The sequence below is a fragment of the Papaver somniferum genome, chromosome 9 (genome assembly GCF_003573695.1).
Source record: "Papaver somniferum cultivar HN1 chromosome 9, ASM357369v1, whole genome shotgun sequence".
Classification (NCBI taxonomy): domain Eukaryota; kingdom Viridiplantae; phylum Streptophyta; class Magnoliopsida; order Ranunculales; family Papaveraceae; genus Papaver; species Papaver somniferum.
The window spans coordinates 51054122-51126210 of record NC_039366.1 but is presented as its reverse complement, the minus strand read 5'-3'; the positions used below and the strand labels follow the sequence as shown (position 1 = coordinate 51126210).

At 37.6% G+C, this 72089-nt stretch overlaps 3 protein-coding genes, 1 long non-coding RNA gene and 1 other non-coding gene across 17 annotated transcripts; 4 read left to right on the top strand and 1 right to left on the bottom strand.

Annotated features, from left to right (window-relative positions):
• Nucleotides 1-19516: 19516 nt before the first annotated feature.
• LOC113307805 lies at nucleotides 19517-26602 on the top strand. Of its 9 annotated transcripts, none has more exons than XR_003339339.1 (9): nucleotides 19517-20036; nucleotides 20131-20171; nucleotides 20278-20351; nucleotides 20849-21031; nucleotides 22401-22448; nucleotides 22532-22592; nucleotides 22726-23055; nucleotides 23565-23780; nucleotides 26422-26602. It is a non-coding gene; the product is annotated as an uncharacterized LOC113307805 (long non-coding RNA). The 9 variants fall into 9 exon arrangements; XR_003339338.1 differs by lacking the exon at nucleotides 26422-26602 and adding an exon at nucleotides 24478-25219; XR_003339333.1 differs by lacking the exon at nucleotides 26422-26602 and having other exon boundaries at nucleotides 22726-22814; nucleotides 22958-23055; nucleotides 23565-24081.
• Nucleotides 26603-33106: 6504 nt separating this feature from the next.
• Nucleotides 33107-51088, top strand: LOC113309507. 4 transcript variants are annotated; one of them, XR_003340633.1, is made up of 5 exons: nucleotides 33107-33470; nucleotides 33712-33811; nucleotides 33930-34011; nucleotides 48881-50580; nucleotides 50823-51088. XR_003340633.1 is itself a non-coding variant. In XM_026557933.1 (4 exons), exon 4 carries the CDS (start codon nucleotides 48925-48927, stop codon nucleotides 50368-50370), a length of 1446 nt encoding a protein of 481 aa, XP_026413718.1. In that variant the 5' UTR covers nucleotides 33107-33470; nucleotides 33712-33811; nucleotides 33930-34011; nucleotides 48881-48924; the 3' UTR covers nucleotides 50371-50686. The 4 variants fall into 4 exon arrangements, 1 of the variants encoding a protein (XP_026413718.1); XR_003340635.1 differs by having other exon boundaries at nucleotides 33930-34016; XR_003340636.1 differs by lacking the exons at nucleotides 48881-50580; nucleotides 50823-51088 and adding an exon at nucleotides 48570-48702.
• Nucleotides 51089-54966: 3878 nt separating this feature from the next.
• On the top strand, nucleotides 54967-55048 carry LOC113314658. Its single transcript, XR_003342539.1, has one exon. It is a non-coding gene; the product is annotated as a small nucleolar RNA snoR14 (small nucleolar RNA).
• A 4322-nt stretch (nucleotides 55049-59370) lies between these two features.
• Nucleotides 59371-60641, top strand: LOC113310727 (ethylene-responsive transcription factor 1A-like). Its single transcript, XM_026559492.1, has one exon. It carries the CDS (start codon nucleotides 59412-59414, stop codon nucleotides 60378-60380), a length of 969 nt encoding a protein of 322 aa, XP_026415277.1. The 5' UTR covers nucleotides 59371-59411; the 3' UTR covers nucleotides 60381-60641.
• LOC113310726 (BTB/POZ domain-containing protein At5g03250-like) lies at nucleotides 60599-66370 on the bottom strand. 2 transcript variants are annotated; one of them, XM_026559490.1, is made up of 6 exons: nucleotides 66240-66370; nucleotides 66038-66147; nucleotides 63943-64012; nucleotides 62546-63799; nucleotides 61386-61820; nucleotides 60599-61015 (listed from the first exon to the last, which is right to left on the bottom strand). In XM_026559490.1, the coding sequence occupies exons 2-6, from the start codon at nucleotides 66094-66096 to the stop codon at nucleotides 60935-60937; spliced, it is 1899 nt and encodes a 632-aa protein (XP_026415275.1). In that variant the 5' UTR covers nucleotides 66097-66147; nucleotides 66240-66370; the 3' UTR covers nucleotides 60599-60934. The 2 variants fall into 2 exon arrangements, with proteins under 2 accessions (XP_026415275.1, XP_026415276.1); XM_026559491.1 differs by having other exon boundaries at nucleotides 61692-61820.
• Nucleotides 66371-72089: the final 5719 nt, after the last annotated feature.

Below are 72089 nucleotides of genomic sequence, written 5' to 3'. Positions count from 1 at the left end.
GAACTTGGGTTTCACTCCATCTTAATTTTTGATGATAATTATTCCATGATCGTTCCTTGCCTGCAATTCTGGTTTTTGTGATGTATGATATTCATTTTTTGTCCTATGGTGTGTTCAAACCGTTCCTTTGGTTGGTTTAGTGAAACCCATGCCCAAAGTATGTCGGTTTTTGCCCCTTTCTGCTTTTGGAATGAACTGTGATTTTCCTCCGCCATTGTTGATGGAGATGTTCTTCCTGATGGTGTTAGGTATCATGAGGCTTCCAAAGAAAACTACGCGTAAGGGTCCGAAGATATCTTCGTCGACTGATCCCCTCCGAGAATGGATCATCATGATGCTACGCCATCTCCTCCTCCTGAGGACTCTGAGGTGCCTGCTGGTACTGAGGTGGCTACGGTTCCTGAGGGGGTTACGGACCCTGATGTTGAATAAGTTGTTGTTGAAGACCTTCTGCCTCCTCCTCCTTCTCACTATGAGCTTCAGAGGCTCAAACTGCGTGACAAGGACAGCTTTGCTCATCTGTCTATTGTTGAGATTACTAAGTCTTTTCGCCTCCATAAATTCGAGATTTCCTTCGTCAATGGCCCTGATGTTCTCACTGAGTCTCTCATCCTGGATTTTCCTTATGATGAGAATAACCTCCTCATTAGCGTTGGACAATTGGCCGCAAGTATGCTCCTCCCTTTGTTTAGTAGAAAGGATCCCTTCTACTATGATGTTTTGTCTTCGAGGGATGACCCAGCAAACAAGACTCAGGTTAGAGGAGTTATGCAGTATACTCGTAATTACTGGCGTGCCCTTCGCGAAAGCTGGTACCTGTAGCAAGGGAAAAACAACCCTGGAGTCTTATGACCCCTTTTCTGAGGGGAGATCTAAGCGGGAGGATTATACCCCCGCCAACTTAAATGCTACGTATGCTGATGCTATTCAGAAGAGTAATCTTCTTCCTTGGATTGTTGGTCCTCGTCGTATCCATGTTACTGCTAGGCAGATTAGGGAAGGTAATAGCCTTCGCTTGCTGGAGGAGATTGATAAGACTGGTTTGACTACCATCCCCTATTTTGCTAAGCTGCCTTTGCCAAAGTCTGATCGCATTCGTCTTGATCACGATGATCGTTGGGCTCGTACTCCTCTTCGTGTAGTTGGTCCTTGGGCTTATGGTTTTACCACCGCGGATCCCTCAGTTCCTCGTTCAGTTCGTTCTTTGCCCGAGAAGTATGATGGGTATCAGCCTTGGATTTTTAATCCTGCCCCTTCCCATGAGGTACCTTCGTTTTTGATATCTTTTGTTCGCTTTGATATCTTTGTCTGCTTTGATACCTTTGTTTTGACGGTTTTCTTTTGCAGTCTGCCCCTGCTTCTTCTGCTGGGACTGCTCCAGGTTCTGCTGGTAATTTTGCGGCCACAAGGACTAGGAAGAGAAAGGCTTTGGTTGAAACGCCTGCGGAGGTAAGGATCATTATCATACCTTTGTGCTTGTAAGTTCCTTAGTACCTTGTCCCTAATTCTTAGTTGACGCATGTGTTTTTTATAGTCTTCCCATAGGAAGGATAAGTTGAAGACCGTCATTGATCTTGATGCTTTGGATGATGATCCTAAGGCTATCGGTGAGGTACCAGGTGACGGAGACATGGAGGATATCGAGGATACTCGCCTCAGCCCTCATTTGGATGATATCGAGGAGGATTTTTCCAAATATAACCCTAGTCCCGTCCGAGCTGCCTCAGATGGGGGTTAGAACCTTCTTTTTGGAGCTGGTGCTCAGTTTGTAGAGCCTGTTAGTGTTCAATCCCCTGCACCTATGATGTCCTTGAAGATGCCTTCGTTTTTTGCTCCTAGCAAGGCTTTGCCCGTTACTTCCGTCGCTGCTTGAGCTGCTGTTGTGGCTTCTAAAAGTCTGTCTTCGTCTCCTACTACCTCCCTTCAATCAAGTGGTTCGTTTGCTAAAGTTGTCACCCCATGGTGAGGGTTGGTAGCTCAGATTCGCTGCAGAAGAAAAAGGTTGTGATTTCACTAGCCAGCTTCTCCTTCAATGTTGCTCCTACTTCACTAGGGAGTGCTCAGTCTGTCTCTACTGCCCCGTTAGCAAAGATGTTGGACCCCCACCTTCATCACCAGATTGGACCGTACTGGGTAATCTTCCTTCTGCCGGTGTAATGGATTTGGGCGGCTCTCAAGCTCCTCTTTCTGTTCCTAGCTCATCCACCATGCCATCTCTTCGTCGTGGTGAGGGTTCAGCAATCGTGTCGCTTGCTCGTGTTCAAACAAACGAGGGTGCTGCCGCTGAATCTAGCCAAGGTAGGTTGCCAGAGAGCTTGAGCTTAGGTAGTTCTGATGACGCTATTCTTGAGGCCATCCTGCGGGATTCCAAGGGTCCCTTTTCTGTTGGAGTTGATCATCATCATCTTGGTAGTTCTTTCGAGATAGCTTCGCAGCTGGACGTGTTATCTGCCCAGTATCGTGCTGCCAAAGACTTGTTCTTTGACCCTGATTGTCTCCGCTCCAGTCAGAGCTTTGGTGAGATCCATAGGGGTAGCATCCAAGAGATGGAGGCTTTCATGGATACCTAAGCCAACTTTCTCCTTCGTCTTTCAGCGTTCTCAGTAAGTGATTCTTACCTTATCGTTTTTCTTCTTAATTTGATCCTTCGTCCGTCCTTATACTCCTTTGTTTGCAGCTTTGCAAGCAGATCGATGTTGGTTATACCTTATTCCAGGTTTATAGGGCTAAGTGCACTCATTTGAGTGTCATGTTGGAACGTGCTCGTCAAGAGTATGCTCTTGTTGTTGCTCAGCAGCCTTCGTCGGGTGATGCTACTTCTGCTGCTAAGATATCTTCGTTGGAGGATGATCTGAGGAAAACTCAGAGGTCTCTGGAAGCTTGTTTATTGGCTCTTGAGAGAGCTAATAATGCTGCTAAGTTTGCCGAGGATGGTCGCAAAGATGCTGATACTGCCTTAGCTGCTGAGTCCTCTAAAGCCATAGGTTCGTTTCTTCTTCTCATTAGCTTTTTTCTTTACTTTCTGGTTGCTAGTCATAAGACAACCCTCGTCTGCCAGCCGGCATCTCTAGTGACCTTAGATGTCTCCAAGATCAAGTGTCCAAGTTAACCTCCGACGTTTGGTATTGTCAAAAGAAGTCTGATAGGCTGATGAAAGTAACTGTTCATAATGAGGCCCAACTTTCCCTTGAGTCCGCCCATAATGCAGACTTAGTGAAGCAGATGGATTCACTTCGTAAGGAGTGTGACGAAGCTCTTAGCTGGAAGGAGAGTCTTATTTTAAAGCAAAAGGAAGATATTACCTTAGTCGAGAAACGTCTCGCAGCCCAAGAAATTATTCGTAAGAAATATCACGCCGATTTTTAAGATGCTTGTGCTTCCTTAGCTAAGGTTATTGCGGAGCGCAATGTATTAACTTCTGAGGTCTGTTATCTTAAGAACAAACTTGTTGATGCCAGCTTCGTGCCTTCTTCCATGTCTCATGCATCCTTAGTAAAAAGGTTTGAAGAGTTAGAGAATGTGTACCAAGCTTTATCCTCTGAGAATGCTTCGCTCCGGATAGATGTTGATGATCTTCGGACGGAAAGGGATACCCTCGTGGAAGACCTTGATGCGGCTGAGGTGGATCTTGCTGAGGTTCAATATAGTTTAGAAGAGTCCATTAGCCATGCCGGAGGTAACTTAGGATAATTATTTTTTCGTAGCACTCTTTGCATCTTTATCTGCTTTTTCTCGTTGTTGATACCCTTCGTATCCGCAGTTCTCCAAGAGCAGTTGGTGGGTGCAAACACCAAGATTATCCGCCTTGAGGGTCAGATATATCAGTTGGAAATATCTCTCCAGTTTGATGCTGCTGCAAAGTTTAAAGCTGAGGCACTTCTGCAAGCTAATGATCAGCTTAGCGCTCAGATCAGGGAGCTCCATCAGAAATCGGCTTCGGACCTAGAGGCGCAAGCTTCTCAAATGAAGGTGCAGCTCGAGCGTTCTTCCATTAATTATATTAATGATGTTTTTGCGGAGGCTGAGCTCCAAGCTGAGGGTGTTGTCTTCCCTCGTCTTACTTACCCATGATTATTTTATGCTGACTTTGTTTTCAATTGAACTCCTTTGTTGTATTATGCCCCCAGCCGAGGGGCCTTTGTTGTCTCCTTTCCTTGAAACAATGCTTCGTTACTTTCTGAACCTTTGTCATCTGCAACTTTTGAGACTTGTTAGTTTTATTTTGGTAGTGCTATTATGGTACCTTTGTTATTATATATAGACGTATTGTGTCTAATTATTTTCACATTTGAGTCATCACAAGGTGCTAAGGTGTTTTTAACCTTTGGTGGAACATTCATCATCCTACCCAAGTATCCTTTAGCCAGAAGGTATCGTGGTGGCGAGGGTTCCTACGTGGGTAATAATTTTCCTGTAACCCTACGCGTTCAGCGCGATGGATGCTTTACTTCGACAAGGTATCTCTCTTTCTAGGATATATTGCTTATTATTTTCCTTTTAGTGGGATTCATTTTCCCTTAGGATTCGAGATTCAAATATGCGCAGTTATGCCGTGCCTTGCCTTGCCTCATCGTCAATTCTGACAGAGGGTGTCTATTCTAACCCAATTTGTATTTAATCAACATGCACTTTTTCTTAGCAAAAAGTTTCTTTCATTGATTAGTTAGGTTTATAATACCTTTGATCAGGGATAGAACATGGTGGGCCATTGCCCCTTCCCTTCTTCTCCTGAGTAATAATCATTCTCTTACGGGTAATACTTTTTTAGGTACATTGCATTCCAAGGGTGTTGCAATACTTCTCCTTTGAGATTCCTTAGGTAGTATAAACCCTTTCCGGCAATATCGTGTATAATGTAGGGTCCGTCTCATGTCGGAGCTAGCTTTCCCCACTCTTTCTTCCTTTGATATGGTGGTATTTGAAGTAGTGCGTATTCTTCAACCACAAAGTTTCTAGGAATTACCCGTTTGTTGTATTCACGAGCCATCCTTCGTTGGTAGTTCACCATTCTTTGTGAAGCTACTTCCCGCCTTTCTTCAAGGTCATCATGCTTTTCCATCATAAGATCTGTTTTCAGATTCTTTTCCCATGCCCCTGTCTTTGTCGTTGGCAGTATTATCTCCGTTGGGATGACTGCTTCGGCTCTGTAGGTTAGCAAGAACAGAGTTTCTCCCGTGGCTGCCCTTCTTGTAGTGCGGTAGGCCCATAGGACATTGTGCAACTGCTCGCACCATCTTTTCTTGTATGCCCCCAACTTCTTTTTTAAGTTCATTTCTATCGTCTTATTAGTGGCCTCCGCTTGTCCATTGCTCTTAGGATATATTGGAGTAAACTTGTTTTTCTGAATGTTGAAGGCGTTAAAGAGCATGTCTATGTTCTTTCCTTCAAACTGTTTGCCATTGTCAGAGACTATGGCGGCTGGTATCCTGAACCTGCAGATGATTTGCTCGAACAAAAATTTAAAGACATATGTGTCCCTAATTCTTTCCAAAGCCCTTGCTTCCACCCATTTGGTGAAATAATCCGTCGCTACGATAAGGTATCTTATTTTTGATGTCCCCTCTATCTAGGGTCCAACAATGTCAACTCCCCATTTGGCGAATGGCCATGGGATGATGACCGATTTAAGCTCCGTGGCTGGTGCTTTAATCTTCCTGGCATAGCGTTGGCATCTTTCGCAACGGCTTGCTACGTTCTTTGCATCTTCGTCCATGCTTAGCCAATAATATCCTTACATTTTGGCTTTGATTGCCAAATACCTTCTTCCGCTATGATTGCCAGCTTCTCCGCTGTGTATATCATGCAGTATTCTTATACCTTCGGTTTGTGAGAGGCACCGCATCAAAGGTCCAAGAAATGACCTTCTATACAGTATTCCGTCTCGTAGGCTGTACATTGCTGCCTTTGACTCGAGTTTTCGAGCTTCTTTGACATCTGCGGGTAAGGTACCTTTGTCAAGGTACTGGTGAATTGGAATTCTCCAATCGTCCTCAGATTCGTCCTCGTTGCTTCCGTCTGACATGGGTTGATCTTTGTCAGACTCGTCGGCTTTGTTATCTGGTTCTTCCGTTCCTTCATCTTCTTTTTCTGCTTTCCTCATGGCCCTGGTATGGACGGCTAAGGTTTCCTCGGTGGCGTAGGTTAGTCCTTCTATCGAAGGTTCATAAATTCTCCCAATTTGGACCGAGGTAGTGTTTCTGTCCCTCAACATTGATGATATAAATGCTAAGGCATCTGCGTGTTTGTTGTCTTTTCGGCAAACATGTCTGAATGTGACCTTGTTGATCTTTGACGCATGCTCCTGTGCTAGCTTTAGGTACGAGGGTAGTATTGGATCCAGAGTTTGGTATTTAAGCTCTATTTTTCTAATGACCAATTGCGAGTCACTAGTCAAACGAACATCTGATAAGCCCAGCTCCTGTGCTAGGCGTAGTCCGTGTATGACTGCCTCATATTTCGTGATGTTGTTAGTGTATTGTTAGAATTCTAACCTGAATGCATAGATGAGTCGGTCTCCGGTAGGGGTTGTTATTACGATCCCTATACCTGCACCTTCTCCGTTGGAGGATCCATCTACGAATATCTCCCACCTTTTTGAGTTTTGTGGTTCCAAGAGGTCTTCTGGTTCCGGCTTTTCTTCCTCCATTCCTGGGATGTCGTCTATCTCTGCTTCGTCATTCAGAGGTAGGTCCGCCAAGAAGTCTGCTAAGATTTTTGATTTCTCCGCTTTCATGGTTTCGATGATTATGTGAAACTGTTTGATCATGGCATTCCATTTTTCCACTCTTCCAATCTTCTCAGTGTTGTCGAGGATTTGACTTATTTGAGCCTTTGTGAAAACTCGGATGGTGTGTGCATCGAAATATATCCTTAGCTTTTGTGTTTCTACTAATAAGGCATATATGAGTTTTCCACCTTGGTGTAGTTACGCTCCGCTGAACTGAGTTTCTTGATGATGTAGTATACGGGATTTTCTCCTTGCCCTTGGTCTCGTACCAATACCGCGCTAACAACGTAGCTTGTTTCTGCTAGGTATAGGGTGAGTATCTCGCCTGGCTCCGCTTTCTGCAGGATGGGTACTGATACTAAATACTCTTTGATCTTGTGAAAAGCTTGTTCGCATTCTTCGGTCCATGTAACATGCTTCCTTTCCTTGGTGTGTCAAAAAATTCTTTGCATTTATCTGACGACCTTGATATGAATCTTCTCATGGAAGCTAAAATTCCATTTAGCTTTTGTACTCCTTTTAGAGTTTGTGGAGATGGCATCTTCATTATTGCTCTGACCCTTTCAGGGTCTACTTCGATTCCTCGTTTGGTGACCAAGTAACCCAAGAATTTTCCTGAGGTAACTCCGAACGTGCATTTGTCCGGGTTCACCTTCATGTGGAAGTTCCTCATGGCTTCAAATATCTCCCTTAGGTCTGAGAGATGGTTTTTTTCTTCTTTGCTCTTGACGAGCATGTCGTCCACGTAGACCTCCAGTATTTTGCCTATCCATGGATTGAAGATTTTGTCTACTAATCGTTGGTATGTTTCCCCCGCTTTCTTTATTCCAAAACGCATCCTTGTATAGCAATACAGGCCTCGTGGGGTAAAGAACGCAGTATGCTCCTGATCTTCTTCCGCAAGGGCTATTTGGTTATAGCCTGAGTATCCATCCATGAAAGATAGCCTTTGTTGGCCTTCAGTTGCATTGACCAGCTGGTCAATATTTGGCAGTGGGTAGCTATTCTTGGGGCACGCTTTGTTGAGATTTCTAAAGTCGATGCAAATGCGCACGCATCAATTCTTCTTAGGAACAATGACCATGTTGGATATCCACGTGGGATATTTGACTTCTCGTATGAATCCTTTGCAACTCTTTTTCTACCCCTTCGTGGTAGATATCCGCCACCTTACGTATGCGTTGCTTAAATGGTGGTATTTCCTGTCTGAGCCGAAGGTGGTGTGAGACCAAATTCAGATCAATTCCTGACATGTCTTCCATTGACCATGCAAAGACGTCTACGTACTCTTTTAGTAACCTTTGTAGTTGCACCTCCTCTTCCTCTTCAAGTAGAGTTCCGATATTGAGCATCTTTGGTTCTGCCTCCGTCCCGATGTTGATTTTCTTTGTTGGTTCCACTGGTGAGAAGATTTGTTGCTGAGGTCGTTGAGGAGTGCTTTTTTGTAATTGTCATTTGGCGGAGACATCTGCGCCTGAAGTGGCGGAGGTGCTTATCTCTGGGGCTGAGACGGCTTTGGGTATTAAGGAGGCTGTGTCCTGCACTTCCTTGAAATTTGCCTTGCGTCTATTTCTTTCATGCTGTTGAGCAGCAGTTCTTTCTGCGTTGAGTCTGATTTCCGCTAGATTGCATAGCCTTGCGTCTTGCTGGTCGCCTTTGATTTCCATTTCACCCATAGGTGTAGGAAAGCGTAGGTATTGGTGATACGTCGAAGCTGTTCCTCGCAATCTATGGACCCTAGACTGCCCATGATTACATTGTAGGGCGAAGGTGCCTCTACCACACAGAAGCATGTATTGGTTACTAAGGGTCTTGCATGTACTTGCAAGACGATTTCTCCCTTTGGTCTAGAGACTCCTCCGTTAAAACCATATATTGTGCAAGTGGAAGAATCCATTTGCTCTGCTGTCAAACCCATGCGTAGGTAGGGTTCGTAAAATAGCACATTTAACGAAATGCCCCCATCCACAAGGACCTTCGTAACATTCCATCAGTGTATTGGAAGAGTGATCACTAGTGGATCGTTGTGCATTTCAACCTCATGGTTGACGTCCTTTGTTGAAAAGGTTAATGGCGTGGCCATCCATTACTCCCAAGTCCTAGTGGGTGGTCCACTTAGCTTGAACACTTCATGGAATTCAATCTTCTTTCTGTTTCGAGCTAACTCGAGTATGTCTTCGAGCATTTCTTCTTGGCTTCCACTGGAGAAGGTGATCATGTTGATGTATTTTCCATCTTGAGGTAGTTCTACCCTTTTCTTTGGGATCTCCTCAGTCTCCGCTGGCTGTAGCTGTACGTACTCCATGAATTTGCCTTCGTCGATGAATCTTTAGATCACGTTGCGCATGTGGTAGCATGCATCAGTAGTATGTCCGTAGTATTGGTGGTACGCATAGTACTCCTTAGCTTCCTTCGTCTTTTTTGGCTGCTTTCCCCTAGTATTAGGGTAAGGAAAGCCTGGCTTTGCTCTCTCCTTACTTAGGATGTGAGAGAAAGTTGTATTCAACTTCGTGTAGATTTTATCCATAAATTCTTCTCTTCCTTTGCCTTTTTTTCCATCTCCGTGTTTGGATCGCTTGTATCGAGAGCTGGTCCTGCCCTCGGCTTCGTTTTGTCGCTTAGGTACCTCCGGAATTGGTTCCAGAGAGTTAGTTAGTTCGTTGTGGAGATGTTATTGTCTTTGCTTGTGCCCTGGGGTTGTCCTTCTGGATTTCTTCGAGTCTGATGTAACGATCTTGGACAACCCTGAGCTCGCCTTCAGAATCGAGGGCTCTGTTGTGAAGCTCCACGAAGATGGCTGAGGTTCTATCAAGTCCGTACTTATAGCAGTTTATGCTAATTTCTGGATTGACTTTCCCAATTGCTTGGCATGTCTTTTGCCACATATTTGTGTACTGCATCAGTGTTTCCCGGGGTTCGATAGCTAAAGCAAATAGCCTATCTAACCCTGCCTTTGTTGATTTGTTGTACATGTATGTCTCCAAAAACACCGTAGATAATTGCTCGAAGGAGTCAATTGAGTTCGCTGGTAAGTTGTCATACCAGGCTAGTGTTGATCCCATTAAGCTTGCTGGGAAGTACCTACAAAGTATCACCTCGTTTCTTTCCCAATGGGAAAGGACACGGGTGTAATACCGTAGGTGGGCTGCGGGATCTGAGGTACCGTTGTATGCTTGGAACGTAGGTACCGGGTATTTCAGAGGGATGGATTCCCTCAAAATGTGAAAAGATAGTGGGGACGTGGTTGCCTCTTGTAGCACTTCTTCTAGTCTTGCGCCTGCGTGGCCAGTTTTTAGGCCTTGGATTTCCTTCCGCATTTTCTCCATTTGCTCCATGACCATGTTCACATTGTGAGTATCTTTAGAAAATGCTTCGTCGTAGTAGGTATGAGAGGGTTTGTGTGTTGAATCAGTTTCGTCTGGATCATGGTGCGCTCTCCTTGATCCCTTAGGCTGATTTGTCTTTGGTGGGTTGAGATCCACCCTTCGTCTTCCTGAGATAGCTCCGTTTTCACGCCTCTGTTGCGGAGGGTGAGTTTGGGAACCTTCGATTTGTATGTCTAGCATGCCTTTGAGGTTCTGGTTCTCCTGGGCCATCTCGTGCATTGCATCTTCGTTTTCCTTGTTACGGAGTAACAAAGCTGCTATTTCTGCCGCCATTTGGTCTTGTTGTGGGCTCCACCTCCCTGAGGAGTGATGTCGGCTGGATCTTCAGATTTTTCCACTCCTTAGTCTACAATTGGCGCGTATGGATCTATCTGAATTGAGGTTAGGTTTCCCAACCCTCGTCCCGTAGGAGCTAAGGTTCTGGGTAACCCTGCGTTGGCCGCAGGTGGCTTTGTAGTTGTAGCGTGCTCCGGTAATGGCATGTTGTAGATTGGTTGGGCTCCCGATGTCTGCCCCATCCCTTCAGCAGGAATAGGTGATTTGTTAGCAATTGTTCTTCTTGCTATTTCGTTTTGTCCGTCCTCCGCTTCATTCCTTTGGTTTGCTTGAGACGGCTTTTGGGATCTCCCTCTTGTGATAGTTGGTCGTGAGCTTGTTGGGACATCAGTTGGTTTCGGCATGCCTTCAGATATTTTTATTCTGCGGTCACAGAAAAGGCGAAAAAGTCTGCTACTTGGGTATCTTCGTTAAAAGTAGCAATTAATGCTCTGACACGGAAGACGGCTAAGCATCTTTTTCAGAAAAAGGACTGAGATAACGTTTTTGACAGACGGGTATTAAATGCTTATGACACTCTTGGAAAAAACAACCTTAAAACATTGAAAACCAATGAAAAAGGGTGTCAGATCTTGCGAAAAACAAAGCTATTAAATGCGTTAGAAGATATTTTTTCTTTGAAATTCGACTGAGATTCCTCTGTCAGTCAAAGGTTCTCAGATCTAAAATATGCTCTGTTTAAGAAGCCTGGCATTTTTAGGGGCGACCCAAAAGGAATTAGGGGCGACTTTTTTATTCCCAAACTATACACTACGTTAAGGGATGTCCAAAAACGCGGAGAATACGTTAATGCCCTTACATAATCGGAAGTTATACTGTACCCGATTGTAAATACCTAATCGGAAGGTTATTAACTAGATTACACTACCGATTAAGTTTGTTTATGTGCCAAACTCGTATCTGGCTTCTATAACAATCGGGAGTAACAATATCCTCAAGAGACTACCGATTGTTAAAGTATAGAAATTAGAAATCTTTAGATTTTTGCAATGGTGAAATTTGGGGCTCTTATATAATCGGAAGAATTAAAACCTATCTAAGCTAACGATTTGGGGATTCCCATAATCGGAAAGCTACGAGTAACCATACCTCCCGATTATGGTAGATTTCAAATTCATTAAATGAAGGATTTTAGAAGAAAACTTATTTTGGGGAAACCTATAATTGGAAGTTTATGTAATCCATACACCTTCCGATTATGACTACATCCAAAACACGAACCAAATGGTTATGGTCGGCTCTGTACCCTCGAAACCTATGGAATTTGGCAGTGGTACGATTTGGGGCTTCCTATAATCGGTAGGTATATAAGTAACAAACCCTAACGATTTTGGTTTACTCAACAATCGGTAGCTTATGATGTGGTAATGCCTACCGATTATTAACCGTTTGACAGATAAAACCAAAGTCAACCTGAATTCATTTCATTTCTTTTCAACTTAAACTCCTCTTCTCCTCTTTCCTTCCAATTGCAGAGAGGAAAACTCTCCCCCTCTCCTCGCTATACATCGTTAATCGTCGAATCGAATCATCGTCGATTATTCTCTATAAAGATGAAAAAAAAGGAACCCCAGAAAGCTAAAACCAAAAACGTTTGTCGCGGTAAGGATCCAAACATTGGATTGCATGCCCGTAATAAAGAGGTTTTAACTCACGAACCCAAAGAACGCGAAGATCGCGAAGAAGATGCGTCCCCTGATGTAGGCGATACTCAAAGCCAAACTCTCCAGCAACTTGAAATGGCGCCTATTAGGTAAGATTCTACCATTAATTTGCTTTATATTGCTTCAATTCGTCGAATCCATGATTTTTTTTAGGGTTTTCGGTTATTACCCATATTCGGTAGGTTAGTAATTGTTTTAAACTCCCGATTGTTGTCGATTTCTTCATTTCACAAGAACATTCTTATATTCGGGTGCTAAATATTTAGGTTTCCTACCGATTATTGGACATTTTTCATTACTGAGGCCTAAATCGATCATAATCGGAATGTAATTGTGTTTTTGACTTCTGAAATATACTAGGGAAGAACAAGTATTAGAGACGTATTAAGCGGTTGATATGTTATGTAATTTGCTTCCGATTGCTTAGACGTTAGTTTTGTGAGACTTCCGATTGAGATTTATTCGGAAGGTTATACTTTTTATTACTTTCGATTATTCTTATTCGGAAGGTTGTGTTGAAATTTAGTTTTCGATTATTTGGTGTAGATAAACATATTCGAACACCAAAAATTTCTTTTGTTTCCGATTATTTGTATTCGGTAGGGTTTAGTGAACTGGGGATTCCGATTGTTCGTAATCAGAAGCTAGTGGTTTACTCAACCAATCGAATATGGATATTCGGGAACGGTGTATTTAGATTAACTTCCGATTATATAGTTTACTAACCTGTTGTACTTTCTTCGCGTTGTTTAGGGATAGGCGAGGTAGAAAAGTCGAAGATGCAATTGTCTCAGATAGTGCAAGGAAGCAAAGGCGTCAGAACTTGACAGATAGTGCAAGGAGAGCTAGGACTGCTAAAGCCGCTTCAAGTGCTCAAGATGGAACTCAACAAGCAAGTCAAGAAGGTGTTCAACCAAGTGCCCCTCAATCAGAACCAGTTCAAGAAGGTGTTCAACCATGTGCCTCTCAATCACAACCAGTTCAAAAAGGTGTTCAACCAAGTGCTCCACAATCACAAGCAGAAATTCAACTAGAAGCACCTGAAGATAGAGTACCAGAAGTAGGACAACCTAGTGGTGCGCAAGAAGAAGGAGAAGCCGAAAAGAAAAATCCTCCTCGAAAGAAAGCGCAACACCTTGTCCTAAAATTAACTAAAGGTGAAGGATATTCCATAAGGTGTAATCCTTGGGTTGCCGGAGGATGGAGGACAATTGTTATTTGGATACAAAGACTCCTGGGCCAAAGAAATATATAAAACCGAGGTAATAATCGTATCCATTTTATTTACCTATTATGTTTTTATTCGTAATACTTTAGGTTATTCTTTTTTTTTGTGACTTGTCATGTGTTTAATAGTATCATTCCGATGCGGTTCGGTTGCTCAAACCGACCGCCGCACCAACTAAAATGCTGGATTGGCCTTTGAAGGATGAATGTAAAAGGTTCAAGACCATTATTGCAAATTCAGGGTTGGCTGATGCTGCGGAGAACTCAATGTTGGAACATGACCGGGTGGCTATATCGGCGTTTGTGGAGAGACTTTATCCTGAGACCGACACCTTCCATTTGTCGTTTGGGGAGATGACGATTACCCCAGATGATGTTGTGCAGATTGTTAGACTCCATGTCCATGGCAAAGGTGTTAGGGTTGAGTTCACAAAGCAGTTGGAATGGACCAAACTTTATGATCTAACTAAAAAATGTTTGGGTTGGGATGAAGAAACATCTACAACTGAGTTCAAGAGATGCATGAAGCATAGAACTAGACAGTTCAACACTAGTACTCTGATGGATATGTTCAAGGGAACCAAGGAAAAAGAAGAGAAAAGAACTTTAACCGATGAGCAAGTCAACCACGCGACCACCGCATATCTCCTATGTGTATTGGGATGTGTCATTTTCCCTAATACCAGTGGCAATCGGGTAGACGCCAACCTTTTACAACTTCTGGATCCTCTCGAGAAAGTGCATGAGTACTCTTGGGGCACGGCATGCCATGCGTGGTTGATGGAAGAGTTGAGAAAGGTGTCGAGGGTTGGAATTAGACAAGTGGCCGGGAACGTGAGTCTACTACAGGTATTGTTTATTAACTCTACATAGTTTTTTTTTTTTTTTTGGTTTTCTACCATTGAAGATTCAATTGCCTAATACTTGTAAAAATGACAATATAGGCATGAATCTACGACCATTTCCCTATCTTGAAATTGGCCATTGAAAACCCAGCGTGGAAGAAAGTCGATCCTAGAGGAACAAAGTACGTCTTCGATGACAACCATTCTAGGACGAAGGAGCAACAGCTGATTCGTTTGAGGGAGGTTTTGGACTCACTGACAACCCAAGACGTATGCTTTGATCCGTACAAGGAAGACTGAGCTGGTGGACATATCACGGGTCGATCCGATTTGGCCCTTTATTTTGTGATGTACAATGCCTCAAGGGTGATGCGACAACACGGTTTAGTACAAGGTATACCAAAAGAGGAAATCCATGGAAATTTCTCTTTGGTTCTGGAGGAGTGCACGTCTGATAAGGATTCTATCATTTCGTGCACAAGAATAAAACATCCTGTAAATTGCATTGGGATAGAAGAGCGCATTACTTGATCAACCTAGGAAGGCCAGCCAACAAAGGTTTTGAAAATGCTCCCAACTATATGGAATGGTACCTGAGTGTTTCTCACATTCGTGTAATCCGTGATCTTAAACCAAAGCCAGCTTCGTACAAGAGTATCCTCAAAGACAAACCTGTGGGTTATGAAAGATTGGTACGTATTTTTTTCTTAGTTTAGTTTAATATTATGGGTCAAAATAGAGTAATAACCGTTTGATGGTATGCTATGTTTTAAAATAGAAGGACAGGTTCAAGAGTTTTCCAAATGGTGCACTAATTGCATAAAAGCCGGAGAGCCTGTGCCACTTGATAAGATAAGAAAGCACCAAGAGTTGATTGATAACATTGACAATGAAGATTATGCATCTCAGTTTGGGGAAAAGCCAAGCAACCTAAAAAGATTGTGAAAAAAGAACTCGGGCGTCATCGAGCACTCAAGTTGATGAAACCAATGATAATGTTGGTCCAACTCGTCGCAAAGTCAAAGGAAAGAAATAGTAAACTCTCGATGTTGTAAACTCTCGATGTTTTTCGTTCACTTTATGTATAACTTTGTTTATGTCGGATTGTGTCGTTTTCAAACAATGTGTCGGATTATGTCGTTTTCAAACAATGTGTCGGATTTTTAGTTGTTACGTTATGTTTATGGATTGTGAATGGTTCCTTGTATGGATTATGAATGATTATGTTGCCATGTTTATGCATTTAACGATGACTCGCAAGCGAATCACATGAAGAGACATGAAACTGTTGAATTTTGGAACACAATCGGAAGCTAAGTTTATATATTAACCTACCGATTATGGGGATTTTGCATTTTTTGGTCAGAATCGGAAGCTTTATATATTATTAACCTACCGATTCTGGGGATTTTTCAAAATATTTTGTCAGAATCGGAGTTTTTTAATATATTTTGCCTTCCGATTTTTCAGTGTAAAAAACTTTGTTTCCTGGAACCAAACAACACCATAATCGGGAGGTATATGTGCACCTTGACTTCCGAATAGTAATAATCGGTAGGTTTAGTTTTTATTACCCTATAGATTATTATATGTAAAAAAACTTTGTTTCATGGAACCAAACAACACCACAATCGGAATGTAAATGTGCACCTTGACTTCCGAATAATAATAATCGGTAGGTTTAATTTTTATTACCCTCTCGATTATTCTATGTAAAAAAATTGTATCCTGGAACCAAACAACACCATAATCGGAAAGAAAGTTGACTCATAACATAACCGAATATTACAATCGGTAGGTTGTTTAACAAAATAATCTACCGTTTCGTATAATCGGATAGTTTTTATATTAATAATACTCCGATTACATCCATTATATAAAGTTCAAACGACCTTAACCTTACAATTTCGTCAAAAGCACCTAAATCCATACTCCTAATTGACCGTAAAAGTATTATAACAGATCATAACTTCCAGTGACCATAGAAATTGTCCCTCTTGATTTTGTAGCATCCTTCATGTTCAAATCGTTTCCCGTAGAGGTCCACATACCGGCGATCCGCAATATTTTTCTGAAATTACGAATGAGTAACAAGTTAGTACTAACTTTTGTTAATGTGAGTTGGAGTTACAGAGATACTTACTCATTTTTCATACGTCCACCAAGGAAAAGCGTTCCTAACAAACCGTTCCTCATCTTCAAGTTTGTCAATCTCCTTATCGAGCGCATTCTTTCTCATCTTAATGTCATTAGATGATCTTCGAATTCGATTACCATCTAAGGCCTCAAATACCATTAAGATACGGTTTCATATCTGCTCTTCGAATTCCGATTGGTGGAGCTTGTGAACACGATCATGAGCAGTTACCACAACCCACGCTCTATAAATAGCACAATCTTCTTCTTCGGCAAAAGCAATATCCATGTTTTTTGTTATGAAAATTAAAAATGGAGAGAGTAAAGAGTTTGGGGCAATTGGGGTGATAGATATGAGTTTCTTTATATAGGTTTAGGGTCCAACGACTCTTTTTATTTTTCCCAAAAACTCCAACGGCTAATTTGACGAAAGTTGAATGTGGAGAAACCAATAATCGGTAGGTATTGTATTTAGCATATCTACTGATTATGGTAGCTTTCAAAATTTGAATTTGGGGCAACTTATAATCGGTAGGTTTTGTAATATATTTAACTCCCGATTAACGCGCATCCAAAACACGAACCAAGTGGTTATGGTTGGATGTGTACGCTCAAAACCTATGGAATATGGCAAGGGTTCGATCTGTGGCTCCTTATAATCGGTAGGTTATTAAGTTGTATTCCCTTCCGATTATAGCAGGTTTCAAAATTCAATACATGAAGGATTTTAGAAAAAACTCATTTTGGGACAACTTATAATCGGTAGGTTTTGTAATATATTTAACTCCCGATTAACGCTGCATCCAAAACACGAACCAAGTGGTTATGGCTGGCTGTGTACACTCAAAACCTATGGAATATGGCAAGGGTTCGATTTGTGGCTCCTTATAATCGGTAGGTTGTTAAGTTGTATTCCCTTCCGATTATAGCAGGTTTCAAAATTCAATACATGAAGGATTTTAGAAAAAACTCATTTTGGGGCAACTTATAATCGGTAGGTTTTGTAATATATTTAACTCCCGATTGACGCTGCATCCAAAACACGAACCAAGTGGTTATGGCTGGCTGTGTACACTCAAAACCTATGGAATATGGCAAGGGTTCGTTCTGTGTCTCCTTATAATCGGTAGGTTGTTAAGTTGTATTCCCTTCCGATTATAGCAGGTTTCAAAATTCAATACATGAAGGATTTTAGAAAAAACTCATTTTGGGGCAACTTATAATCGGTAGGTTTTGTAATATATTTAACTCCCGATTAACGCTGCATCCAAAACACGAACCAAGTGGTTATGGCTGGCTGTGTACACTCAAAACCTATGGAATATGGCAAGGGTTCGATCCGTGGCTCCTTATAATCGGTAGGTTGTTAAGTTGTATTCCCTTCCGATTATAGCAGGTTTCAAAATTCAATACATGAAGGATTTTAGAAAAAAAACTCATTTTGGGGCAACTTATAATCGACAGGTTTTGTAATATATTTAACTCCTGATTAACGCTGCATCCAAAACACGAACCAAGTGGTTATGGCTGGTTGTGTACACTCAAAACCTATGGAATATGACAAGGGTTCAATTTGGGACTCCTTATAATCGGTAGGTTGTTAAGTTGTATTCCCTTCCGATTATAGCAGGTTTCAAAATTCAATACAAGAAGGATTTTAGAAAAAAAACTCATTTTGGGGCAACTTATAATCGGTAGTCATATATGTTGGATAACCTACCGATTATAAAAGGGATTATTAGCCGAAGTATCTACACTATAATCGGTAGGTACAGTTTCAATTTAACCTACCGATTCACCTCTAACCTACCGATTATGGTGTAGGCTCCCGATTATATAAGGGCATATTGGCCATTTCGAAAAATCAGAGATAAGGGGTAGCTTAGAATTACGTTTGGGTGACCTTTTTGTCTTTTAGTGTCGCCGCTAATTCCTTTTGGGTCGCCCCTAAAAATGCCAGGTTAAGAAGGGTTGTTTTAGTATAAAACAAACATTTTGGCGTTTTGTGAGTATGTTTTTTCAAAAAAAAATTGTGGATCTATAACGAGGCACGTTTTTAGAGGCTATGAACTCAAAAAACATACACAAATAATGGATGAACGAATCACTAGAGAGTGAGATTCATCGTTGGAACACAGATCCCTTCGTTTCAGAAGATGTATATGTAAAATGTAAAATTGTGTCTAAACTCAGGTTCGTGAGCAAAACACGGTGCGCACCAAACTTTGACTACTCGTTTTCCCGTAGTCTACGTAATGTATACAACTCTGAGGATCTATAACTAAGCAGTATTGATACCTCTGTTGAACTGATAATGCTAAGTAATAAATGATATCTAAGATCGCAATGATAACGAAAAACACAAATATAATGTAAAAGCTTCTAAGTTATCATGAGACACAAGAGATTACGTGGTTCGACATTTGTCTACGTCCACGGGGTAATGAGTGATTGTTTTGTATTAAGTTTGAGGTGGTTACAAAGATCTTAGATGCTTCCCAAAGTAATAGAGATAACTCAAGTGGAAGTAAATACTTAAGTTCTAAATATTAAAGAGGTATAAGCTTAAGACTAGATCTTCTCTCCTAGATATTGAATGCCCTTAGTTTGTTGGTGAGGCTTGGTATTTATAGCCCCTCTTGCTCCAGGTATATCTTTGTTGTCTCTGGGTCCATCGTCTGCTGATATACCTTTCGTACCAATGGTACCTTCGTCCACCGCGTACCTTCTCCAGTGGTATTTCGCCACCTCATCTGGCCCACGTTCCTTCGGGAACTACCCAACCTTAGTACAGGTTGTACCTTCGTTTACCGCCAGCTTCCGCCAATCGTGTTCTGCCACGCCTTCTCTCTCCACGTGCCTTGATTCATGCGTGTAGATAAGAGATTTGAGCATTTAATGTTGATTAGATGCGTCATCTACCTCTGTCCCCTCGCCAGCTGCCTCTTTGTAGACTAGGCTTTTACCATTCTTATCTTGACTGTTTAGGCCTTCTTTCTTGGGATGAGATAAAGTAGATCTGCGGAGGTATCCTTTGCTATTTAGGCTTCTCAGTTCAGCGAAGGCTGCACAGTTGAATATATGTGCGGCCACTAAGATCGTGACACGTGCTCCACAGAATGTTGGTATTCACAGTGGGTGAGCAGAATAGGGGTGGGTGCCGCTTTAGGCTGTATGAGTTCTTTCACGATTCAACAAAATTCAAAGAGTAGAAAGGCAATACGTGTTTCTAAGAACTCTCTCTCACCCCTATTTCTCCTCGCTGAAAACACTTCAACCAGATTTCTCTAATTTCTGTTTGACTCCTCGATCTCATTAGTTTCATGGGGCTCGGTTGTTATTATTTTCACATACAATCCTTCTCGGAAGATAATCTAGATAAACATTGTTCGTTTCGAATCTTAGTTTTTCAATTTCTTATATGACATCTACGGTTTTTGATTAGTTGTTATTTTGAATTATCGAGTTCCTCTTGGGTAATATTTTTGATTTCTAGGGCATTGGATTTAGCCGTTTAGGAAAAATTAGTGTTTTCTTCAAATGTGGGGTTTTCTGGGTTTAGCAAATTCTAGGGTTTTTTACTCTTCCGTATCGGTCAACAACTGTTACTGGAGGTGATGTCACCCCTCCACCATCTGCAACTGTAACTGCAACATCAACCCCACTTCCGTTTAATTCCCGCCGAAGTAACTCAGTTCATATTTTTTTAATACAGGTTAGAAATTTATGCTTTTCAGAAATTTTGGTTTGTTTTTTCAATTTTTAGTTGAATCTGAAAGTTTATAAGAGCTATTCATTGTTTGTAATAGAAGGAAATGGCAATTCAATGATGCAAGGAGTTTCAATCGAGGTATTCAGCGCTTTTGTATAGATATACGAATAGAAGTTGTCATCTGCAATTCTTATATGTTGGCGTTCCTAAGCTTATAATTTAAGCTTCTTTATCTATTTGACAGGTATCAGAAGCCTTTATCAGAAGAAACAGAAGTTCCAGGACAATTTTTATATGGTCGACAAATGCATGAATAAGGTGGATTACACTGCTTCCAAGTATTGAATGCTTAAAACAAATTTTATAGACATGAAATTAAAATAGAGTGGATCTGATTTCTAATGTTTATCTTTGGGATTTGGTTTTAAATCATTCTTTTGATAGTACTGGTGGTGAACGTCGAGGTTATATAATACTTAATAGTGCCATGGAGGTGGTGTTGTGGTTGTGTATATAACTTATTAGGTAGAAGTGATGGGAGCTGCTGCAATGGTGGGTGGATAGAGGCGGTTGAGATGACAGTGGTGGTAGTGGCCGGTGTACATGTCACATGTGAAACTGTTAGTAAAAATATTTTATGAATTTCTATAACAAGTACATAAATTATAAGCTTAAGTGGAACTTCAGAGTCTTAAGCGGGAACCTGAGTTGGAATGTTTATTTTAAAGGTTAATTGATGTTCTATTACTTGCGATTGAAGATATATTCTGTTTATGTGGTTGGTCGTGTTGTTAATTTTATTTCTGTTGTTGCAGTTGCCGGTCCCTTTCAAGCATTTAACAACCAATGTTTAGTTCTCAATGGATAACTTCTCGAGCACGGGGAGTGTTTTGGATTCAGAGAGTAGCAAAAATAGCGGCCATTCTCTGTACGACACACTAAGTTGAATGAGCATTCAATCAAATGGCTGGGGTTTTGAATACGCTCTTAGTCGCGAGGTAGGGGATGTTGAAAAATTTCCATTAATGGTTACTTTTGTCTTTATTCTAGGCTCACCACCTTAGTTGTCAAAATAGTCATGTTGGTGGTCCCATTATTAGACTGAGCTAATCGGTGTTTACTAATGCAATTTCCACCTAGATAATTTAGCAAAGTGGATGGCACCACATCCATATCAATGAACTGCCTGCAGGTTTTAGACTTTGACTAGCCTTATTAGGTAGTCCTAATAAATCATAGTATCTATGCCTATTGCCAGTAATTGACGAGGCTTAACTGAATGGACTTGGACGTGTAATTAGGAGCTAAATAGTTCACATTGGTCGGTCAATCAGTGCTGATCTCAGATATTAATCCTGCCCTCCTTTTAATAGTTTTAAATTCGGTGGCTATTTTTATATCTAATGGTTCAAACCACATCATGCATGTTAGTCGGCAGAGAAAAGAACTTCGCTTAGTATGATGTTGTTTTATCCTGTATTTTTCCTTTTTTTGATTGATTATAATGTTTGATTTGATTCACCGGAGGCCTCTCTCTGTTGCATATTCAGGTGACACTACTGATTGTATTTCACTGTAATTAGGATATTTAGTTTCAATGTCACTTTTTTTACAATTTAGGTCCATTGGGTGCAATATGATAAATGATTAGGAATTTGTTGTCCATGTGTGTTCTGGAACCTTTCATGTGCAACGTATAATGATGGAATGAGAAACCATTTGGGGTTCAATGTACACAAAGGTGGGCATCAGTTTGAAGGTTAAAAAGTTAATGTGCTTCCGCATAAATTGCAATTAATCATTCAAAATAAGTAAACAAATGACAATTCTGTTTTTGTTGTTTAATTCGTTGAGTATCTTTTTGCAAGTACCAATTGGGTCATTATTGATATACCAATTTGTTTCGTCTAACTTTATATACGCGGTCTCTGAAACCATGGGATCTGAGACCACTGATAGATGAAAAGAGTCACATTGAGCTTTAGATTTGTTTATCTAATAGCCATAATATTATTGATGTGCTTTCTACGGTTCAACCTCTGGCATATTCTTTAAAGTTGCTCAATACTCGGTGTATTTAGTCATTCTGAGTTTGTGCGTCTTTTTTTCTGTCCTGATAGTCACGTGAGTCATTCCTTACGTTCCTTTTAGATAGCAGCTCCTTGATTACCTCATGACGCATCAGATTTTCCATATTCTTGGCTTGGTTATAATGTTGTCTCTAGGTATCCCCACCACTAACATAATTGACCGCCGGACATTCAGAATTCTTTGGTAGATTTGTGTTGTAATTTCAGAGTAACATATTTAGAAAGCAATATGTAACACCTAGCTAGCTTCAGTTGGTTTCTCCATATTATTTTGCAGTGAATTGACTGAGCTTGGCACACTTGCAGAGATCGGCTGTGTACGCTGGTACACTCTCTCTCTCTGCTACCATTAGTTTCACAGACTCATTGCAATTAAAAATGTAGTTCTGATCACTTTTTTTGTTCCAGATAAAGCGTCTTGAACACCTTTAAATGGACAAGAATCTGCAGTTGGTGTGCTATCATTGAGGTGATATTTGTGTTACTGTTTGGACAAAACTAACTTGAGTCATATTTCTGTCGTCACAATTTGTACTTAATTAGTTAGTCAATATTTTTTACCTGCTAATTCTTTGTTGTTCGTCTTTTATGATATCTATTAGGGTAACATGGGAAGTGAGTATCAGGGAAAAGAAAAGTTTCTCAAAGTTGTTGATGCTTCATCTCCTGATACGTGGGGTCAGATGTAATTGTAAGTACCCATATCTTCTCACTATGTTATTGATTGATTTCTGTTCCAGAAGTTACATCACTATGCTCCAAAGTGCTCATCAATGGAGCACTTTGGCTTTAACTTTCTCTTTGTACTCCCGTTTGCTTCATATTTGGACCTAGCTATACGTTGGGGTGGAGGGATCGGGTCTATTGGGAAGTGCAGGTTGGTCTCTGCTTAATCTTCATAATTGTTGCAGTTGCGGAGGGGTTCCTTGAGGGTAGGTTTGTTTGGGGACTTTTCCTCTATGTGTCCTGAGTTCATGCAAGTACTGTTTTAATTTTTATCTGTCAACACTTGATGGTACTCTCATATTTGCTGTTTTTTTATTCATTTAAAGAAATGCACTCTTTTTTTTTGGTTGGGGTAGTTGGCTACATCTGGCATTTCGTATGTCAGATCTATCATGCTCATCGTTCTATAGTTGGCGAACCAATTAGTTTAGTAAAGTGAGCAAAACTATGACATTATGAGGAAAAATAAACCACCAATTTGTGCACCAACTTAGTTGAGTGAAATGAGCAAAACTACTTTGGTTTTGGAGAAGTAATTTGGCAGGGTCTCATAGATAAATGGTTCTTTCTGAAAGAATGTCAAGTTACAACTTTACTTAATCGGTATTGCTCCTGTTTTTATGTTTCAAACATCTATGTTATCCCTTGCCTTCTTTCTATCCTACATTATTACCATTCTGACATATCTCGCACTTCTTTCTCTACTTTTGTGAAGGTGATCATGAATATACTGATGTGGTCATTCACTGCAAATTCTGCAATACTGGAGTATCTGAACGCTCCATCATTGATATTGACTTCCGCAACCACTTCGAAATAGCTCCAGCAGTTAAGTTTTATGACAGATGCATTAGGGAAGTTTTTCTGGGGGTATTTTTTACATTGCACAGGACTGTTGGCTACCTTTCTTAGATTTGACCACCGCAGTCAGGTAAGTTATTGAATGCTTTTTTTTGTTTGTTGTTTGAAATTCAGATATAAAAACTGTGTTTGGCTTTTTCTTCTTACAGTTCATGTTTATGGTTGTAGAGCTGCTGAATTAGGTGATAACCTAAAATTAAGTACCGACAGGGTTTCGATTTTTGGTGGTTTATTTAGAAGAAAGTTTGTGATTGCATTCAAAACTGTGTGTTTGATTTTGCTGGATTGGAAACTGCTGTAATTCATTTTAGAGATGTTGATGATATGGAATATACATCTTACTTGGGGCGATTTTAAAACCAGGTTTTATCCACGGGCTTTACCTAAGCAATCAAATAAAGTGTCCAATAACAGGACAAAAAAGAGAATGATAGAGAAAAGTGTTAGTTAAGTATAACTCACAGTTTATCAATAAGAACACCCATGACTAGCATAATAGAGAAACATAACTCCTTATCTAGCATTGAAAAACTTAAAATAAGTAATTTAAGCTTTATCGTTGGTTTTGGGCATATTATTAGGATATGGACTGGTGTACGTAGCAAAGACTTCAGTATGGCCTTTAATTGTTTAGAATTGTGCCTTTATATGAGCATCAAGTACCATTACTTATATTAGAGGCTAAAATATACTTACTTTGTAGAGCCCAACGTAGATGAAACTTCTTAGCCTTTTCTTGCTGCTTAAGCTTTTACATTTGGGTGCAGAACTTCAGGTGAATTTGTTTTTCTTTTTACTGGGAGGGGTACATTGTGCATTAAGGTGTGCGTTCAATGGTCGAATATGTGTAGCATAATGTGTGGGGGCATATGCCTATGAACATAGGTTTAGCATGTATTAGTGTTTCTGTTCCTAATGTGACCATCTTCACAAGACTGCACATATTTTTTGATTCTGTATCGCAGCTTCTTCCCTGCTCATTTGCAGTACTTCCATGTAAACTATTGAGCCTACCTGACAACAAAAGTGATTAAAGACAAGTCTCACTTTGTTGAAGCCTAAGTTTTTTTATCTGTAAGCTTAGCTCAGTAAACTCTGGAAGTCTTAACACATATTGTGCAATTGTTGAGCTCCCATTTTGTTTCCCACTTAATTGGTGATGCTCAAAAGTAAGTTTGAGCCCACAACAGAGAAATATTATTAGTACACCTTAAGGGATTTTTTGGGTGCTCAAAAATATACATGGTTTAGGTAGTTCATTGATAAGGATGTCTATTGTGAATGGTGATCATGCTACAATTATTTTCAAAAAAGTAAATGGAACTATTAACAACACATCTATGTGTATTTGCAACTCCTCTATTTGCTGTCTTAGCTCAAATGGCAGAGCTCATGGTTTTCACCGATGTGGTTGTGGGTTCGACTCCGGCAGATGGCATAGTTATCCAGTAAGCCAAAACCTTTTATGCTTTAGATCCCAACACATAATGCGAAATTCAGTAAGCCAATACTTTTTATGCTTAAGATCCCGATACATAGTGCGAACATAGGTGTAAATGTAGAAAACCTTTGTATCAAAATCAAACAAATACCAATGAAGTGATTAAGTTTTTTTTCTTTTTTTTTTGATAATTATTGAACATAAGTCACAACTATAATGGGCTAATGTCATTTCAAAGTACCAACCCCTAAGCTGGACAAAAATTGACCAAGCACAAAACTTGGACAAAAGGTACCAAAATCAATTAACCCAAATATTTTTCACTAAAACTTTATAAAGGAAATAGGTTCATTCGGATATATTTTTCTTAAAAAAGAGTTTCACCCAAATTTCTAAGTTCCATCTTGCGTACTTTCCAATATATGATGTTTTGTTATCCCCTAACGATGCGTTAGGTTGGCAACCATCTCATATGCAAGAAACAAACCAACTTATTCTTACACGCAGGGGCGGAACCAAAATTTTTGTTATGGGGTATGGGGTGCAAAAAAAGTTTTAATGGGATGCAAAAATGCAAAAGAAGGCTTAGATATAGAATTTTTGTTCCTATTCAGCCTAAATTAGGCTTTGGAGCCAGCTAGGCAGGGGGTGCAAGTGCACACTCTTGCAATGGGCTGGTTCTGACCCTGCTTACACGGAGTCTCAAGATCAAGACTACATCAATATTTTTCACTGCAACTTAATGAAGGACATAGGTTCGCTCATATGTACCTGAGTGTCATTTTGCACACTTGTCGTTATACAGTGTTTTGTAGTTTCATAATGATGGGTTAGGTTGGGGAACCGGAGATGAATCAATAAGATGTAAAAAAATTTACCATATCACGATTACGGAACATGAATTATGTTATAGTCTTTCGGTTTTTTCAATGCCTAAGTGAGTATTCTACTGAACAAAACCAAAAATTGTATTTTAATCTATGGTTTTCGGGATTGATTTTTTTCAAAGATTCTGGTATACGTTGGAGTTATTAAAATATACCACCCATATAATATCTCATGCATAACCAAGAAATATTACAAACGGATAATTCCATACATTGTTATAACATATAAACGATGAACCTAAGTTGGAATTTTTATTTGAAAGGTTAATTGATTGATAACATATGATTTTTATTACTTGCAATTGAAGATTTATTATGTAGTTCGTTGTGTTGCTCATTTTATTTATATTGTTGTTGTTGTTGTCATTACCTTTCAAATATAGGTTCGGGCTATGGAAGACGAGGTCAATGCTTTGTTTCAAATCATGATCCATTGATGTCCCTAGGTATAGTTTGAGACATATAAAGTTTCGATGGCAGTTACATGTTTTAGTTATCACATAGGTATCATTTTGATGACTACTGAGAATCCCACCCAGTTGGTCAAAAATTCGAGAGAAACTTTTACGTTATATATATTGTTTTGAGGGTTTTGATTTAATATATGTGCTCTCGGTTTAATCATTCGATGAAATAAATCTAGGAATGAAATGTATTTGGTATGAAACTCTCATTTTTTTTTCTTTATCATGTTTATCCAATCGAGTCAAACTAACTTGGTTAAACATCAGTAAAGGCATGTTAAATGATTCTCAAATCGACAACCAAAAACATATTGCACATTGATTGTTGTTGAGCATCTTGATTGTCAGTTTACTTGACCGTAGTCAAGTTTTTTACTTAGCCCTATGTACCGAGTATTTACCTAGGAGCGAAGAAACTAGACTTTAAAATCAAGTAAACATCTGAAGTATGTTAAATTAAGAACCCTTATATTGGATAACCATAAACATATAACCAAATACCAAAACCAATGGTTGAGAATGTAACAAGTAATAACATGTTGAATCTTCTCTTCCAAATTAAATAGGCTTATTGCGGACTAAACTATTGTTGAAAAGGTAAATGTGAACTTAGCATTATTCATAATTTAATTAATAAAACTTATATTAAATAACCATGGATAAAATAAAATATATAATGATGAAAGATTGAGCCAAGGACATAGACAGGGTGATGCCTAGAGACATAAGTAAAGGCAATCATTGCTTGAAAACATGGTAATTAAACTTTGTAAATGATCAAGAGCTCTGACAGTGATGCTTGAAAAGTACAAGAACACATTAGACAACAAATGAAAGAATAATCAATTCTTGAGGGATTCTTATGGGTCCTTAATCAATAGCCAAAATATTCTGATAGCGAAGACAAACTGGAGAACTTCTTGGAGTATCAACATCAACAAAACGATATCAATTTAAACCGGTCATTAGAATCTAAAAAACAAATGTTCAAACATGAGTTTGACACGAAAAAGTGAATGAAAGATTATGAAAAATAAATAAAACAAGAGTATAATTAAACAATATAAAAATGAATGTTTAAACAAGAGTATAATTAAACAATATAAAAAATGAAATTATATTTTTTTAAAATATTTTTGATGTTGCATGATTTTGATTAGGTTAAGAGCAATGAAAAGTATCATCACAACATTTGAAGAATGAAGATCACTTGAAAACAAAATACTCGAGGCTTATTTGAAGAATGAAGACATTGAATATGGGGACGATAATCCAAATTTGACAAGAACATGATTACATTTTCAGGAGGCCAGGTCATAAAAATGGTGTTTAATCAACGAGCATGCATCGGTTTTTTTCTACAATGTGGGTTTGAACAAAAAGTTTACAAATACATGATCCATGAAAAATTAAAATCAAAACAGAAACACAAGCTACAACGATTCAAAACTATGTCTAGAAAGGATATGCAGTTCTCGGTGTGGAAAAATTTGGACTCGAAAAAGATTACAACTATACAAGAATAATGAAATGCCGAAAGAGAGAAGCTTGGAGTTCATGGACGGGTCAAAAACATTTTCATTCACTTTTTGGAGTACTTTATAACGGATCTAAATTATTTTAATATTTTAGCCAATTTACATTCTTGACTAGGTGTGTTATAGCTCCAGTTTCTATTCTTAATTGTATCATATTCATGGGCACCAGGTTTTTGGCCGTGTGAAAGACATTAACAACTACTTGAACAACTTCAATAGCTTTTGCATTATCCACCTAATTATTTACCTTACTATTGTTGTGATAATTTTAAATTTTTATATATATCATATTATTTTTCTCTTCGAAATAGATCTTCTTGAATGCTTTATTAAAATTTATAAATTTTTCTTTAAAATTTGTAAAAATAAAAAATTTCTTTTGAATAATTTATTAAAGCAAATACTGGAATTGTTCATTTGTTTATTTCAAGAAAATAATTCAAATTTTATTCAAACCACGGTTCAACTTAATTTTGTTACATAAAAACGTTCAACAACATCCACTTCAAGTCACCTGATACTTTGACTTCCATCTTTGACATGTGATGTTCACGTTTAATCAATTACATGAACCGGACAATATCAATGAAAACACCTGGATATTCGTCATATTATTTATATTGAAATATTTTTACGAGACTTATCAAGCTAAAAATCATGAGACCTATCCTGAAAACTACGTTACGCTTGACACTAATTAGAGGTTAATCTTATTACCAAGATATACTTTCGATTCGGTTAATCTGTGGAGAGGCATTGATATTCTCAAAATGCAAAATTAAGCTATACCAAGATATACTTTCCGAGTAAGAATCAATTTCATCATAAACATTTTCTTAAGAAAGTTTCAAACATTAATTTTGGTCATCTCTCTGGTAGGAATCACGAATGTGCTAAGCAACTAAGCTTGATTATAGCCTTTGATATTTAGTTAATCACTACAATTAACATTAATCAAATCAACAGTAAATCGGCCATTATTAAAAACAGTAGGATTGGGGGCCATGCTATTTACTATTTCACGACCCGGTTCTGGACTTTAGTGATCCCCAAAACCAAGCCGATCTCGGCCCCACTGTTATAAACATAAGCCGAGAGCCATGAATATCTTCATTGAGGAACTATATACATACCCATTTTTATTTTTTGTGTTTTGCTGCTTCACACTTCTGAGAGCAGTGAGCTTTGCTTGTTGTTGGGCTTTTTTTGAAGATTTCGGGGCTTTTCTTCTGGTGGCTATTAGCAATTTTGCTTTATGGCATGTTTTGAAGATTGACAATGCAAATTTGAGTTCTGGGATTTCGAACTCAATAGAAGTTTACAAGATGTATGCAGACAGTGAGCTTTGCTTAATGTTTTGCAACCTTGAAGTTTACAATCTTTCGATTCAGATGGAAGTGGAAGTATTTTGCTACAATTTGAAGTTTATTATGACGTCAGAGTTCTTTGAAGCTCAACTGAAGGTTGCAGGCGCGATAATCAACTAGCTGGCCTTGTTTTCAGGTCTTTTTTACGCTTATTTGTGCAGCTTTTGAAACATTGAAGTTAATTGAAGTTTGGGAGCATCGATACTGAATTCTAGAGCAGATGGGTGTTTGGCAGCCTTCTTGTTGCAGTCGGAGGGAACCTTGAAGCTCATGTTAAAACCTTTTTTGTTTTGTTTTTTTGTTTTCTAGCTCTCTGGGTTTGTTGCCCATAAACTGAAGTTTTTCCTTTTCTTGCACCCCTTTGGTTTATGGGGTTCCGGGGCATTCAGGCTCCTTTTGTAATCTTGTTGGTTACATTTTTTGCTCATAATAGACCGTTTATTGACCGAGTAAAAAAAAAGTATTGTTGTTTGAATGACTGATGAGGAATGCATTTATAATGGTCTTTTGGTAATCAAAATCTAACTCGGGTCCATGCGGGACATTTTTTTTTGACTCAAAAAACGCTAAATAGATTAAAAGATCAATTCTATACCAAGAAGTAGAGAAATGATGGAATGAGTACAGAAGCAGCTCAATCATAGTAGAGCTTACGAAACCAAAAAAAGAAGAAAACAAAACCAAAACAGAACAGAACAGGTTACAGATTACGACATTATTTCTTTCCAATTGTACAAAACATCTTTCAAGTGTATACCTTGGAAGATTTGGGTGCCAATACACCAGTTGTAGATAAACATTTTGACCCCCTGAATGATTTCATCCAAAGTTTTATACTTCCCATTGAAATGCCTTTCATTCCTCTCGATCCATACAGCCCACCAAATTGCAAAAGGAATGACATCCCATACGTTTCTTCTGGTACTAGAGTTTGAATTTTTTCTCCTCTTCTATTCCCAAATCCTATCACGAACAGATTTTTGGAAAACCCATTGTAAATTATAACTATGCAGAAAGAAAAGTCATATGGCTCTGGTGGTTTCACAATTTAAGAACAAATGGTGATTCGACTCTGGATATTTCTTACAAAGTAAACAACCATTAACCAGAATCGAATTCCTGTAAGTATCCAACGTAGGGGCAGCATTATAACATAAATTCCAAACAAAAAAGATTACCTTTTGTGGAATTTTTGGGATCCATAAGCATTTGTATGGAAATAGCACCAAACCATCAGTTTCCAACGCCCCATAACATTCAGCAACCGAAAAAAACATGTGCACCTTGCTGCCAAATACGCTGATCTCCACTAACATTACCAAAGTTAAAAGAAGAAATCAGATTGAGTAGATGTGCCACCTCTGCAATTTCATCTTCTTTCAGATTTCTGCAAAACGCCATATTCCAATTTCTATCCCCGTTGTTGATAACCGTCATATCATCAATTGTAGCATCTTGCATCCTACTAATTCTGTACAAATTTGGAAATAACGACTGCAATGTTTGTCCATTCAACCAATTATCTTTCCAAAAAAGAACTCCATCTCCCGAATTAACCTTCAAAGTTGTATTTTGTCTCACCTCTTCACAACTCTTAAGTATGCCAGCCCATAAACTCTTACCTACCGGTTTCTTTGTTGAGTTAGGAAAGAAAGCTCTAACATTACCGCAAAATTTGTGATTTACCACTTTCTTCCACAAAGCATGTTCTTCATTTCCGTATCTCCAGATCCACTTGGCATGCAAGGCCTTGTTCATGAGTCGCAATTTCTTTATTCCCACTCCCCCTCATTCTTTCGGCAATTTTAATTTTTTCCAGCCTACCCATCCTTTTTTAGGTTTCTGATGCAAAGTACCCCATAGGAACTGACGCATAATTCTTTCCATCTGCTTTTCTACCGCGTCCGGAATCTGAAATAATGATAGATAGTAGATGGGCAAATTACAAAGTACACTCTGAATTAGCATTAGTCTGCCCCCTTTCGAAAGATATTTCCTTTGCCATACACACAAATTCTTTTGAAATTTCTGTAATATCACATCCCATACTCCAACGGACTTAGACTTACTTCCCAAAGGAATCCCAAGATACTTCATTGGAAACGAAGCAATGGGACAACCAAAAGAGTCTGCACTTTCAACCACATTTTCTGCATCACCCACTGCTACCAATGCACTGTTACTGTAATTAACTTTGAGGCCAGAAATCAACTCAAAAGCTAACAGAACATGCTTTAAATTTTTGACCTGCTCAACATCATCATCAAGAAATACTATAAGATCATCCACAAATTGCAGATGAGTCACATCTGTGGCATTAACTTATTCTCAAGATTTCAGAGTAAATTGATTGGCTATAATAAATAAGTCTGTCCATTTAGATTTTGGGATTGGTATCAATTTACAAGGGCTTGCACCTTGGCATAAGCCTAATTCATATTTGTTGTGATTTCACCATTTTCTGACTGAAAGCTTTATTTTCAAGATTGAAATTTAAATTTTGGTTTGTGGGTAGAATATGATTTAATGACCCAGTGATATGATTCAGTACTGACTCAGTCCATTTCACTCTAACTTTTAGGGGGGAAAATCATTTATGTTGAAAATGATACTCCCTATGTTCATTTTTAATAGGCTGGTTTCCTAAAATAAATGTTTCAAAAAAATAGGCTGGTTTCCTAATTGGGAAAGTCAAATGTTATTTTAGTTTTTTGGGACCACTTTTTCTCTTAACTTCTTTTGATGACAAGTGTCATGTGGACCATTTCACTATACTTCTTTTGCTGACAAGTGTTATGGGAACCATTTTACTTCACTTCTTTTATTGACAAGTGTCATGAGGACCACTTTCAATGATTAGTTCTTTTAATTTCCTTAATTTTCTCTAAAAACAAAACCAGCCTATTAAAAAAAACAGAGGGAGTATAAAATTCATCAAAATATGATCCACATAGAGAATAAACCAGTTCAATCATTATTCATTCATCAAAGTAAGTTTTATTTCTTTTTCAACTCCAAATACTTATTTGCAAAGTATGAAGTCATCGAATTAAACCTTCATGACTAATTTTCTAGACACAACAACATAAATTAAACACCGCCCTGCCTGGGTTGTAACCCAATGATGTGCAGCAACTATCACAATCCTTCGCACTTGGGCATCTATCTGGTTGGAGAAAACAGGAACCCTTGATCTTGTCTGTTTGTATTGCTGTTGTTGCTGCACCATCTGCATAACGACACAAATAATTGTCATTAATCACGTTTTACATATCTTTCCCAACATTTCAAGAACAAAAAAGAAAAAAAGAAATCGCCCCAATGGATATCACACTTGTTTACTATTTAGAGAAAAAAAAGGTATTGATTTGGGAGAAACTAAAATATGAAATTCTTAATACAAATATATATACTAACCATTAATCCTTCCTGCTGCTTCAGCTGAGAAACCACCAACAAGCAAAAAGCATAAAAGCCATGATTATTTTCATTAAGGAACTACGCATTTTCATCTTCTGTATTGTTGTTTGATGGACTGATGAGGAATCTAATTTCTTTAAAATCCTAAATTCCTTATGTTCCACGTTGAACGGTGATCGTCACCTTCTCACAGAATTGCTCCGTTTCACTCTTACTCACTTTTGTTAACAAAACAAAGAAATTTTTCGGCCAAAAAAATTAAAAAATCTCCGAAGACTTCTCCATCTTTTTTCATTCCAAACAATTTTCCCATTATCGCGGAAAAATCCTAAAAAGCAAAATCTTTTCTGTGTCTCCATGATCCTTCTATTTCTTTTCTCTTCTCACAACCATATTTTGATCTTAAGACCCTATTCGTTCATCTTAAACCTAAACGCTATTTTAGAGGAAGAGTACATTGTTGGTGTCACTGATTTGTGTGGATTTCATGGAGTCAGAGATGGGTTTGTGCGATTTGGAATCTTCCAAGGGTTTGAGGAGCGAACGTAGATGCAGAACGAGTTTCTCATGGATTTGAGTTAGACCCGAAATTAACAAAGTTTTCTCTGATTGTATTCTCTTTTCAACTAAGGATTTAAGACGGGTATGATTTAGGTGATGCTGTGGATTAGGGTTTTTGTATGAACAAATAAGGAACAAGAAGACTACCAACAGAGTCTTCCCAATCAACAACTCCCAATGCATATGAACTGTTTGTTTATATGCCTGAATGACCAGAATACATGCAGCTTTTGTTTTTCAATTTACCAACAGAGTTTTCCCATTAAAACTTTGAGGTCTTAATCTGTCTGATGTGTGAAGTGTATAGTGTGCTTATCTTGCAGGTACTGGGTTGTTCATGAGTTTTTCAGCTAATTCTCAAAGGCGGGAAGGTCCTTGGAATCAATATCAATAAAAAGTAACAGTTTAGTACCAAAACCTAAGGTAAGCCTCATTGCATAATCTGTTTTTATTTTATGTTAACGTAGTTTGTTGTGTATTTTGATTAATTCATATGCAACAAATTTTGATTATGAATGGATGTCAAATTTATTGATTGCAGGAATGTGAGAGCTTCTTCACTGACATCATTTGGTCCTCTTTCTGATTTCTTTGCAATCAGTTCTGGCCATGGTGGGAGCAAGGTAAGGTAAGTAACGGATGTGGCTTTTATCTGTCTGTGCATATAAGCCACATCATAACCTATAATATGCATTCATCTTATTGTGTACTACAGTCGGTACTTAGTATTAGCATGCATTTTCGTCCCTTCTGAGTATCTTGCTCCTGGCCATTACAAGCTTACATAGAAATACCTATAAATTGACGTGAACAAATTCCAAAGGTTCAATTCAATTACTATTTGAGATAAAAAAAAAGTTGAAGAAAAATCCACTATAAAGCGAAAACAAAAACTGAACCTCAAAATCATATCTGAGTTTCACTAATTTTATGTCTCATTCTTTCCCTTAAGGGACCTTGGTAATCATCCCTAGGAAGGTAGGAGATGTATTATTAGATCCTGCTCCATGAACTATTCCTGTCTAAAACTCCAATTTCATTTACAGTGGCAACTAGGGTAGGGTAACATTTGTTGGTTTAGGATTTCACAATAATTGTTCACCAAAACTATCACCCTTAAGGACAGTAAAAGTACAAGTTTTAGTTTACAGTTTTGATGTTGATGCTGGATGATGGTTTATCAAAATTGATTCTAGTTGTAGAGATAGTGGTAAACAGGGTCTTTTCAGACTTGTGAAGAAAACAATTTTTTAGATTTAAATTTAAACAGCCAAATAAATTTGTTTGAAAACTTTAGGGAAAAACACCAAGACTTGGATTCCACCATTGACCCATTATTTGATAAATTCTAATAATTAATATTCATGCAATTTTTCTTTTAGAGTGATTCTAATATTATGCCTTTTTGTATATTTTTGAAGTAATAATTGTAATCACAAAGTATAAAACATCAAAAGTTTTTAAACCCCAGCATGCTTCATCAAAATAATTCACAACTATTCAATAAAAACTAATATTTCAAATTCAATTCCATGCAAATAATCAAATAATAATATTGCAAATAAATAATAAAGTTAGAATTATACCATAAATAAGGACCAATGGCTTCCTCCGTCGCCTTGGCTAAGGGGTTTAGCTCCTCATATCAAAAACTTGCTCAAAATTGCTTAATAGGTGTTTTTATTGATGAATATGGTGATAAAGAGAAGTTTGCAACGCTGTATAAACGTTACAGCGTCACTGTTACAAAGATGAGTAATGCCGTTTATAAACAATACATATCTAGCGTAGTTGAACTACGACACTCGTTTCTGGTTTTAAGACTATTGAGGAACGACTGCCTTAGCAGGTCTGTTCTTCCTCTTCTTCTTCCTCCTCGAACAACAACAGCAGCAGCACTGTAACTCTCTGTAATCGCTTCTCCTCGGCTCTCCTCTACACCCAATTCTCTCCTAAGGGTTTTCTAACCCTTCTATGACAAAAACCCAACTATATATAGCCTTCAGATTCCCTAGAAACTCGATCAAATTCGAGAATAAATCTCTTATTCTTCACGTGCAGTTTGAACAATAATTCCATCTGTCGATCTTTGTATGCGTCTGTTGTCTATTCTATTGCTCCCAAAATCTTCTCTGACTTGAACTCGACTAAATACATGGTTGTACAGCGTAGAAAATCCCCCAAAAATCTCTCACCAATCTTTGAAACTCAAAACAGAACACCGTGTCCTGTTAGGACTTTGATTACTTCTCCCGGCCATTCCAGCCCAATTGGTTGGGTCCAATTGATTGTACTAGGCCTGTTTAGTCATGTAGATTCCATACATACCAAATACAACAATTGAATCTCCTAAAATCACGTCCGAAATTCGATCTCCAAATCTGTCAGACGCTGCATAGTCCTTTCCCGCGAAAACTTGTATTTGAATTATGAAGATGACCTCCCCTTATCCAGTTCCGGTTTCCCTTTAGCAGATGCCTGGAAATGGGTCACCCCTTAGTAATTAGGTTACCCCTTATCCAAAGTGAGAGTCCGTATAGTAATTTTCTCCCACGGGCGCAAAAACCATTTTTTTAGCCAATTTCGCCGCAAAAGCCTTATTTTTTCAAAAACACCTACAAATAAATAAAATAACCAATTAAGTACAAAATCGAGCACTAACACTATATACAATTGAGATATATTAGACACATAAATGCGTCTATCAAATACACCAAACTTATTATTTGCTAGTCCTCGAGCAAATCTAATCTAAAATAAAATGACTACACTTAGCACGTGCAATAAGCCGTTAAACCACTAGGTGGCCCTAGTGGCGGAGTGTTGTCTCCGGAGGGTTTACCAGAGGTGTACCCACAAAACCTTTACTCCTAATTGGTCACAAGTATCCAAAGAGCTATGAGGACATACATATTCTCAACCTATCTCCAAGTAACTAGAATGCCAGAGAAATTAAAGGTGTCAGCTCTAAAGCTAACTGAAGAGAAGGGGAGACACATCCACACGACTGCTAGATAAAGAGATATCCGCTATACAGCTAGATAAACATTGTAAGATGCGTCCGCTGCTTTACAGCTGGATAAGATTAGGAGAGAGATAAAAATGAGAGGGACATCTGCTACACAGCTGGACTAATTACGTGTGATGAGTTAAACCAGTGCTAGAAAGATCTTGTGTCAGATTGAAAGCAGACTAACAAAGCAACCAAAATGCATCTTTCTTCGACTCTCTCACAGTGCCCAGTAGAAACAACGCCTTCTTCGGTCTTCAACTGTTGATGATAAACTGTCGAACCTCATAGAACCTTGACAATTAACTCTTCTCTTCGATTTCTTGCTTGACTTATAAATTTCTTCTTCCCTATGGCCTTATTGAACAAAAAGAACGTAATGATGTTTCATTTTTTTTTTTCATCTTTTTTTTGATATAATGTTACAAGACAAAAATTTACATGGCTATGAGAGAAGGACTTTCAAAACTTGGATCTTCGCAACTTGTGATGTCTTGGTATCATGGATTCTAACAACTTATATTATTTGCTCTTATAACTTCAACTTTGATTTTTGAATTATTCTCTTCTATTGTTGTTTCTAAACCTAAAACGTTTTCACTTTCCTCATAGATTTTGATGTCGCTCCGCTTGTTGATGATGATAAGTTTCTACTGAGAGAGAGTCGCAATCCAGTAACTAAGACTACATTGTGAGGTTTCTTTGTCTTTCTGGCATTTCCTGACCTACTTGCCTTTCCATCATGTATGGTTAGGTCCATCACGGTTACCCTCTAAAAAGAACAAGTTCTCTCCTGAATTTCAAGGATCTCAATGTTTTTTTCTCTAATGTCTCAATAAGTTGTTATCTCTAGCATTCCAATTTCTATCTTTTCGGTGAGAAACAGTATGTAAACTTAGCTAACCGGATACCATGTGACGCTAGAAGTTTCAAAAGTGCAACTAAAAAGTTTCTCCCATACCCCCAAACTTAAATCTAACATTGTCCTCAATGTTTCGCATGAAAGAACAATACCAAAAATATAAGTAACATGAGGAAATAGTAAAGAGAGAGTTCGGAAAGATAGTACCTGAGTGAAGTGAAACCAAAAACTGAATACAAAAATTATACAACATACAAATCGCCTCGATGGTCAATCAAGGGTAAACAGGGTCCTCCAGAGGGACCTCCTCAACATCATCTGTAGGAAAAGGCTCTAAAAAGGGCTTCAATCTCTGACCGTTAACCTTTGAAGAACTAGTACCATCTAATGTCTCAATCTCAATAGTGCCATGAGGAAAAACAGTACGGACCACAAAAGGACCTGTCCACCGAGAGCGCAGTTTCCCGGGGAATAGATGCAAACAAGTGTCATACAGAAGAACTTTTTGACCTGGAGAAAATGACTTCCGTAATATGTTCCTATCATGCACAAGTTTCATTTTGTTCTTATACTCCTTCGCACTATCGTAAGCATCTATACGAATCTCGTCCAACTCATTGAGCTGGAGTTTCCTATGGGCTCCTGCCTTGTCAAGTGAAAAATTTAGTTGCTTAACAGCCCAATAAGCTCCGTGTTCTAACTCAACAGGTAAGTGACATGCCTTGCCATAAACAAGCCGATAAAGCGACATTCCAATGGGGGTCTTAAACGCAGTACGGTAAGCTCATAAGGCATCAGTAAGCCTAGACGACCAGTCTTTCCGATTAGGATTAACTGTTTTCTCTAATATACGTTTTATCTCCCTATTGGAAACCTCTACCTGACCACTAGTCTGTGGATGATACGGGGTAGCTACCTTATGTGTAATACCATATTTCTTCATCAGAAGCCTAAAAATCCCATTACAAAAGTGCGACCCTCCATCACTAATTATAGCTCGCGGTGTACCAAAACGTGTAAGTATATTATTTTTCAAGAACTCAATCACAACCCTATGGTCATTGGTTTTACACGCAACCGCCTCAATCCACTTAGAGACATAGTCTACGGCGACAAGGATGTATAGGTTACCAAAAGAATTAGGAAACGGACCCATAAAGTCAATACCCCACACATCAAAGACCTCAACAATTAAAATAAGGTTCAAGGGCATCATGTTCCTACGGGAAATGGTTCCTAATTTCTGGCATCGTTCACAAGTAACGCAGTGACTGTGGGAGTCTTTAAACAACGAAGGCTAATAGAATCCACACTGCAATATTTTAGCAACAGTTTTCTTAGCACTAAAGTGACCCCCACAAGCATGATCATGACAAAAGGAAATAATACTGGACTGGTCACTCTCAGGTATACATCTCCTAATAATCTGGTCTGGGCAATACTTAAACAAATAAGGATCATCCCAAAAGAAGTGCTTAACCTCAGCTAAAAATCTAGAACGATCTTGTTTACCCCAATGTTGGGGCATTCGACCAGTAACAAGATAGTTCACTATATTTGCATACCAAGGTAATTGGGTAACAAAGAACAATTGTTCATCAGGAAAGCTATCCCTTATAGGAAGGGAATCATCTGGGGAACTAACAACTAGCCTAGACAAGTGATCTGCTACAACATTTTCGGCACCCTTTTTGTCTCTAATGTCTAGAGAAAACTCTTGCAACAACAGAATCCACCTAATCAATCTAGATTTAGTATCCTTCTTAGACAAAAGATATTTTAAAGCAGCATGATCAGTATATATGATGATCTTAGAACCTAAGAGATATGGTCTAAACTTGTCTAAGGCAAACACAATGGCTAATAGTTCCTTCTCGGTAGTGGTATAGTTCAACTGGGCATCATTCAAAGTTTTGCTAGCATAGTAAATCACATGAAGTAACTTATTTTCTCGCTGACCTAGCACAACACCAATAGCATAATCTGAAGCATCACACATGATCTCAAAGGGTAGGTTCCAGTTGGGTGCCTGGACTATGGGGGCGGTAGTGAGTAATGACTTAAGCTTCTCAAAAGCCTCTAAACAAGCATCATCAAAGACAAACTTAACATCTTTTGCAAGCAAATTGCAAAGAGGTCTAGACATCAAGCTAAAATCCTTAATGAAACGACGATAAAAACCAGCATGCCCTAAGAATGACCTAATATCTCTTACGGTTTTTGGGACCGGTAAAGTTTTAATAAGGTCAACTTTGGCTCTATCCACCTCTATACCCTTTGAAGATACGATATGCCCTAGAACAATTCCTGAACGAACCATAAAGTGACATTTCTCCCAATTAAGCACTAAATTCTTTTCCTTACGCCTAGTCAAAACTAATGACAAATGATGCAAGCACTCATCGAAAGACGAACCAAACACTGAAAAATCATCCATAAAGACCTCCAAAAACCGTTCTACCATGTCAGAAAATATGCTCATCATGCAACGCTGAAAAGTCGCAGGGGCATTACATAGCCCGAAAGGCATGCGTCTATACGCAAAGGTACCAAAGGGACAGGTAAAAGTGGTTTTCTCCTGGTCCTCTGGGGCAATAACGATCTGATTATATCCAGAGTAGCCATTTAAAAAGCAGTAGTGACTATGTCCAGCTAATCTCTCTAGCATCTGGTCGATGAAGGGAAGGGGAAAGTGGTCCTTCCTAGTGACCTTGTTCAATTTCCTATAGTCAATACAAACACGCCAACCCGTGGTCACTCGGGTCGGGATTAACTCATTGTTATCATTCTGGACTACAGTAATACCAGATTTCTTGGGAACAACCTGAACGGGGCTGACCCACTTACTGTCTGAAATAGGGTAGATAATGCCTGCATCTAATAACTTAAGAACCTCAGTTCGAACTACTTCTTTCATATTGGGGTTTAGTCGACGTTGCATCTCCCTAGAAGGTTTGGTGTCTTCCTCTAAATAGATCTGATGCATACAAACAGTAGGGCTTATACCCTTAATGTCTGTTATGGTCCACCCTAAAGCTTCCTTGTTGTTTTTAAGGACGGTTACTAGCCTACTTTCCTGATCTCTATCCAAGTCGGAAGAAACAATCACAGGTAAAGTCTCAGACGGGCCTAAAAACACATACTTCAGGGTATCTGGCAATGGTTTTAGGTCCAACGTAGGAGGCTCTTCTAAAGAAGGAACTAGGGTAGACTTAGAAACTGGTAGTGGTTCGAACTTAGGTTTCCATCCATTACTAGTATCTAACAAAAGGGTTGAATCTAACAAAGCATTCACCTCATTAATTACATTATTATCATCAAAATCAATCCCAAAGTGAGCCAGGCATTTCTCTAATGGATCTTCTAACAAAGTGTTTGGTAATGACTCCTCGACTAATGTTCCTATCATGTTCACCTCTTCTATATTCGAGTCATCTAGTTCAGAGGGTAGCTTACTAATATTAAAAATGTTCAGCTCAATAGTCATATTACCAAAAGACAAATTCATAATACCATTTCGACAGTTAATGATCGTATTGGATGTAGCTAAAAACGGGCGACCTAAAATCACTGGTATTTGGTTCTCTGGGTCAGGGACAGGTTGGGTATCTAGGATAAAAAAATCCACTGGATAAATAAACTTGTCAACCTCTACGAGAACATCTTCGATCACACCACGAGGAATTTTAACGGACCTATCAGCTAACTGAAGTGTCATCTTGGTAGGTTTCATCTCACCAAGTCCTAGCTTAAGGTACACATGATATGGAAGTAAATTCACACTGGCTCCTAAGTCAAGCAAAGCTTTCTCAACACGATACTTACCTATTGTACAAGCAATGGTAGGGGACCCTGGGTCTTTATACTTAGGAGTAGTGGTATTCTGAATAATAGAACTCACATGACTAGCTATGAAGGCTTTCTTCTGGACACTGAGCTTACGCTTTCGCGTACACAAGTCCTTAAGGAACTTGGCATAAGAGGGAATCTGCCTAATTGCATCTAATAATGGAAGGTTGATATTAACCTGCTTAAAAACCTCCAATATATCATTAAAGTTGGAGTCCCTCTTAGTCGGAACTAGCAGCTGGGGAAACGGGGCTCTGGGAACAAAGCCGGGCTTAACATGACCCTCATTGGTCTCTTTAGAGACTCTATCAGTCTCCTCATTTTCTGGCTCATAAGGGTGAACTACAACATGTTCACTTTCAGGTATGTCGACCTTATTATCAACTTTCTTTCCACTCCTAAGGGTTGTACGATTTCTCTCCTCTAGGGTTAGGATCAGTATGACTAGGGAACCTTCCTTCTTCTCTCTCATTGATAAACTTAGCTATTTGGCCGACTTGAAGCTCTAATTTAGCAAAAGACTGGGCGCTATTCTTAAAATTCTGTTTGGTTTCCTCTTGAAAATTACCCTGGCTTTTTACTAACATTTCCTGGCTTTGTGATAGCATCTCCCGGCTCTTCCTTAATATACTAAGGGTTTCCTCTAAGCTAGCTATTCTATTCTCAGATGGGTTCTGGGTCTGACCTGAAGAGTTCTTAGTATAACCAAAACCTGGGGGAGGCTGAGAATTACTAGACTGGCCTTGATTCTGGCCCTTAGACCAAGAGAAATTAGGATGGTTTCTCCAACCAGGGTTGTAGGTCTCTGAGTAGGGGTCAAACTTCTGGCGGTTTTCAAACCTAGCATTGTTATAGACATCATGGGCTTGTTCTTCACTAACCTGACCTTCCCAAAATGAGTTATCGGGCTCTATTCCACAACTAGAGACTTGAGAGGCTCTATTAGGTTCAACAAGGGACCTATTTTTAGATTGACCCATTTCCAAAGCTTCTAACCTTCTGGACAAAGCAGCAAACTTAGCATCTGACGCAAAACTCGTATCTACCATATTGGTGCTACTTCTATTGACCAAGAGTCTTTTAGGGGGTTCAACACAAGATTCTCACTGTTGGGATTTTTCAGCGATAACTCCTAAGAAGGTAAAAGCATCATCAGCATTTTTACTAGTGAACTCACCAGCGCACATAGACTCAACCATGGCTTTGGTCGAATAGTCTAAACCATCATAAATAATCTGTACGAGTTTCATATTAACAAATCCATGGTGAGGACACTGAGATAGGAGATCATTGAATCGCTCCAAAAACCTATAAAGAGACTCTCCCTCTTGTTGCACACTAGCACTAATTTTCTGTCTAACAGCTGCAGTTTTATGCTTAGGGTAGAATTTCATATAGAAAACAGCAATAAGTTCCTGCCATGTTTCAATGGATTCAGATGGTAGGTTGTTCAGCCAGGTCTTGGCTTTATCTCTCAAGGAAAAGGGAAACATCTTAAGTTTCAAGACTTCATCAGTAAGGTCTTTTATTCTAATTGTCCCACAGATTTCCTCAAAGTCCCTAATATGGAAATAAGGGTTCTCATCATCTTTTCCTAAGAATATAGGGATCATCTGAAGAATACTAGGTTTTATATCAAAATTAGCCGTAGTGGCTGGCAATTTAATGCCTAATATGGAAATAAGGGTTCTCATCATCTTTTCCTAACGGGGTGAGGAGAATCCGAGCCAAGCAGGCATTGGGACCGGGCAAGGCGAAACCGAGCCACACTAAATTAAAAATCCTAAGCATGCATTGGGACGGAGCGAGGCGAAGCCGAGCCACACCAAATCAAAACTCCTAAACCACGGGGCGTGGCGAAGCCCCTCCACACCAAATAAAAAGGCACGACAGGGCGACGCGAACTCACATCACACCACACCAAAAATATGGTTGAAAGTAAAAAAATTATAGTAGATGGTTTTCGGATCCGCCCGGACGTAGCACGGGCACACAATCTACTACATTTATAATGTTTATTGGATAATGAAAATTAATTAGGGTCCACGCGTGATATTCTGGCATTAACTTTTAGGATTCTCTAGATTTGAAATAAATAAGGCTCTCTTGTTATTTAGATTTTGGGATTTGTATCAATACTAGATTTGTACCCGTGCTACGTAATGAGAATTTTTTTTCTTTTAACTTGGTGGCTGGACTTCCCCCGTCTTGTAGGCCATGTACTTTTTATTTGGTGTGCGCGAGATTTAGGCCCCCTTACCCCATGACGATGATTTGGTATAACGGGGCGACTACATTAAATAGGCGAAGAAAAGATATGAAATATGCGTGTATTTTATTTATTTATTCCTTTTATTCCTTTTATTTTCGAAAAAAAAATAATGTGTTTTTTTTCTTCTTTTCCCTTTATGTGTTAATTTGGAAAAAAAAGAGTTCTAACATGATAGGAACTCGACTTTCAAATTGAATTTAGACTTCCATAAAATTCCAAACACGCTAAGTTAAATTTTCATTTTAGGTTTATAATTTTTAAACTAATCATATATTGCCAAATGTCTTCACCAAAATTCTTGTTTCACAAAATTTAAAAAGGTCTTCTTTCGAATGTTTCCTTAACGTTAAACGTGGAAGCGTTTTTTGTCTAGGCCTTTAAATCATCTGGCGTCAGACATTTTTTTCTTTTAACCAATCTTTTGATTTGTTGTGGCAGGGCTTCGCAATGCCTTTTTGATTTAGCGTGGCGGAGCGAAGTCGAAAATGCATTTTTAATTTGATATGGCGTGGCTTCACCCATCCCATCGCGATGCATTCTTTATTTGGTATGCATTATTAATTTTATGTTGTGTGGCTTCGCTCCGCCACATCACGATGCATACTTATTTGGTGTGGCAGGCGACGCCAAGCAATTTCTATTTGGTGCGGGCGCGGCGCCAGTGTGGTACTTACTGCTTCAAGCCTTTAACCATGTTGGAGCTTGGACCACATTGTTTCCAAATAATTTTCGTCTTCTAGTTTTTGTGATAGGAGAACACATAGGTCAGTTATTACAACAGGATGAAACGAAATCCGATCCTACGAGACAAACTGAACAGTGATATACTCAGCTTTATTTTTACTAAACACCAACAATTATCGGAATCTATAATTCCAATAACTCGTAGTGATCAAGAGATAGGGACTTCATCGGTAGTAGGACCAGTGGTGCCCGTAGGGCCGGTTGTATCGGTAGCCGGAGTTGTAGCGGTAAGGCAGTTTGCCAGTTTGTATCGAGTATAGGAGTAGGAGCAGTAGTTGGGCATTTTGTACCGGTAGCATGAGCAGTAGTAGTAGTAGGACTGTTTGTATCGGCAGTAGGGTGGTAGTTGGACAGTTTGTAACGGAAGTAGGAGCGATCATTTGAGTTCTGGCCATACATTCCTCATAATCTGTTGGGTATTAATATGGGTTTAGAGATATTCGGGTTTGTCCTATCTCCACATTAATTAAATTTTAATGTAAATGGAGTGTCAAGTTCGTGAGGCTGAATAGGAAGGGTGGTTTTGTTCACCATTGAATGTATGAGATTTGACTTTAAAAGCCTAGCTTAATTGGGGCCATAACTTCTAACTGGGGGCCATGTATTACGGGACAAAAAAGGTCACCCAATCCTAATTTGGGTCACCTCTTAAAAAAGTATTTTCTAAATGGCAAAACTGCCCTTATATGATTAGTATTATGAATTAATTAGTTTGATTAGTGTGGTAAGTGTATTTAGATTAAAATCTGATTTTAGGAAAAAAAATTGTGAAAAATGTGTTTTATGTGTTTTATGTATTGAGAAGAAGAAGAGGAGGAGTTTTGAGAGGAAAACCTAGGGTTTTTACAAATGAGTGATTCAAGTGGAGGGAATGAGATTGGTGAAGCTTCAAATAACAACAATGATTGTGTTGATGGTAAGATTGTCTCAACTAATGATATGGGTTGGATGTTTGATGAGGAGATGTTGATAGAGGAAGGCTACCATTGAAACATCCAGTGTTAGGGTCGTTATAGTCGGGTGTAGGATAAACTAACGACTCTCTGTAGTCGTCAGCCTTTTTGAGATTATTTTGACGACTTTCACCTGCAACTTTTACATGTTATGAAAAATCGTTAGCGTTGTTTGATGAACATTGACAACTCTTTCAGCTAGGTCACGCAGAGTCGTTAGTATTTTTTCTTTTAATGTTGCCGACTCTAGTCTAGGGGTTATATACTACTGACGACTCTATCGTTTTTTCCAACATAAGGCAGTTCAAGTTCAACCCAGAGTCTTTACGCACTAATTTGGGGTCGTCAAACTACAGTCGTCATCTTCAACCTAATATGGCGACGACTCTATTCTAACAGGTTAACGATTTGGGGTCGTCAAACTACAGTCGTCATCTTCAACCTAATATTTACACTAACAGGTTAATGATTTTTCATAGAAAAAGCATGCAATGTAAGAGTCGTTAGGGTATTATTTCTTCGATACTAACGACTCTCACTCTGTAACTTCTATTTTTCAGTTACCAATCTCGATTACACAATCAAAAAACAACCAAAACATCGAATAGGAGGTGGGTTTAAGTTCACGTACCCTCTAATTGGACGTGGAGAAGAGAAAGGGGGAGAGGAAGATGAAGATGAAAAGAGAAACTGATTTTATCTTTGATTTAATTAGGGTATATAGACTAAGGGCCTTAATTAGGGTAGTTAATTAGTGAAACTGATTTTTTAATTAGTGAAGGGTAAAATAGTATATTCATATTGCGATATTTACATCCCTGAAAATTTTGGGGGGCAAACAAAATTCCATGGCCCCCAATTAAACTAGGTTTAAAAGGGAAGATTGAGTAAATCTACGGTTTCCTGTGAACTGTTCTCCTGCGTTAGCGGGTGTCGGGTGATTTTATTTGCACACATTACAAAGAGGGAGCTGATTTGAAGGAATTTAATTTGGTTTTAATTATAGCTAAAAAGAATCAAAGATTGAATATATATCGAAAATGTCTACGTGCAGGGGCAGAGCCACGGTAAAACATGGTTGTGCACCAAACTGGTTCCCAAACATAAATTTATGCGGAAATTGGGTTTTATGTTGCTTCCCCACATAGAAAGATTTCTGCCTTCTCCCCTATTAATTTACGTGACTCGTGAATGATATGGCTAGATTGGTACATGTGCTACCCACCAGGTCTTATATCCCATGCGGTATATTATAAACCTTCTTTTGTAGATAGTATTTTTTTGTAGGAATTACTGTTTAGTCCAATTTTTCATGATCCAGTTAATGGCTAGTCCACCCGTGAAAAACATTTACTCCCTAATCCAAAAGCATGTTTTTGGACTAGATTATTTACTCTCTAGTCCAAAAACTTCGTGGAGATTATAAAGTGTATTTTCAAAATACCTAAAACACTCTTCCAGATCTAATTAGTATCAACACATGTAAATGTTACTAGTAGTATGTTACTACATACTAGTAATATCAATACGGTGATAATACATATTAATATGCACTATACTAGTAGTAACAAAAATATCTTACTAATTTATTACTAGTAAATTAGGTAACTACTTTACTATACTAGTTACTACTAATATATTATACTAGCAGTAACTAGTATACTAGTATATACTAGTAGTATACTATATACTAGTATAATAGTACTAGTAGTAACATGTAGTATCAATACATAACAATTTTTTGATATGTAGTATCAATACATAACATACTACATATCAATATATAACATACTACATATCAATATGTAGTATCAATATATAACATACTACATATCAATATATAACATAATACATATTGATATGTAGTATCAATACATAACATAACAATATTGAACATAACATATTGATACTACATATTAATATGTAGTATCAATATTAATATGTAGTATCAATATATAACATATAACTACTAGTACTAGTTACTAGTAGTATACTACATATTACTACTAGTATACTAGTAGTAATATGTTATTACTACTAGTTATTACATACTACATATGTAGTAACATATATATGTATTAATATACATAATATTATATGTTAGGATTAGTAGAGTAATTTTACTCTTTTCAAAACTTTTTTGGACTAACGAGTAAATATGTTTTCCCACTGGACTAGCCATTAATCCGGGTCGGGTTTACTGGAAAGTTCTTTTTTTTTTTTGGTTCACTCCAATGCGAACCCTTCAATAAGAACACTCATGATAATATCTGCAATAGAGTAATCATGATTGTCGTTTCAATCCGTGCGAATCCCGTATAAGATGATTCATTATTTTCAAAACCTGATGAGAACAATAATTATTACAATATCGGAATTAGATGATTTGAACGGAGAAATAAGATGATATCAATTGTTGTTTTGTGACAATGGTTGTATTTGATGATATAAATTTTGTAAAGGTACCAACTTACTCTCAATAACAGACTCTCCGGTCATTAGTTATTCCTCATAATCTAATTCGTTATTTTCTCCGTGCTCATCCAGTTTTCTATCAACGGATTCATTCTTCTACACCGTCTGTGCAAATCATCCACGAAGCACTACTTATCATATATATACCTTTTGTTTTTTCGTAGCTAAGCTTTTACCTCTTGCATGCCATAGCTAAGCTTTTATCGTCAGTGGAAGTCATCCACGAAACACTACTTACAGTAAAACATCTATAAAATAATAGGTTTGGGACCACCCAAATATTTTTATTTTAAAGAGATATTACTTAATCGATAAAATAATAATTTATTATTTTATACATCTACTTACAGTAATAATCGTTATCTAATAATATAACAATAATATATTTAAAGAATAATTCTTAATTTAATTTTTTTTCGGAAAAAACGAGAATTTTCATATACAAAAATAAAAATAGAGTATCTTAGGAATAAATTACAAAGCTTTGGTTGGTGACCTAGCAACAAGCTTTGGTTGGTAACCTAGTTCAAATAATAAATATCGAAATAGATTTTTAAAAGTGAAAAATATAGAAAAGGATAAAAAAAACATTAATGGAAATATTTTTAAAACGGTATGCGTTTGTTTTTATAGTAATAAATCTTATTAATTTCATTGAAAAAAGATTTTTATACAACAAATTGTTATTTGAACTTCGGAGAAAAATTAATCCTTGATTATTAATTTTAACAAAGAACAAGAACTAAAACCAACATTGAATCATATTTTGAGAAAAATTAATGTGTATGAAAATTATTATTTTTTTCTAATGGAATTATTAGACATCATATTAGATTATTAATTTTAAATCAAATTTTGGCCATCTCTATACCATCATATTTTAATATCAAACATCTATTAGATTTGACCATACTTTATAGATATGTTGATAGTAGGCTTGCCTCAATGTAAATACAGGGTAAGTGCAGTCTCCAATTGCATTGATACTAACTTGGAACATTCGTGATTCCTACCAGGATAACATTATTGAAACCAGACGACCATCGTTGTTATAACACCTAACTTCATTCGATGAACCTTGAGCTCTGAGGATCGGGCAATAACCGAGTCAACTCACTCCAAAAATCGGTTTTGAAAATCCATGAAAGCTTGATTTCTAATCTGTCTTTTACTTTGATTTATGATTAATTATCTCCTTTTAATCCTGTTTCAGTAATGGTTGTGGAATCCAATTTTTAAAATCACTAATTTCTTTTCTCAGTTTTAGAACATTAGATCTTTGGTTTCTGAGTTTTTCTTCCTTTCTAATGAGTTGGTAATTTTTCAGATCTCTGATCAATCATTTGATGGGGATACCAGTGGTGGAAAAGTATGAAGATTGCAGTTGGGCAAATAACAGTCATGTGGCCAGCAGTGGTGCTAACCATCTTCCTTGTGTTGATGGTCCAAATTAGTAGTTCAGAAGGTCTCCTTCATTCATTGAAATGCGAAATTTCAACAAATCATCTCCAAAATACAAGTAAGAATTCTCATATACACTATGAAGAAGAATTTCAGCAGTTTTACCAATTGGGTTATCATCAACTTCAATCACATTTTCAAAACAGTAACCCAAACCAGAAAATTCAAAAAAATTTGGCTCTCAAGTTTTGGTCAATCATTCTCCGAGATTATAGCAACGCTCCTAAAGAAAAGCAGACAATCTCCATGTTACCAAAATTTTCTGAATCCCGAATATATTATCTCCAATATTACAGAAATAATTTTGGTTATAAACTGATTCTAGTTTTACTCCCATATCCAATTCAATCTAGGGTTTCCCAAGACAAAAAATCCTTTACTTGTTTATCATATATATGCAAACCCTTCCTCAATACCCAAGAGTATATTAAGAAGGAGAAAAAGATCAGAAAAGCTCAACTCTTATACCAAATTCCAATACAGAGAAAACAATCCTATCTATCAGGCAAAAGTATGTCTTCTTCTCAAGGATATCGCATCAATCAATTATCCAGACAGCTAAGGAATGCAAATATTGATTTAAATGCAAACCAAAGAAGAACAGTTGGTTCAACTCAATTGATCAACCAGGCTGCAGACCAATGGACTTATAGAATTCTAGGAAAGCTGAAGGAGAAAACCAAGATGAAGATGAGAATCATAAGGGAAGAAATCAATTCTTTGTGCGGTAAATATCAGAATAAGGAGATTAGAATCATGGGGCATAACCTATTGCTTATCAGACTCAACAATGAAGCTGAAACAGATGAAGTAATAGCAGATGGTCCTTGGCTAATTGATGGAGTGTTATTTCATGTTCAGAAGTTTCACAACAACATTCCTCTGAAAGATTATGTATTTGATAAGCAAATTTTTAACATTCAATTCAAATACTTGAGGTTGGAGCATATGAATGTAGCTGTGATAGATGAAGCCATAAACTACAGGGGAAGGAAGATCTCAACAAAGCCAAAGAACTGCAGACCTAAAGCAGGAACTACAGTTAAAGCCAGAATTGAAGTGAACTTGAATAAACCCCTCCACAGAGGAGGATGGTGGACGACACTTACAAATGAAGATGTTTGGATCAGATATCACTGGGAAATGCAGCCGAAGAACATCTGCCAAAAATATTTTGTCATTGTCCATGATGAGGAAAATTGTGAGTATACTTCTCATTTGCTCTATCTAGACTCCTTGTCTACTGCTGAATATGAAGCTCTTCTTAAAGAGGACAGCGAAACCAATAAGGATAAAGAAAAAAGTAGCTCAACTACTTACATGGAGGAAGAACTAGCTGAAGATGGTAATTTATAAGATTCAAGAAATGTCAAAAGAATGATAAATTCCAATCTCAACTCTGAGCCTTTAATGAACCCTCACAACATCCATATTCAACCTCCTGAAACTACTTAGGCACAAGATACTACTAATTTGGATCAACAACACAACACAATGATGGAATCGGATGAACCAACTGCAATGATATCTGCACCCATGGATGATTGTGTCAGAGTCTCCTCTCAGGTATACACAAAAAACTTTGTGCTTTTTTTATTTCTTCAAGTATTTTAAATCTCTCAACCAAACCATGAAGCTACTTGCCTGGTATGTTCAAGGATTAGCAAAAAAGTTTACAAAACATCAAATCTTTGTCTTAATAAAAAAACAAGATCCAGATTTTCTGTTTTTAACTGAAACAAAAATTGACAAAAGTAGAATGATTGAATTTGCTAATTCTTTGAATTATTGCAATCATGCTTGCATAGACAGAGTTGGACTAGCTGGTGGCCTTATCTTGATGTGGAAAGATAGAATTAAACGTGAAGTTCAAGAAGCCTCTAATAATATTATTCATGTTGTACCTAAACTTCATCAAGCTAAAACAGATGTTTAGATTTCTTTCATGTATGGTTCCACATATTCTGATCTTAAAAAAATTCAATGGGAATTCATGAATAGAATCAGTGAATCTGCTAGTCAGCCTTGGCTTGTCATTGGTGATCTTAATGTGCACCTTCATAGTTCAGATGCCACTTCTACAATATCTCAAGATGATAAATTTTTTCAAGAACAAATTAATGATTGTGGTCTCATGGATTTAGGGTATATTGGTAGAGACTTTACCTGGTCTAGTAACAATATGGGTACTGGCACAAGAAAATCTAGAATAGACATGGCTTTAGGGAATCAACAGTGGTGTAATGAATTCCCTAGTGATAAATTATATCATCTTGTCCAAGCTGGTTCTGATCATTGTCCAATTATGTTGAACATTGAAAGTAATAATCATAATTTGCGGAAACCTTTTAAATTTTATGTTATGTGGATTAAGCATGCAAGTTTCAAGAACCAACTGGAAATTGCTTGGAACACAGATATCATAGGTTCACCTGCTCATCAACTAAATGAGAAACATAAGATCACCAGAAAAAGACTCTCCATTTGGAATAAAATAGAATTTGGTGACATAGATACTAATGTCAATTCTCTGCAAAATTAGTTACTTTCCATTCAGAATGAACCCTTATCTAGAATACAAAATGATAAACTTGAGGTTAACAAAAAACTAGAATTCTGGTTTGAGGTCAAAACTGAATTTTATAAACAAAAATCAGGAGATAGGTTTATCATTGATGTAGACAACAATTCTAAATACTTTCATACTCTTGCTAATAGAAGAATGCATAGGAAAAAAATTAATTGCTAATATGATATGAATGGTAACTTATTTGACAAGAGAGATGACATGGTTAATATTCTCATTCAGCATTTTAGTTCAGTCAGTAGTTCTAATCTTCAAATTATTCCTGATAATATATTTGATATTATACCTACTATTATCACTAATGAACTGTCTGAGAATTTTACTAGAATTTCAAGTGTTGAGGATATTTTTTATGTGATTAAAACTATGGATTGTTGGAGCTCTCCAGGGCCTGATGGCTTTCAAGCTGGCTTTTACAAAGCCAATTGGAGCATTATTGGTAACTCTGTTATTCAAGCTGTTCAAAATTTCTTTATATCTGGTAACATGCCTAGAGATTTTAACAAGACTTTTCTTACTTTGATTCCTAAAATTAATGTTGCTAAATATCCTGCTGATTTTAGACCTATAGGTTTGTGCAATACAATCTATAAAATTATCTCTAAGATTTTAGCAAATAGGATCAAACCTTATCTTAAGAAAATTATTTCACCTTACCAGTCAGCTTTTGTCCCTGGGAGAGCAATTCAGGACAACATAATAATAGCACATGAAATGATCCACACCATGAAACATAAAGAGGGTATTAGTGGCACTATGGCCTTGAAATTAGACCTTTCAAAGACTTTTGATAGACTTGAATGGCCATTTCTGCTAGGAATGCTGAGGAAAATAGGATTCCCTAAAAAGTTTTGTAAATACATTGAACAATGTATTTCTACTACTAATATCTCCATTTTACTTAATGGTTCTCCCACTGCAGAGTTCAGACCTACTAGAGGTTTAAGACAAGGGGATCCACTATCCCCTTATCTTTTTATTATTGTCATGGATTACTTTTCCAGACTGCTTGTTAATGCTTCTTCTAATCAGATTATTGCTGGTGTCAAGGCTGCTAGGAATGCACCTGCAATTACTCATCTCTTATTTGCAGATGATATTCTCATCTTCACTAAGGCAGATATGCACAATGTTGCAGGTATTCTTGATACTCTCAACTTTTTTGGTAAATACTCTGGCCAAATGCTCAATTTCAATAAATATAGTGTCTACTTTAGTCATAATATCAGTCCTGCTGCTAGGATTAATCTTTGTAATGCTCTTAATATGATGGAAATACAGGACACTGATAAATACTTAGGGGTTACTTTAGTGATGGGTAGAGACAAATCAAAAGCTTTGAAACCCATTTTGCAGAGTTTTAACTCTAGATTAATCCCCTGGAAAGGAAAAAGTATGAACTATGTTGCTAGGTCAACCATGGTAAAGCATGTTCTCAATGCTTGGTAACAAAGAATTCCTAAGAACATCATTAACCAACTAGATTTCATCCAAAGAAAATTTTGGTGGGGGAAAAAAGGTAATTCAAAAGGCATTTACTTTATAGGATGGGATAAACTTCAAATTCCTAAAGCTCTAGGTGGACTAGGTTTTAGAAATCTTGAAAACTTCAACACTTCCCTTCTCACTAAAGTAGCCTGGAAATCTTGCAATGAGGATAACTCCCTGTGTTATAAAGTCCTTAAAGCTAAATATTCTAGGAATGGCAATTTTCTCCTTCTAGACAAACTTAAGGATAACTGTTCTTGGTTATAGAGGAGTATCTACTCTGGACTGGAAATTGTGCAACAAAACACAATGTGGTTAGTTAGGAGTGGAACTAAAGTTAACATCTGTCTAGATTGTTGGGTTATAGGATTGAATAACCCACCTGTTCCTGTTTTAGGTTCATCTAGCTACGCTGATTATACTCTGGTTTATGATTTGTTAAAAGGTAAGTTTTTTGTTAAAAGTGCCTATAATACTATATGCACAAATGAAGTTAATTCAATTGTTGCTAGCAGTAACACTCCTAGAGATGTCTGGAAAAATTTGTGGAATTTTAAAATGTCACATAGAGTGCAACTTTTTGTTTGGAAATGTATTAAAGGAATTGTTCCAGTAAGAATTAGCATCTCTAAATACAAATCAGACATTGAAACTCAGTGTTGTTTCTGCAATTCCAATGAAGAAACAACAAACCATCTGTTTATGGATAACAACTTTGTTAGGGCCATTTGGTTTGCTATGAACATTAATATTGATGCTATCAAAAATGATTTTACTAATTTTGAAAACTGGATAGTACATTGGTTTCACTCTTCAGATACTAATATTCCTGCTTTGTGTTTGAATGAAAGAAATTTAATTTGCAGGTTCATGTGTGTTATCTGGCAGATTTGGAAGGAAAGATGCTCTGTCATATTCCGGAACAAGAAGCATAATTTGCAAACTACTATTGCTAGAATAAATCACTTGTATACTCAATGTTCTTATGTTCCAAATGCTCATACAATTAATGTCACCAATATTATGCAAACTAAGATATGGTTACCTCCAGATAAGGAGTTTGTGAAAGTTAATCTAGATGGTTCTTATATATCTCAGGCTAAAAAAGGAAGCATAGGACTGATACTTCGTGATTGTGCAGGGAACTGCTTAGGAGCGAAAGGAATATGTTGCAATGAAGAAGTGGAAGAAGATTATGGGGCTGAGTACTTTGAGTGCAAGGCATTGAAAGTAGCTGTTGACTGGATGGAGGAACTTAGAGCAACAAAAGTAATTTTTGAATTGGACTGCGAATCAGTGGTGAATTCCATAGCTGGAAATGAATTACAGGTTCATTGGTTCAATCAGAACAAGGTTCAGTTTATTAAAGTTAAGTTTAATAGTAGTAATTTCTAGTTTTGCGAGTTCATACCCAGACTATGTAATAACGCAGCTCATAGCATAGCTAAACAAGCTAGAGAACAATCTGCTTCTTTTCATTTAATAGAAAATTTTCCAAGTTATATCTCTACTGTTGTAGAGGAAGACAAATGTAAAATTTTCAGCTAAGAAATGAATTAATTTTAGTACAATTTTTTTTTATTGAAACCAGTGTTCGTCATAGTAGAAACTAAATTAAGTATTCTTATTGAATCCTTACTTCTAAATTATGGTTATGTGTGTTTATTGGCTCATTGAGATCATATAGTTAGTATTAAGATTATGAAACGTTAAAAAACTGGGTGTAGGAAGTTCCTTTGATCTCGATTATAAGATTGATCTACGGTTTTATTCTGCTTTTTTGATTCATAACCGTGTTTGTTTCTGCATATCTAATTCTTAGATCCAAGGATAATTTTACCTATTTTTCTTCTATGCCTAGATTGATTGATATGAAAGAGAGATGATGATAAAATTCATGGTATGTCAATCCACTGAATTTTGTGATGTTACTCTTGAATCTCAACGTATTCTAATCGCTTTGTTATTCAATCAATCAATCAATCCAAATATGTAAATAGTAATTAAGATGATTTCTTTATGGAAATTCAATGATTTCGGTCAATATTTGTGATATCTTTTTAACCATTAATTCTACGGATTTGTTGCAACTAGGAATAAGTCTGTTCTATCAGTGATGGTATGCAACCTCCAAGAAGTTCTGAGCAACAATTTATCTATAATTTTGCCTACTGATCATGTCTAACATTGTATTTAAGATTTTTATAACGAACAAACATCGAACGCCATAATGTTAGTTTAGTTTATATTTTAATGGTATCGAGTGCACTGTGATTCTGATATACAAAAACAAATCTTAAATGGGAAACTAAGGGTAGCATGTTCATGCTATTGTAGAGTCGAAATGTCTTAGTTTAAGTGCGAGAATCAATTTACCTCCATTTTCCTCATTTGAGATCTATTCTCAACAGGGTAAAGTGTTATATGCATTCTTATCGGGTTTCGTATATTTTCTTCCGCAGGCATCGTTATTCCATGAAGATGTTGACCAAACATGGTGTACCCGCCCCTAATACTCTTCCTCTTGGTGAAGGAGGACGTAATCATATCGCCGGTCAAACCCGAGATTGAGAATAACAATAGCTATAACGGTTGTTACTCCCTGTAAGAAATCATTTCTTTTCAGTTCTGTCATTATTTTTCTCATGAATTTGATGTATTATTGCAAACCCCAGTAATATTTATGTACTTCAGTTAACCAAGGTGCTCAAACTGATACATTGATGTGCCATGCTTAAAAAATGCACTTTATTTACTGTATGACACCACAGTCGAAAAATAGTCTGACTCGATTATGTTGATTTCGACAATCTAAAATTAATAGTTTGTATTATGTAACCATTTTATGTTGGTTAACTTGGTATAAACCTTTCTTTTTGCTGTATGAGAAATGGTTCACGTAGAGGCTTCTTTTAGCATACAAGCTCATGGTAAGTGGTAGTTGCTTTTCCAGGACTTCAGAAGGGGCAAATAAGGGTTGAGAATTATGACTAAGAAGACTAAGTTCATTATTTCTCATGATTCAATCATTGAATGTTTGTCAGATGGAACCTTGGTTAAAAATTTTGAACTTTGTTGCAAGATGTATGTTTAGTTTATAAAGAAACTCTTATTTTTCTTGCACTGAAAACTATTTTATATATATAGCTTTGTTGCCTATTTTGTATGATCCTTCTACGATTTAGCAGTGTTTCTAAGAGAGATCCTATAGGCCCATATAACAAAACGAGTTTGTTCCGGACCTTATTCAGGTGCATGTGCTGCTATTCGTCTTTGCGAATCATTCTTTAGAGTCATAACTCTACGATCCAACCTCATTGGTTTCGGTCATTTTCTTATCTCCATTCATGTATTTTTTTTTATTGTTTTCTGTTCCAAATGCTTTTTATGCACCGCGATATACTGGACCAACTGTAAAATTCATTATGAGATGATCCAAAGTATGTAGGGCTTTCTTTAATAGTTTGTGCCTAGATGAGTGTCTCAGCATGACTGTATTTAACCAACTATAAGATCCTTGCATGTAAGTTATATTTATGATTTATACTCAAAGATCAGTAATTTAAGAGTGATTAAAACATGAAGAGAAAGTACTTGTCGAGTTTCTTTAACTTATATCTATGCGAAACTATGTTGTCAGATAATCATAGACCAGATAACTTTGATGGTGGGGATTACAGGCAGTTTGAACCCTCACTTAAACACCACCACCATCATTTTTGATACCGTAGATACTATTTTTCTGGGTAGATGACTAATCTTGGTGTGTTGGACTTGACTCAACTAATCCACATAGCCATGTGGAAGTAGCAGCCACTTAAGTAAACTCTAAGTGATGTCATTTTGGTTATCTAATGGATGATTAATGCAGGGAAAATCGTGTATAAATAAATGAAAGAGATGACTTTTGACTTTGTAGGAAGGAGTTTGGTGAGAACTGAGAACAAAAGACAGATAATTGGAGAAGCTGATGATGTTTTTGTTGCGGGGATTACAGATGTTGAGACTATTCTACATGAAATTCCGGTTGGGGAGGGGTTATTGTTTTATTTGTCAACTTATGAATTGTTATATAACATGAATATCCAAGATTAACATGCTTATCATAGAAAACGGGAATCTTTAAGTTCACCGTTTTATCTTTGCTTTCTGTTGAAACCTGTAAAAGCAATTGAGAATGAGAACTATGCTTTAGCAGCTGAAATTCGCGATCAAGATTCTGAACAAGAGAATGGCTCAGCGAGTTGACATCATTCGGTCGTGTCTCTGACCTTGATCAACAGGTATTTGTAGGAACCTCTTTGATGTTATATGAAGATTTTTCTACAAGTATCTCATAGTTCCAAGGGATTGGGACCAACAATATGCAATCTTTCACTGCTCAATTTTTGTATCGCTACGAACACAACTACTTTAAGAAGTTATATCATAGAATGAGCGGAACCAGTGCAAACTTGATTATTTTTGTTGATGGGGCTTGCACTGCAATAGTAAAACATGTATCTCTTCTTTTGTTCTTTAATACTTTGCTTAGTTGGTTGTGAAACATCTATAAGCCTGTGACTGACCATCTTAAATAGTGTTCAGTTTTTTTTTAGTTATTGGAATCTAGAAATGTTATATGATATGGTATATCATTAGTTCTTTTATTCTAAAATACTTTGCTTAGTTGGTTGTGAAACATATATAAGCCTGTGACTGACCATCTTAAATCGTGTTCAGTTTTTTTTTTAGTTATTGGAATCTAGAAATGTTATATGATATGGTACACCAGTAGTTCTACTAAATTATGGGTGTAACTTTCTTTTGATGCATGCTAAATAGTTTTAGATAATTATTCCATCCATGTGGTTCGATAGTCTAATTACTTGGTTTACTTTGGAGCCACCGGATACAACATCTTTAAGGATGCAGACAAGTTCCTTCGCAAATGCAAAGGGCTCTGCGAAACCCTATTAGAGCGACTGCAATGGTACGACTAAACTCAAAGATCAAAGACCAAAAAAAAGACTAAATATGAGTTTAATCTGTATTGTGACGTTATGGGGAGAAGACCAAATTTGGTCGCGCGTAAAACAATTTTACGCATGAAGACGGGCGGAATTTTGGTGTCCGCCTGGCAACGCGCGGAATTCTGCTGTCCGTCTCATCAGGCGTAAATTTATGTTACGCCCGCAACAAACGTAAATTTAAATTCCGCCCCACCAACATACGTAAATTTGGTTTACGCCCGTTAACAAACGCAATTTAAGTTTACGCCTGACAACAAACGGATTTTAAATTTACGCCCGACTATATTAGGATTTGGGATTTGGTCGCGACTAAATATGGTCTGGGTTTTGATCGTGGGCTGGATTTTGATCTTTACTCCGTCCCGCTGCGAAAATCAACCCAAATTTTTAGTCTTCCTCGCCCACTGTGGATGCTCTTAGAGGCACATAGAGTAGGCCTTTGATGGGGTTGGAATTTCACTTATTTTGACCTTCAATCAGCAGCTATTCAGGTAACCTTCTATACCTTCATATAGGAAACTTGATTATGCCCTTATTGAATCCGAAGCAAATCAATTAACATTAATCAAATCAACAGTAAATCAAATTGAAACACTAAGAAAGATGGCCAAAATTAATAGTGGGATAGTAGATTATTGAAAGTATTGAATGTTTGTATATTATCAATTTACCTCTTAATTCGTACTGAATGTCCTGTTGGTAGATATAACATTGTTGATTGTTGAAAGCTTCCTGAATTGGTTGTCCATCATCCGGAGTTCGTTTTCTTTTTAAAGTGGACCTAGTTGACGGAAATGCAAAATATACTCATGTTAGTCTGAGTATAAGGTTATTAAATATATGTTTTTAATCAAGTTTGACATATCTACCATAGTGGGGAAACTCATTTGTCAATGCCATGCCATCTGGTATGCCAAACAACAAATTTTTAACATACCCATAGGAATAGGCCTTAGAGACAGGTTGCATTATCACAAGATTCACAACTCACAAGGAAAATTATGCGGAATAAAAATCAAAAGGATGCTAATAACACGTAGAAAATAAAAATATGTACGAAGATAAGACCAATAATACTTTCTAGAATCTCTTAACTGTTCATGGCTTGCTTGACTTGATGCTTACCCAAGCGAAAAAAACAAAGAAAATTATTGAAGCCGATAATTATCGGAGTGAGAATAATATAAGAGTCAACCACGTGGAGTTGACAAAAGAAAACGGCGTTAACAATAGTAAACGGAGATTTTTACACTTCTCATATCACTATATATAAATTCTCTCTGAATCTGGAATTGGTGATTCATTTACAAATGGAGATGGCACTACAAAGGTTAAGATTTCATCTACTTGAGGAAACCCAAAAAACTGTACAACCGTCTGGCCGTCCAACAATCGTTTATTCACCGTCTGGTTCTTCCTTAACAGATTGTAATTCACCTGATTCATCATCATTACTTTGTAATAATCATCTGTCATCTGTACTTAAGCGTAAAAGAACGAACGGTTCACAATCATCGTCAGAAGAAGATAATACCACCACCACCACCACCACCACTAATGATGATGCTGTCGAAGAAGAGAAATTTGTAAAGAGCGCATTAGCTTTAGATTTGGTTGAAGAGGAACCTGAAGTGGTAAGTGATAGTAAAACGAAGAACAAGAAAAGCAAGAATGATCTTTCACCACTGGATATACATGGCCCTTCAAAACATCAAACAACAAATCAGAATCAGGTAACGGCGTTGGATTATTCAGGGATGCCCGTTAGGCTTATCGGCAGTTACGACCCTTGTTTTTCGGGCAATTGGGGGAAATTACCGTTAGATGAGAATGATTCAGAGGATATGGTACTGTTTGGAGTTTTGAAAGAAGCTACGCTGAGGGGCTGGCAACCGATTACGCCAACGGGTCCATCCATCTTCCATGTAGCTCCGGCTTCGGCTACAGAGCGGGCGAAGGAGCTGAAATCAGAGCCAGAACAGTTGATCCTAACTGAGAATTCGGCGACAGCTAAGAGGAAAAAAACCGGACCTCGTTACAGAGGTGTTAGGGAAAGACCATGGGGAAAATTTGCAGCTGAGATTCGTGACTCAGCACGCCATGGAGCTAGAGTTTGGCTTGGAACATTTGCAACAGCTGAGGAAGCTGCATTGGCATATGACCGAGCAGCATACAAAATGCGTGGAGCTAAAGCTTTGTTAAACTTCACTCCTGATGTAGTTAAAGATGACGGTGGTTTAAACACGATTCGTTCCTGCCGAGACAGTGCTAGCTCATAAGTTATTCGACTCAGTTACCGCGACTCGCTCGACCTGGAATGGTACGAGGACAACTTGATGATCTGGAGTAGGCCCCGTTAATGCCTTTTCAGGTGCTGCCACTTGGAAGATGATACTAGTCGTATTATTTTGAGTGTGGTTGTTATTAGCTCATTATAATAACAGGTTTAGGCTGTGTATGATATTTTGGCTTTATTCGTATGTTTGCTGGTAAAGCATTTGGGATTTGGAATGTTGTTATGACTTAGCATTGCGGCAATAGTTTCAATGTTGTGATGGGTGCACCAACTAACTAATTGATTTACAATCTTACACCACGTTTTGCTCTTTTGCAAGAGGAGCACACTAATAAGTGATGTTAAAATGATTTTGTTTTCCCATAGTTTCCAAATTGATCCAGCATGAGCCAGGAAGCTCACTTGTGGGATATGTCTTCGTGCAAGTGTATTTCCATAAATTTCTGCAGTCCAGTGTTTGCTGCTTTAGTGAGAGCCGTTTCCTGAAAGTAGTAGTTACAAACTCATGGGTCTTTTTCCATAACCATAATGAATGCCTTAACAAATATCAAATGCTCGACATTGGTGAATTTTGCATTGTAGTTGAGTGTCCGATACTGAACAAGCTGTTACGGTGGCCTTGCAAAAAAAGAATCAAGATTTAGTTTTTCTTAGAACTGAAACCATAAAAAGATAAGTAGATATTTGAAGGACTGAAATGGAGGAAACAGTAATCCAGTTTCATGCATAATGAGTTAATACCTAGCTAGCACCATAACAAGTTACAAACTTGACCAACTAATCACACCTACCTAGATATATATCTTACATTCTTACTAAGAAGAAGAGGAACATTAAAAATTGAAAGGAGTAAAGCATTTTTTGTTAGTTTGAATATTTTCGTTAGGTTCAGTCAGTCTACTCGTTGTTTCCATGATCTTGTTCTCATTTTTCAAGTGTGGGGTGGTGCATTCGAACTGTTAGGTTTTGAGGTTTTTGGATTGCTTGCCTGTGATTTTTTGAATCCTAATTTTGAAAGAATGTTCCAACCACCACTTTTGCTTTTCTCCATCTTTTCAATTTCTCGTTTCATGTTCGAGCACTCCTTCTCAAGCTCCAATACCCTATGCCTCATGTCATCGATGCCTACGACTTGGTCTTCCTTTTGGTAATTTGCACGGTTAGACTGAGAAGTAGCATTATTCCTGAAGAGTGGGAGATTCTCAATTGGAACGTGCGAGTTCTCAATATTATCGGAGACAAAGAACCAGCCAGCAACAGATGCGCGGAGTCGAAGCTGTTCAAAAAATAGTACCTGGACGATTACACGAAGAGGTAGCCTCTCATTTTGCGCAGCATGGGTGCAAGCTTCTAAAGAGAGCTTCTGGCAGTTCATTAGTCTGCAAAGTTGCTCTTTTTCAGAATCAACGAGCCAAGGATGTGCCTGAGATCAAGAGATAGACTTTCAGGAAACTCAAATCTTATAGCTAGTACCATTTATGATGAAGACTCAATATATGTGCAATGCTATAAAAAGATATGCTACTGTCAGAGGCAACAACTTTCCTTTTTTGTTTCTACTGTGTAACATACATTGTTATTTTTATAAGATCCACAGAAGATGTAAAACAGAAGATATTGCGACAATCTATTGGGTAAGGGACTATGAAAGTCAACTTTCAAGTTTCTTTTATTAAGCAAAATATACCAATAGGAATTGGACTGATTTTGCGTAGTGAAGTAGGTACTTTCTGTGGAGCCGAGATGAGCAAGGAGAAGCAATTGCTGCTCTGAAAGGCATTAGATGGACTAAAGATAAATCTGTTGATGTTCTTCATCTAGAGGGGGATAATGTAAATCTTGTTGCTGCTATAAATGAGAATGCTTGGTGTGTTAACTTGACAACAGACTCTGTTATCCAGGAGCGTTTAGCTTTGTTACAGAAATTTTCAAGTTGGACATATAAGTCAGTTAAAAGCGATGCAAAAAGTGTAACCGATGTCCTAGCTAAGTATATGCCAGAGTTAATGGTCAGTGTGAATGGTATTATGATCCTCTAGAATTAATTTTCGGTCGATCACCGGAGGGAGACATGTCCACTGTGACGCATTAAATCTCTCAATATAATTCCTTTCTGATTCGGGAAAAAAAAATGTTGTTAGTTGTTACCTTGAGGTATATATCGATGGCGCGGTATAATCCATCATCAAGTTGCCTAGCATAATCGGGGATGCAGGCTGCAAGGGATTGAAATTTCAAGAGTTTTAAGTTAACATCTGTTGCAACTTCTGCAAGGTACCCATCCACTAACTTGGCCACCATTGTAACTGGGGTCAGTGGTTGAAACCGGTCATCCATAACACCCTCGTCCTCTTCCTTATCCTCGTATTCCTCTTCAATTATACAAGGAGAAGAAGACGACACTTCCATCTGGTCCACAATCATGAAGTGATCAAGAATTCTCTGAACACAGTCGACATCGTAAAGGTTCTCCACTGTAAAGCCAATGTTTGGTATGAGGAGATCATCCAAGGTTGCTTGGTCCAACTGTCTTCCCACTCTTTTCTCCAAGTTCTCTCTACATGATGGGCTCGCATGTAACAGCATTGCAATTCGGAGCAATCTGAGAAGAAATCTCGTCAATGTGACTCCCTTCTCATTTGGTATCAATTCCACGATCTCTTCAAGAAGAAGCCTTTGATCAGCCTCTGATAGAGCTGTAACAGAAGAGGTGGGGTTTGCATATCTCAAATGTTCCTTTAAGCTTGGATGCCGGCAAACTCCTGGCAAGTATCTCTTCCCATAGAACATTACGGAACCAGCAATGCTCTCTTGTTTCATCCCTTTTGATTCAACGGCCATGATGAACCTCTTGTACAAAGGAAAGCTAAGGAGAGACACGTCTTCGTACCACCAGTCTTCACCAAAATACTGAGGGTTAGGTCCTGCACATATTCCATTCCACATGAATTCACCCCGTGGATCATCTTTGTTATTGCCTCCTGATTTGGGCCAACCAAACGCACTAGGGTCTGCACAAGCTTTCGTTGCCAGGGAATTGATGCATCTTGAAACTATATGGACTTCTTCTGCATGTGGGAGAACCTCATCACATGCTTCAAGAGCTTTGAGCGAGTCAGCCCAATCGCCAAAGACATCATTGAGGAAATCTTCTGTTTGTTTGATGAGGTTTCCCTCTCCATAAGATTCATTCATTTGAAGATGCTCAGCGGCACATCTAAGACTGACAACATTCTGGGAAGTAAGTTCAATTTTAACTCCATAACAGAATTTAGCAACTAGCTCAAAAGCTTTAGCTCCACCAGGCATGTCGTGAAGCTCCAAAACACAACTTGGGCCATCCTCAGCAGAAAGATCTTCAATTAACTTCTCTAATACGGCACTTCTGGAAAGCAGAGGAAACTGCAGGAAAACCACAAGGAAAATGTTAAAAACATCCTTGACAGAAGATACAAAGCGAGCTCTGAAGTAAGCACACAACCTAAATCGACATACAACAATAGTATGTCTAAAACAAGTCAGTTGGTGAAAAAAGAAGTGCATACCTTGTGAAGATGAAAGGACATATCACCAACTTCAACGATAACATCACTCGGAAGCCCGGTTGCACAAAGCCTGAAAAGAGGGAAATGTTGTAAGTTGCAAATGAAAGAAAACAGAAAGTAATTATTTCTAACTAATCAAATGTAATGCTTTAGCTTTTTGTTTTTCAGGTTAACTGGATGAATGAGAATGTCTATTAAAGCAACATCACAATGTAAAGGGCCTCCAAAGTTGAGGTAAAATCCTTGTCTCCTTGCTGGAAACTAACAATAGGAGAAGTATCAATCATTTTTCAAATATATCAATCTAGTACTGTCATAGTTGTACATTTCAGCCTTTCTCATGGCTTCAACTTTGATTCATAAATTCAGTCTGATAATCAAATATGAGGATGCAGTCTAAAGAAAGCCAGCGCCATAAACGCCACACTACGTATCCGCAAAAATTGAAAAAAAAGAACGACATGATTTCTTTTATTTTTCCGTTAGTGAATCGACATTTTATTAGTCTTTTCTCTTCTAATTTTACGTTTATGTTCTCTTTCCAGTGCACAGTTATCTTTTTTTATATGGTTCTTAATTGTCTGTAGCAGTATAACTGAAAAGCATACACAAAAGATAGATGTTTCCAGAATAAGTTTCACTCACTCAGTAATCTAGTTTCATTGTTCTTATTATCAGTAGCGAAAGAACTGAAAAAATATACACAAAAGGACGGCAGTTCAGAAAGAAGTTTCACTCAATTAATCTAGTACAGACTACCAAATCAAGTTGAACTTGGTAGCTTTATATAGTTCGATAAAATTAGGTATCTAAAACAAATATCTGAGTCTTCAGGCTCAACAAAATAGGTAATGATTGAACTAGCCCTTGATAACTCAATCTTTGGTAAGAAACCTCAGTCGTGTATCTTTTAAAACATTGCACTAATATTGGAGTGATAATTTGAGTGTGACAACAAATTTGACAAGCGCAATTAGGGTCTTCTATAAATTGCACTTCCATTCCTCGCTACTTAAAGTTGATTTAAAGAAGGACATCTATAAAAGCAACCAAAATGCTAATTTGACTCTAGATCCCACAACTCCCCAAGCCTATCCGAACCACGAAAGGGCCACTCGCACCACCACATACACATACACACACACATTTTTCTAAAAGGATAGAAAGAAAAGAAATGGAAAAAAAGAAACAGAATCTGCTTCTCAATTCACAATTTATTGATCTTTTCTGCTCTCAGTTTAGGGCCGCATTCTGTTTCCTTATCTTGTTCCACAGTTCTTAATGATATATATGGAACACAAATAATCTGCAAAACTTGTACAGGGGAAAGGCATCAGCATCCTAAACAAGTTTCACTCTAATTTTTCAATACAGATTTACTAAAACAAGTTAGTGGCTAAATTTCAGCATAACAAGGGAAATCCAACCACTCTTCTAATTCAACAAATAAGTAATTGAGGAGTATGTAAAATTTTATCTTTATTAACAAACTTCAGATTGTTATTAGGCAAACAAACAAGCATGCTATACATAAAATTGGAAGGAGTGAGGATTTGAGTAAAAACAAACTAAACAAGCACGTAAAATTGCACATATGACTCATGACTTACAAAATTGATTTCAAACAAAAACGTCTATCCTATTTATGTAGGAACTCAGTGACCCTCCACACCCACATGCTTACGGTCTCAGTCCCTAGTAGCTGGGTTACATAAAAACCTCACCAGTCATCAACACAATGCAGTACGAAACAGTAAGGTTTAGCTTTAACATGTCATAAGGTTGTTGTTGATCAACAAGGTATGATTTTTCCAGACATGGGATCTCGTTTGGCAAGCCAGAAGTCAAGTGAGATACACCCAATGGAAACCCCAAAACAAAACCTACCAGTCTGGTCCAAATTCGTACACAAAGAATCAAAGATTCACATAAACTCTTTGAACTACACTATGCACATTTCAGATTGTAATGGAGGAAACAAAAATAAACCCATGTCAATTTTCATAAACTAATCACAACCCATGAATCATAATTACCCAAAAGCAGAACTGAACAGATATTAAATGGTTTTAAAAAGTAAAAAATGTGCACGAACCAGGTTTGGCCTTGGCGACGGAAAGATTCAGATTTTGACCCCAGCTTCATGCATGCCATATATGCAAACCTTATTCAGATTCCACTGCTTCTTCACTCATAGAGGAAGACCTTGAAAGAAGAAGTAGGATAAGAAAATGTCAGGAAAAAAAGAAGGAAATCAGACTAGAAAGTACGAATATTAATGTAAAAACAAAATTTACCTTGGTATTTTTGAATTACGGGAAATAGCTTGAGTTGAGTAGAAGAGAAATGGGAGATGGGAGATTGGGATCCGAGTTTGGAGTAAGTGATCAAGTGAAGTATAAACCAAGATAGATTTGTTCTTGTTGTGAACGCTAAGTTGTTTGGAATAAACGCTGTAGTTTTTTTACTTTTTAAACCTCCTCCCTAATCCCTATCTTGTTGTTCCCCCATTTGAAAAAAGAAAATTACATTCTTACACTTTACTCACACACCTGGAAGGTGTGTGATAGTGTGCTCAATTTCCGTTCCCTATGCCGTACATTGGATTTGAACAAATCTAGCAAATGCGTTTGCACCTGGGAAGCACGGACACATACGGGCACACGAACCAGCAAAATTCAGAATCATTAGGACACTGACACACATATATATACTAGGTCTCGACCCGTGCCGTTATCCATCGATTCATACATGTCGTAATTGTCTGAGAAGAATCGAATCGATCGATCCAGGTATAAACGTTTCGAGGAGTTGATTAATAAATATGTCCTTATCCTCGAATCTTTTAATATTGTGTATGTAAGTCATACACCCTTTGGGACAAACATAGTTAATCGTTAGAACAAATCCTATGGGCAGTAGAACATTATTTTGTTCACTACTTCAAAAAAATATCATCAAAGGTCATTCACCAAACTTGTAACAAAACTAAAAACATCTAAAATTACTTTAAAATCAATTAGATTAATCTTGCAAAATCTGTTAGCATTAGAATTTAATTTTTCTCTTTGATATAAATTATTGGGTTCCAAATTTACATAGATTTGTGTTTATTCATTTTTCCTAAAATTTATAATAATATTCAATTCTCGATCCATTTGTTTTCTTGTCTCTTCACCTATTGTCATGAATTATTTCTCAAGCATGCATAATTACACGAAGTTGGGGAGAAATGACAAAAATATAAATCATGACAAAAAAGGGGAATAAAGAGATGTGAGAAAATGAATCGATTACAATTAATTCACGCGTATCCTTGCATAATCCCATGAAGTAGGGGAGAAATAATGACAGAAACAGAAACCATGACAAAAAAAGGGGAATAAAGAGAAATATGATGAAACTGAACCGATTACAATTAATTCGCGTGTAGCCTTGTGTTTGGTCAATTTTTTTATAGGTTTCATTTTTCTTCCTGCCCCCTACCCGGCAAATCTTAAAATCACAACATCTTTTTTTTTTGGAAAAATCTGGCCTTTAAAAGTTGTTTTAATTTTAAAAAATAATTAAAAAAAGTAATTTGAAACTAAAATCAAATTAAAACAAAACAAAAAACAAATTAACCAAGGGTGACTAAATAATTTACCTATCTTAGGACACCTTTTCTCACCATCTACCACTACTTCCACTACCATATTATTGTCACCACTGCACCAGTCTCACCAATACTCGCCACCATTATCTCCATCGCCGATTCACCACCACCACCCACCATCACAACCACCATTGGTGCTTAATTTACTTATCTTAGGACCCCTTTTCTCACCCTACTACTACTGCTTCTTCCCCCGCCACATTATCGTCACCACTCCACCAGTCTCACCAACGCCCACCACCATTATCCCCACCACTGCCCACCATGCATCACAACCATCATTAATGCTTACTGATGTGGTTAATATCAAATAAATTTGTTATGTATCAGCAAAGATATATTCATTTGATTAATTAAAGAAACATTTAGTACTCCTTCCGTCCCTAATTAGATGACCTATACCATAAATAAGTGGAGTGATATATTAGTATTATTATAAGAAATATGTAAAATTTGATAGCCATATTTATATTCATTAGATAGGCGTTTTAAAATGCTTTACGATGATACAAAGTTTACGAAAATCCGTTGTATAGTTTGAGAGATAAATCATTTCTAAATTTACTAGTAAATTTTAACTAAGTCATCTAATTAGGGACGGAGGTAGTATGAAATATCAATTGAACATTTATTATTATATTTTTATACATGATTATTTATAGCGGTAGATTTATGTTCTGCAAGTATTAATTTTATCGTTCTTTATCTAGTCTAACTTGTCCAAACTTTGTTTTGTATTATGTAAATGTAATCAATTTTATTTTAACACTAAAAATCGCGATTTATTCGATCGGGTACTATAAATAGCTGGGATCCCATTTGGGCGATCCAGCGGTCATGAGCATATTGTCTCATATGATTTAGTATCCTCCTCAAAATATTTGTGTTTTGTACTAAAAACAACCAACTACATCTATCACAATAAAATGTTGCCCAAGACACAAAACTATTATTTCCCACTACTATTCACTAACATCCACCACCGTACGTAAAAACCAGCCATGCCTACTATTTTTTCCAGCACCAGTAATGTTACCACCTCCACCACTCACAAATACCCGCCACTGTTTCCACCACCCATTGCTTCTTTCACTACCACCATTAAAATTATTAATATAATTTTTAACCGAGCTCACTGTAGTACAGTGGTAAAGTTATCGGGTGATGATACCAGTTACCTGAGTTCGAAACTCGCCAACACCAAATTCTTTACCGATCAATATATATAGTTTTTAATACATTTATTTATTAATAAAAATATGTATTTATTAGATTCATTAAATGAACATTCATCATGAAAAATCAATTAATCATTCATCACGAGCAATTAATAGGACATTAATTAATAAAGTATTTATAATGGTTAGTTGAAAAAACCACGACCGTAGATTTATCCCTCCTAGACAAATTTCGGCCGCTCTTTATCTAGCCTAACTTAGCCAAGTTTTGTTTAGTTGAAAAAACCACGACCGTAGATTTATCCCTCCTAGAAAAATCTCGGCCGCTCTTTATCTAGCCTAACTTAGCCAAGCTTTGTTTTGTATTCTATATTAGGATATGGCCTGTGCCGTGTTTTAGGTTTTTGTTGCTACTATTTAACACGACTTTGTTAATTAGTTAGATTATATTCTCTTTTTTTTTTTCCTTTTAGAAGCATTAACTCGATCGTTAAATGTGTGATATTTCAATTTTTATACAATGGTATTTTGTTTTATTTTTGGTAATATAATGTTATTAAAAAAATGTAGTTGGATATTCATTTTTCTCTCCCTATTATGGCGGATATATTTCTCTTCGGAAATGATTTGTGTCAGGATTCTCTTCCGAAAATTCTCCCGCAATACACAAATTGGTGGGACACCTCCCTATAACTCCTCAGTGTGGGCTTAAGAGGCTGTGTGTATCGGGTTTTTCTCCATAGAAAATCCTCTGTCCGTGCAGCATCTCCATATTTCTCTTCCTGTTTTTTTGACAGTATTTTACATGGATATTCATTTTTTATTCTCATTGGGGAAATATAAATTTCTTGTGGAGCAATTGAGCTTGCATGGAATTAAGTTGAAGAAAAAATTAGTTTTTATTTTTCATTTTGTTTCCAAGTGCAATGCATGTTCATCTCTCAAAGATACCCATAGTGTCCAATGAGAACCCATAGCGTCTCTGGGATTGGATTATGTTAGCAGTGGGATTGGTAACATCCTGATCACCGTCCAGTATTATTCAAATTATAGAAATTGCTTAAAGTTAATCATCAACTGATAAGACCAAACGGAATATTGAAAATAACATATAACAGAAAACGGAATATTAATTAGATCATCTCCAATACTAGGGGTGGAGGTGATCCTATGTGGAGGTCTAAAATATCACATTTTATATGAAGGTCATTCACATATGAACAAAACAAATAAAGTTAACACCTTTCAACCCAAAAAATCATCTCCAATCCTCAAAGTTTTATCTAACAATTTTCAAATTAACATAAAGACAAATTGATGACGTGGACTTTGACCCAAGGTCATGGATAAGGTATTATTTAGACTTTCTCTTCCACCCCACATGATTATGTCACAATTTCCAAGGACCTTAACCCTTGTATTGGAGATGGAATTTTAGTAGAAAAAGTCTTAAATCTTAGGTGGCATGATTTTTTATTACCTCCACCCCTTGCATTGGAGATGCTCTTATGGAGCTCATCACATAATCCGAAATATCAAAAACATAACAACCATTGTGAGAGGGCATTGCAGATAATAGAGCTTAAATATCCCCCGAACATTGATACGATGGACGTGGGAAAAATATCCCCCGCATAATTAGTGTAAAGTCTTATTCCTTGTACTAAATATTCGGTGATGCTGGACCGCTGGTTTAATCACCCAAGTACCCTTTATTCTCTCCAGATTCAGACTTGGGTCGATCTCTGACAATGAAGGATGGTTCGATTCATACGAGGCTGAGGGACCACAGGTGTCACTGTGTAGGTGGTTGCTACTTTCTGCTTCATGTTTTAGGAGTTCGAAAGGATTAGAAATCCAGAGACCAGTGAAGAATGGTGAGAAATTGAGAACCCGCAAAACTTAAAGACTTATATTATGTTACACTCAACATTTCTATCCTCCGTAACTTAAATGGTCTAGTGATTAATTTAGTTAATTCACTCTAATACATTCATGAGTATGTTCCAATGGAGGACCATCTTCCGGACTTCACTATCTACAACTAAATATACAGCAATACCGGGTGCATCTTCAACTTCAAAGCGATAAGGTACCCGAGTCAAAAACAGGAGATGATGAACTGGTTAATCAATGAATGGGTTGATATTGGGCAACAAAATTAGATTATTTAATATCACGATGTTGAACAGTGATCACAACCCGGGCGTCAAACATAAAAACATTAGCAGCTTGTACAAATGGATAGGAGATTGATCAAGCAAATCAGAATAGGTCTCTGGAAATGTCAGATTTGATCTCACATTTTGTGCACCAAAAGTCACCATCCCTGCCAACATTTTTTTTTTTTTGCTACACGTACGGCGAGCAAGATAATACCAACCATTCTCAGTGAGTACTTTGTAGGCCATGTATTATGCATAAAGACATTAGCCTTCTGTACACATGGATAGGAGATTAATTGAGAAAATCAGACTCAGTCTCTACTCAGATATCATAAGGTGAAACCAAGTGTGCCTAATTGGAGTGCATTACAGCACTTGCGGAGTAGGCAGGGTCCCATTTTTGGGAAATGATTTTAATGTCATAAGCATAGAGAATTTTCCATGGGAGCGAGCTTTGGAGGTCTGGCATCTAAGCACCTGGAAATATCAAACCGTAGAAATCAATAATCAGAGCTTATGACAAGACAGATATGGAGAGGCACAATCACGATTTATACTGAATATACGTAAAATTTTAAGGGTCAAAACCCAAATGTTAAGTGTAGGTACACATTTCATCTACCGCCATGTGTCCACAAAAACATACGTGGAGGACATGCGACTGAGAGCATCAAGATATGATATCACACGTGGATAGCCAAGAGACGCGCCTTGTCAAGATAGCGTCGCCACCCACCAGATCCAACGGTAGAGGATCGAGGAGACAGAAACACTAGAACACTGCGAAGCACCGGAGGATAACCCAAGAGTCATTTATCCTATCCCCAGAAAGATCTAAGATCTACGGCTGGGGATAGTCAGACTGACGCAGACAAGACATGGGCAGAGGACAGCTGTCTACCGCGGACAGACATCTCAACTACCCGCATTAAATACCCTCAAACAACATACGTGTCAGTCAGCCTGTATTGGAAGCGCAGATAATACTGCGTATCCAGACAGAACACGCAGATGCAGCCGAGAACACGAAGACTTCTGCGTGAGTGGCACAAAACATAAGAGGATAAGGTTATAACGCGCTTCAGAAGTGGACCCCACGTAACCTCCCTATAAATACCCATCTCACCCAAGTGAAGGGGGGGCGAAAAA

Excerpts from the sequence above, each read along its gene's own strand:
- LOC113309507 (XM_026557933.1), top strand. The coding sequence starts at position 48,925 with ATGAAGATTGCAGTTGGGCAAATAACAGTCATGTGGCCAGCAGTGGTG.
- LOC113310727 (XM_026559492.1), top strand. The coding sequence starts at position 59,412 with ATGGAGATGGCACTACAAAGGTTAAGATTTCATCTACTTGAGGAAACC.
- LOC113310726 (XM_026559490.1), bottom strand. The coding sequence starts at position 66,096 with ATGGCATGCATGAAGCTGGGGTCAAAATCTGAATCTTTCCGTCGCCAA. Across the intron at positions 61,821-62,545 it reads CCATCGATATATACCTCAAG|GCACATCCTTGGCTCGTTGA; the intron begins GTAACAACTAAC and ends TCTTGATCTCAG. Across the intron at positions 61,016-61,385 it reads TAGGATTCAAAAAATCACAG|GCCACCGTAACAGCTTGTTC; the intron begins GCAAGCAATCCA and ends TTTTTTTGCAAG.